This window comes from Thermobia domestica, chromosome 2 (assembly GCF_964235325.1).
Source record: "Thermobia domestica chromosome 2, izTheDome1.hap1.1, whole genome shotgun sequence".
NCBI lineage: Eukaryota > Metazoa > Arthropoda > Insecta > Zygentoma > Lepismatidae > Thermobia > Thermobia domestica.
In genome coordinates this window covers 367,088,880-367,160,968 of record NC_137455.1, presented here as the reverse complement: position 1 = coordinate 367,160,968, position 72,089 = coordinate 367,088,880, and positions in this window count along the sequence as shown.

Below are 72,089 nucleotides of genomic sequence, written 5' to 3'. Positions count from 1 at the left end.
CATTTATTTCCGAGGAAAGCCCTCAGTAACTTCCGAAAATTTGTACCTATCAAAACGAAACCAGCAACTGCTGAGTATAATGAGGCCACAACAAAATCAGTTCGTTACGTACTCTGAGATAACTAAAGTGAATCTGCCGTAAACTAATGCAGAGTGCAATGTGGCCAATACAAAATCGGTTCGTTCACTTACTTTGAGATCACTAAAGTGAATACAGTAAACTAATGCAGAGTGCAATGTGGCCAATACAAAATCAGTTCGTTGACTTACTCCGAGATCACTAAAGTGAATATGTCGTAAACTAATGCAGAGTGCAATGAGACAACTACAAAATCAGTTCGTTCACTTACTCTGAGATAACTAAATTGAATCGGTTGTAAACTAGTACAGAGTCCAATGAGGCCACTACAAAATCAGTTCGCTGACTTACTCTGTGATAACTAAAGTGAATCTGGCGTAAGCTAATACAGAGTGCAATGTGGCCAATACAAAATCGGTTCGTTGACTTACTCTAAGATCACTAAAGTGAATACAGTAAACTAATGCAGAGTGCAATGTGGCCAATACAAAATCAGTTCGTTGACTTACTCCGAGATCACTAAAGTGAATATGTCGTAAACTAATGCAGAGTGCAATGAGACTACTACAAAATCAGTTCGTTGACTTATTTTGAAATCACTAAGGTGAATCTGTCGTAATTAATCAATAAGAGTATAAACTACAATGGTTTCATAGGTGAAAGTGTAATAACTCTTTTAATATCTGAACCCAGTGATGGCAACCTGAAACAATATGAAATCCCATGTCAAGAGGCAAAAAATCAAATTTTACGTGTAAATTTCCCGAATTTCCCACGTTATAAAAATTAAAAATATGCTGTAATATTAAAAATTAAATTTCTTTGTGTTAGTCACTTTTTGCAATATCTAAATGAATAAGCCGTAAATTTGGATATTCTGGGAAAATCCCATATATGTTGCTTACTTTCCATATGCTGCTTATTATCCCTTTCCGAGAAAATAATGTCAAAAACTATCACGATATGGGATTCTTTGCACAGGTTGGCATCACGGGCTTAAACTATTGTTATATGTTTAAATTCTTAACAAAATGGAAAAAGTTTCTTCAGAATATTTATAACTAAACTTATTCTACTTCGCTTGTGTTCCTTGAATAAAAAGTTAGAGAAAATTGGTACTGTATTTAGCTTCCTTATATCTTACGTCACTTTCAGATTGATTTGTGAAATAAGCTCCCATAAAAAATTAGAAGCACTGAACCTGTGTCTACATTGTAATGTGAATTAACTACACCAGACTGTGAGGGCTTCTCGTGGTCCGTAAGTTAACAAGCTTGTTGTAGATGACGCTAATATCTTAAAGAACTATATTAATGAACAATTATGGTGATTTTTTGGGAAAATAATAATATGAGTTTGCTCTAAAGTACGTACATAAGTTTGCACAAATAAAGTTATTTGTTAAACAATTGATAATTTGCATTTAACTGAGGTGTAGCTATAAATGATGATTTTATACAATAAAAAGTTTTATACCTATGAATTTGGGAAAGCGAAGAAACCTTTAGACATTTCTCGCTTTTAAAAATTAATAAAAATCAGTCCTTCAACTTTAGTTATAATCGTTTACACCATAATAATTCGGGTGTCATTAGCACATCATTTGCTCAGGGACGCAACTACGCTCGCTGTCGCCAGGGGTAAGAACTCGCTTTACCGCCTCCTGACCAACCAAACCAAAACGGTCCCTCAAATATCTGCCTATTTTGAAGCCTCCCAATCAGGTGCCCGTGGCAAAAGCCCCGTTTGTCCCTCTTCCTTCAGTTATGTCACTGCGCTTGCTGGAAATTACAAAACCTTCAAGCTTTGTGATTCTGTGCAAAATACTTTAATTTGAATAATATCTATTGGCTTTTCATTGCCATCTTCTTGTCGTCTTTGCATCAATTTCTACTGTTATCCTACTCTCTCCTTAATAGCTTAAACAATGCCCTAATCATTAGCGAATATAGAGAAATTGTTTTACTTGGGTTGAGAGAGGATCTGATTTACTCTTGGACGATAGGCTGGGAAGTAAAATATAAGTTTAACATCAAAACAGAAACATTTGGTTCATATATTATATACAGTATTTTTAAGGAAATATTGGAAACACCTGTAGATTGGACTCGTAAGATGTTTGAAGTAGTAACAGAGAAATATAGTGTACGGAACTTGTTAGTGGCATAGTAGGAGATAATTTGCCGTATATCAGGAGGAGGGCGGAGGAGGCGTATATTGAAGCAGGCAGATGGTGATGGAAATCCAAGATGGCAAATTGTGGGCCTGGTTTAATTTCTGCAGATGTTTGTTGGGTGTGACATGAGGAGAAAAAATGTTTCAGGTGATGAAGACTTACATAAATCACGAATAAATACGCCGGAAAGGAAGCATCAGTGGCAAGAATCACCTAGCATTCTACAAGATTCACCAAGAAGAAGACAGAATGCCGCAATATGGCTGCGGAACTCAATCTGTACCTGTATCAAGTTACTACGATTACTACAGTCCTACTCAAGTTACACATTCTGAATATCTGTACTGGGGTTTCAAACTCCAAACGGTTAATCAGCAGCGACAACACTTTAGCGCGAAGAAATTAATGCCAGACAATGGACTGCCGATGATTGAAAAAGCAATACGGCCTGATTCGGTAAGTTCTCTTTTCATCTTATTAAAGAAATCAGGTTTTATGTGGGAAATGTCGAAAGTGAGTTACAGTACTAAGTACCGTCTTCTCCCATCATGAAACATGTCCACCGCAATTTTTTACTATTCTGTAAGTTTTGTGATCGCGCTTACATGACGAATTAAAGCAAGCCATTTTCGATGCCAATTTACACCTTACGATCGCCATGTTGTTTCCGTGAAGTTTTTCAAATACAAATCATTCCAATTCATACTGCTGTATCTTGAGATATGATTTCATCAGCAACGTATAACACGATTAGATCGTGCTTGGTTCGATTCCTGCTCGGACTAGCCATTCTTACGACACGATTGGATCGTGTGTGGTTCGGTTCGTTGACTGTCCTTATTCGGAAAACATTTCATAACACCAAGTATTCAATTTTCATTTGGTTCTTACCTGTTCTCATTTTGGGATAAGTAATTCTTACAACTCCACTGGATACAACTCTTATTCGGTACGCCTGACCTATGGTGGATTTTAGTAGTTGGTGGGAGAAGGACATTCGCTACACAAATGACAACACTAAAATGAAGAGTCCGCAAACCTCCAAGTTGGATCTCGAACCAAAATAATATTTAATCGAGGTTGCGATTGCGGGTGCCCACCGTCCTTGCCACGCCTGCTGGTATTAGCAGAATAAGTACAAGTAATCAGACATAACATCCACCATTTCGGTAGTGGTTGTGCATAAAATATTGTAAAGGTAATTGCACACAAAAATATATGCAATATGTAAGTTTTATTCAATTAACACAACTTATGTATAGTACTTACGTTTATAACATTACAACATTTTATTAAGAAATTTATTCAACATGTACTACCACTCTGTGAGCCCATATTCATACTAATTTGGAATTTACACGAAGAAATAATTGTATATAATTAATTACTTTCTTTCTTTAAGAAGATGAAGCACTGTAAATGCCGGCTAAATTTTATATTTCATGATGCACTATCATTTAACACACGCTATTTATTCGGATCACACTTTACTGCACTGTAAGTTGATGGATGTAGGGGGGGTCAATAGAGATATTGGAGGGCAATTCTTTGGAATCTTCTTCCCATTTTTCTTTGAACGGATTTCCTGGTTTCTAGGTTAGCTCCAATTTCCATTGTCCGGCTGCATAGTTGACCGTGTACTTACTTATGGTCCCACTGATTAACAATCTATAAAGTAAATTGATCTCTCGTCTTGCCTACGTTTCTTTATCATAAACACGAGTAAAATTCAATATTAGATTTAGTATTTGTTTTTGAATAGCAACGTTTGCGAGAAACTGAAACAATGTGCTATTACTTAGTTTCAGCTAAGTTAAAGTGTTTTATAACATTTTCGTGGAACTTCACTATAACTTACGTAAATAATAAAATAACGTAACTTCTGCAGTTCACTCTTGCTTATGTTAACACAATTATACAAAAGATCACCAAATTAACGTTGGATATTGGTGGCAAGTTGTGTACATCTTCTCTTTTCTATGGCGTCCATTTGCACACACCACACGTTTCGCGCGTTGTTCTTCTGGCGTCAGTAAGGTTGTGCCAGTCACGCCAGAGAAAATATTTAAAGAAAATATCTACGAGTGTTTCACAACAGTAGTAGTCCCCCCGTTATGGCGAACTGAGTCAGCAAAAATTTTTATGACGTCATAGGTCAAAGGTCAATGACCTTGGCCCGAGGTCAATAACCTAGGGGTACCTAGGACCACCCCCTCTAAATTTTGGCAGGGGTACCTTGGCCCACCCCCTAAATTTTGGCAGGGGTACATAGGACCACCCCCCTTAAATTTTGGAAATTGCCAAATCTAAAAATTGGGTGTGGTAGCCTAGGACCATAGTATGTACCTCTATCAGTATTGGGGGTCTATGTCGTTCACTTTTATGGCTAAAAAATTGCCAAAAATTCAAATTTCGGGGGTTTTTGACCTAATTTATCCCCTTTGATGAGGTGTTATTACCCTATATGGTTATATGGGCGTATACAGGGTCCATTACCTTTCATAAGACATGGGTATATTGATGCACCCCTTGAAAAATTTGGGAGGGGTACTTTGGCCCACCCCTTTAATTTTGGAAATTGACCAATTTAAACATTGGGTATTATAGTACAGGACCCTAATATGCATTATGATAAATTTGGGTGGTCCACCTCATTTTCTTCTAGGGGTACAAAATTGTCAAAACTATAAACGTAAGCAATACGTTGTACCACGTGTTTGGTTTTTGGCTCAATTTATCCCCTTTGATGAGGTGTTATTATCCTATATAGTTATATGGTCATTTATAGGGGTCCATTCCCTTTCATAAGACATAGGTACATTTGTGCACCCCTTTAAAAATTTGGGAGGGGTACCTTGGCCCACCCTTTAAATTTTGGAAATTGACCAATTTCAACATTGGGTATTATAGTATAGGACCCTAATATGTATTATGATAAATTTGGGTGGTCCACCTCATTCCCTTCTAGGGGTACAAAATTGCCAAAACTATAAACGTAAGCAATACGTTGTACCACGTGTTTGGTTTTCGACCTAATTTATCTCCTTGGATGAGGTCCTATTACCTTATATGATTATATGGTCATGTATAGGGGTCCATTACCTATCATAAGACATAGGTACATTTGTGCACCCCGGGAGGGGTACCTTGGCCCACCCCTTAAATTTTGGAAATTGCCCAATTTCAACATTTGGTATTATAGTACTGGACCCTAACATGTATTATGATAAATTTGGGTGGTCCACCTCGTTCCCTTTTAGGGGTACAAAATTGCCAAAATTTTAGTACAACCACGTGTTTGGTTTTTGGTCGATTTTATCCCCTTTGATGAGGTGTTATTACCCTATATAGTTATATGATCATGTATAGGGGTCCATTCCCTTTCATAAGACATAGGTACATTGGTGCACCCCGGGAGGGGTACCTTGGCCCACCCCTTAAATTTTGGAAATTGCCCAATTTCAACATTTGGTATTATAGTACTGGACCCTAACATGTATTATGATAAATTTGGATGGTCTACATCGTTCCCTTTTAGGGGTACAAAAATTGCCAAAATATAAACGTTGTACCACGTGTTTGTTTTTTTGGTCCATTTTATCCCCTTTGATGAGATTCTATGATTACAGGGGTTCATTTCTTATTATAAGACATGGGTATATTGTTGCACCCTTCTTAAATTTTGGCAATGGGGGTCCACTGAAATTGTCCAATTGAAGCATAGTACAGGACCTCAATATGTTTCGGTGGTCCTATTACCAAATTTGTTTAGTACAACCACGTGTTCGGTTACTGACTCAATTAAGGTTATAAGGTATGGACGGTATCTCCTTTCAATTTGGTAGTACCCTTCGGGTGTAGTACAGTCACGTGATCAATGATTTGGTTTTAATGCGCGACGAGGTCCCTGGTCATGTTCTCTAGGAATTAGGTGGAAACTTTGTCCAGGGTTCTCGTCTTATATCGCACAGTTCTTTAGGAGAATCTGATAACGTTGTATGTGGAATGAACAATAAAAACACATAAATAAATTGTATTTTATTCATATTTCTGGTTTCTTCTTTTTCTTTCTTATTGACAATGTTTGTATATTGAGCTGGGTTTCTTCATTAGACCGCCTCCTCTTCTTGATTGTAATGATTTGTTTCCATGTTTTGCAGCATAGCACCCGTTTGCAAAGCTTCGTATTGTGAATTCTGTAAAAAAGAACGAGGAAAAAGATGATTAGTATAGAAATAGATGATGATTAAACAATACATTTGCAATGATAAATATGATAAAATTACCTGGAAGGTATATTGCAGCAGTCTACGATCATTAACCGTGGGTACTGTTGTGAACAAGTATTGAATTTCACGCAGAGATTTTCCTTGGGCTTTACAGCACAAATAAAAATAAGCATAATAGCCACATACGGATGAACCAAGACTTTGCATTTGGCTATTATTTTATTTATAGTACATACAATGAAGTTTTAAGAATGCAACATGTTGTGGTACATAAGGAGGAAGGCCATAGCTGTCAAAATATTCTCCAACACCGCGATGATCAATATAAATTGCAATCCAATGACTTCCTAGTTTTGTAGATGGATCTGTATTTACAATCATTGCCAGAGGAAGAGAAATCCGTGAGGGCAACTCATCGCTTGCAAATACCCCGGTAAAATGATTTCTGAATAATGGACTACCGTGTAAAGAACTAGCTAATTGTAATGTATTCAACATCGTGAATGGAAATGATACATAACGTATACGTACCTTGTAATTTAAAAGTCCAGGATAATGTTGCGCTGGTGGTCGATCTCTAGGAGTGAGGAAAACTCTCCATACACAATACAGTTTGCAGGTGCTGCTAATTTCTCTTGGAAATGAACTTCCAATCGGATGGCGCCATGTCGTTGTAAATTCCAATAGTGACAATCTCCAGCAGAAGAATCGGGAGTTAGGTCAAATACAAACAGTGTATATCCATTCTTGTAGTCGGCTCTTGAAATTGTATTTCCAGTATTGGTAAAATATATGCCAGAGCCTGAGAACAATGTGTGGTACGATGAAATGTAGAGATTTTCTTCAAAGTTGGGTTGCAACGGTTTTGAAGGTACAGCTTTCCATCCACGTACAGTGTAAAGAAATTAATGTTTAGATGTTGAAATTCAAATGGATTGGTGGTAATAGTTCCACTGGATGCTTCATTCGATGTAAATCCTACAATAATACGATTTGGCAATGTTCCCATAAACAGGTTATCAATAGTTTTGGATTGTATATCCTTCGGGATGGTAAATGATTTCATTTGAACCCTTGTCAGAGGATACTTTGCCGGTGTAGATTGTAAAATTTTATTGTGTGCCAATTTAACACTAGGGCTAATGTTGACTTTTTTCACCTGCAACGATGCATCTAGAATATTGATTTTTGCATTGACACCACTTTCACCGGCCATGAGACAAAAGTTTGGTTTTGCAGGAATAAGTTTCACACGTAATTCCACTCCATGAATTAAAAATTTATCTTGATTAAAAATGTCACAATGAAGATGTCCAATCATATCGAATTTCATACTTTGTTTTGTCAGTTCATAGCGTTGTTGAAATCCTTTGTTCTCACTTGTGGTTGCGTTCATATGACCAGCCGTATCTTGAAACCACATTGCTGTTTGTAAATGTGTATTTTTAGCTCCATCACTATAATTGAGCAGTTTTTCCATGTACGAACGATATGGATGATTATGTGACGGAAATGAAATCAGTTTATTGTTCAAGTAGATTTGTACTTCACTAAACATAGCATTTAGAAAATCATTGACAGGTGCAATTGCTTTATCCGTATTGGTGAAGGAGGAACCATCTGGTTTCACAATTTGTGCTTGGATGTACAATAAGGTTTGTGGCAAATCAATGTATTCATCACTGCTACCACTCACTACAAATTCTATTGGTGAATTTTCAGCTATTGAACTAATTGGTTTGTAGCCTATAATACGATTGTCCAGAACACTGGTTTGCGTGCGCAACGTTGAAAAAATGTCCAATTCACTTTTTACACATTCACAGGATTGATGATGTAAGAAAGCCATCGTTGAATTAATCAAAAATATCTGGTGACGATGCCAATGATTTCTTCTTCTTCTTATGTGATAATTTACGTCTCTTTGTAGGATTGATGGTGTTGTTGATCGTTGGAAGGTCAACCTCAAACTGAGAGCAGTCATCCCATTTTCGTTTATGATATCCACTTCCCAGCATAGTTTTCAACTTATTTTTAGCTTTTTCTTGTAAATTTGATTTTGCCTCTTGCATACGTTGATGAAACGATTCTTCCAGCGGTTGATTCGAGATCACAACATCATTAATCATATTGGCACCTGATTTTAATAATTCTTTTCCCACTGTTTTAGCTCCTTGCTTCACAAGTGGTAACACTGAACGAAATAAGCCACCAAGGAAACTTCCAATGCCATGCCCTGCTTGATAGGGACTTGCCACATAGACGTTGCCGATACCGGACAACGCTTGTTTTTGGTAGTATTGCAAATACGGATCAGTCATGACGACGACGACGGAAATGTAGTTTTGTACACACCGTTCCAAAGGTGAATGGCATCCGATGACCTGTGCTATCCCTTATATCGATTTGTATTTGCTCAAAATTCATTTTTTCCACCGGAACATAATGTGCAGGATTAAAGATTTGTACTGCATGACTTCCAAAAGTGTGATTCACAGGATCCATGTTGACAATTCGTAGCAATGGTACCATTGTATCTCCAACAATGACAGATTCAATAATGTCACAATAGACGTACATTTGTGATGGTAAGCCTAATCGTACATCCGGTGTATATTGTCCCTTTTCCATATCTTTTAAATCACTTTTCGGTTCAAATCCAAGCATTAAACTAACACTTGGTGAAATTTGTACAGAAGTATGGATTTCCTTTTTGGGATGTCTTATGAGGCATATATTATTAGTTTCGTCATGAGATATAAATAAATTGGTTTCTTTATGATGTATATTAATTGCATGAATAAGATCCCGTATATTGTTATAATAGCGTACAGGGATCGTTACAACCTTCCACGGTTCTTGATCATTACTACTTGATGATTTGTAATATATTTTATTGTTTTCACTGTTAATGTTCAGCAAAGAATGTGGATAATGAATCTCTACAATTGCCACATCCCATTTCTGGCGAAACTCTACACGTCGTTGTAATTTCGTAATATATGAAGTCAATGTATTTTCTGGAAAATAATCCATGGAACTATTACTGGGAAGTGTAACGTAAAAATCTTGATCAGGTTCCATTCTTCTTCTTCTTCAATGAAGTTGCAGGGATCCACGAATTGAATGAGGAAGGATATCCTTTCCACTGGACGAGATACTCCTTTCTGCGACCATTTGTTCTTGTACGTAATATTTTATCGATGAGGAACGTCGAAGGGAGCGGTACTGGTTGTAATTCTTCTCTGTAGAAAACACCATCGATAAGTTGATGATTTAAATCCTCTAGTCGATACATTGGTGGGTTTCTTGGTACAATGGCTTTTACTCTGAATATTTCCCAAGTCCAGTTCTCGAGGTAACCCTTGTCAAAGATACGTTTTGTTTTACTTATAGGAACAGTATCACCAACAGATAAATCCGTATCTTGTTTTGAACGTTGTAGCTTTTTGTCGTATAAGTTATGCCACACCTCCAGTAAATTGTCCTGAGAAACGTTTGCAGGTGCCATTTTAATACTGGAATGCCGACTTTCATTGTATGCTTTTACAAGTAAAGGCAATACTTTGATGTAATTGTATGTTTGATATTTGGTAAAGTATTTCCACATACGATGTTTCAATGTCTGATTAAATCTTTCTGCGATGCTGGCTTTATTATCTGGATCCTTTGTTGTAACATGTTGCACGTTGTGTTTCCTGAAAAACTTTTGTACTGTCTTGTTGGTAAATTCAGTTCCTTGATCACTACGTAGTACAATTGGTTTCCTCTCCTGGAAAATCATTTCAAATGCATTCACTATATCCTCGGCACTTTTTGATTTTAGTGGTACAGCCCATCCGTACCGACTAAACACATCAATCACTGTAAGAATATAGCGGTAATTGTCATTATAGTTTTGAAGTGATTGTAAATCATTTAAATCACATTCCCATTGATCATCAATATTGTTGACAAGATAAAAATCTCTACGGAAACGACGACGTACAGGACGATGTAACGTGTAGGTAGGTTGTTTGTTTAACCAAAGTTTTATTTTGGCTAGAGGTATAGATTTTCCTGTGGCTTGCCATAATTTCTTTGCAGTAGAAAATGATGCAGGATGTGCTGAATTGTAATAAATGGATTTCAACTTTTTGTTCATGGTTTGTACGTTGACCATTGTGGAATGATACGTTTTCTTTTTGGTCGGACTTCTAAAACATCATCATCATCTTCTTCTTCTTCTTCTTCTCCGGAAGAAAATAATTCAGGTGCCGGTTTTGGTGGTGCAGATCCTTCAGATGCTGTTGTACTATTATGCTTGACAATATAGTTTAATCTCCGTGGATTACCGATCAATTCTTGAGGTGTGTTTGACGATGCAAGGTAGTTGCAAAACAATTCCCAGCCTTGAGGATTAGAATGTTTCCTCGGTCGAGTCACATCACACATTAAATCTACAATATTGGATCCATGTAGTTTATTATCGTTGATGTACACTGTTCCTTTATTATCCCACGTAATTGCGTCATCTTGTTTTAAACGACGGAATAGTAGTTCGGCTTTCTTACGATACATTTGTGGTATTGCGGCTAAAATTTCTTGTTTCATGCTATCGTCAACATTCGGGACGTCACCATCAGGTTTCATTGATGTAAATGTAAGTGGTATTGGTTCTTCTTGTTTACGTATCACATAAAGATATTTCTGTAATATTCTATTGTACTGATTCCATTTTTCTTCATCACTTGGATACGATGTATTCAATATAGATTGCATTTCACGATCGAGATTAGATTCTCGATTTTCACTCGCACGGGATGATGATGCATGCATTCGTTGAAGCATTTCTGGTGGCACTAAAACCATCTTCTTGCTATGTTCCATGATGTTTATTGTTTAAACAAAATACTGGATAACACACTTCCTACAATAGGTGCAAGTAATGCAGGTAAGAATCCTCCTTGTTGTACGGCTAAATGTTTCTTCTTTTTATCCAATGATTTTGTATTGTCTACGAGATAGCGGAGCGTGTTCTTGTAACGCTTTAATCTTGACTTCTGCGCACTTGTCAGTGGAACATTGCCTTTTAAGACATTATAACAACATTCACAAATACTATGAATTAATGAAGCGTCTGCATTGGCAATAATAGCTTTACGCAATCTTGGTTTAGCTTTGTGCAGAGCACGTAGCAGATCAGCGTGTTTCACTGTAGGAGACATCGTGACAGACTAAATCATTCTTTTCACATGCACAATAATTTAAACATGTTTTGTTGGTACGTAAACATAATGATGCAAATCGTCGGGAAAAATATTTGTACGAAATCGCATTTCATCGGGTGTATCTTGTTTAAGATCCATCAGTAAATAGCCATGTGGATTTCTTGTTGCGTCTGCATAACTTTCTTGTAGAAACAGTGGATGCTCAGGCATGATTTGATAACTCATATGCTTGATTTGTGACTTGTCACGTGGATTTTTAAACAACACCAAATACGAACAATTTAAACTCATATTTCTATTTGCTTTACTTTGATGAAATACATTTTGTGTTATAAAAATCACACTAATATTTCGATGATGTGATCCTTTTGTGAACATATCAACAATGTCACTATTCACTTCTCGCATATGGTCATCAATAATAATCAAATGTGGTCCATCTTGAGGCTGAAAATCTTTCATTCGTGGAAGTCCTTCGTGAAATTCTACTGGAACTGGCATTGTTGCATACACGTCTTGCCATTCTGCATAATACCAGTATATCTTACGAAATTTTGCATTGATCATGGTTGGGAGATGTGACAGTAATCGCTTCACAAAATACGTTTTTCCACACCCACTAGGCCCTGCGAGAATACAGGTAAATGGATGTTTCCACTGTGTATCCATGATGAACACTAACACCTTGTTTCAAAAATGATGCGTATTTAAAGCGAGTACAAATTTTCTTTTTGTTTTAGATTGTAAACTCTTGCACTCACTGGTGTGAAAAGGTTAAAACCGTTCATCTGTTTATCGAGTAGTTGAAAACCGTTTATTTGTTAATCGAATAGTTGAAAACCGTTTATTTGTTAATCGAATAGTTAGAAACCGGATAAAGTTTAACGGTTAACCGTGAAAGCTGATCACTGTTTGATTTAAATTCTATTTGAAAATTTTTCGTTTGAAATTTGTTTTGTAATTTTTGTTTCAAAAATTTTGTTTAAAATTTTTTTGTTTCAAAATTTTTGTTTCAAATTTTGTTTAAAAATTTTTTCGTTTGAAATTTTTTTTGTTGAAAATTTTTGTTTTGAAATTTTTGTTTTCAAAATTTTGTTTGAATTTTTTTCGTTTGAAAATTTTTAATTTTTTTTGTTGCAAAATTTTTTGTTTAAATTTTTTTGTTCGAAATTTTTGTTTTGAAATTTTTCGTTTCCAATTTTTTTTGTTTAAAATTTTTTTGTTTCAAACTAAAAAACTTTTTGTTTGAAATTTAAGTTTAAAAAATGTTCGAATTTTTTGTTTAAAATTTTTTGTTTGAACATTTTTGTTTCGAAATTTTTTCGTTTCAATTTTTGTTTTCATTTTTTTTTAGTTTGAAAAGTTGAAAAAAAGTTTTAAATGCCAAGAATCTTGTTCAAAGTTTCCACCTAATTCCTAGAGAACATTGACCAGGGACCTCGTCGCGCATTAAAACCAAATCATTGATCACGTGACTGTACTACACCCGAAGGGTACTACCAAATTGAAAGGAGATACCGTCCATACCTTATAACCTTAATTGAGTCAGTAACCGAACACGTGGTTGTACTAAACAAATTTGGTAATAGGACCACCGAAACATATTGAGGTCCTGTACTATGCTTCAATTGGACAATTTCAGTGGACCCCCATTGCCAAAATTTAAGAAGGGTGCAACAATATACCCATGTCTTATAATAAGAAATGAACCCCTGTAATCATAGAATCTCATCAAAGGGGATAAAATGGACCAAAAAAACAAACACGTGGTACAACGTTTATATTTTGGCAATTTTTGTACCCCTAAAAGGGAACGATGTAGACCATCCAAATTTATCATAATACATGTTAGGGTCCAGTACTATAATACCAAATGTTGAAATTGGGCAATTTCCAAAATTTAAGGGGTGGGCCAAGGTACCCCTCCCGGGGTGCACCAATGTACCTATGTCTTATGAAAGGGAATGGACCCCTATACATGATCATATAACTATATAGGGTAATAACACCTCATCAAAGGGGATAAAATCGACCAAAAACCAAACACGTGGTTGTACTAAAATTTTGGCAATTTTGTACCCCTAAAAGGGAACGAGGTGGACCACCCAAATTTATCATAATACATGTTAGGGTCCAGTACTATAATACCAAATGTTGAAATTGGGCAATTTCCAAAATTTAAGGGGTGGGCCAAGGTACCCCTCCCGGGGTGCACAAATGTACCTATGTCTTATGATAGGTAATGGACCCCTATACATGACCATATAATCATATAAGGTAATAGGACCTCATCCAAGGAGATAAATTAGGTCGAAAACCAAACACGTGGTACAACGTATTGCTTACGTTTATAGTTTTGGCAATTTTGTACCCCTAGAAGGGAATGAGGTGGACCACCCAAATTTATCATAATACATATTAGGGTCCTATACTATAATACCCAATGTTGAAATTGGTCAATTTCCAAAATTTAAAGGGTGGGCCAAGGTACCCCTCCCAAATTTTTAAAGGGGTGCACAAATGTACCTATGTCTTATGACAGGGAATGGACCCCTATACATGACCATATAACTATATAGGATAATAACACCTCATCAAAGGGGATAAATTGAGCCAAAAACCAAACACGTGGTACAACGTATTGCTTACGTTTATAGTTTTGACAATTTTGTACCCCTAGAAGAAAATGAGGTGGACCACCCAAATTTATCATAATACATATTAGGGTCCTGTACTATAATACCCAATGTTTAAATTGGTCAATTTCCATAATTAAAGGGGAGGGCCAAAGTACCCCTCCCAAATTTTTCAAGGGGTGCATCAATATACCCATGTCTTATGAAAGGTAATGGACCCCTGTATACGCCCATATAACCATATAGGGTAATAACACCTCATCAAAGGGGATAAATTAGGTCAAAAACCCCCGAAATTTGAATTTTTGGCAATTTTTTAGCCATAAAAGGGAACGACATAGACCCCCAATACTGATAGAGGTACATACTATGGTCCTAGGCTACCACACCCAATTTTTAGATTTGGCAATTTCCAAAATTTAAGGGGGGTGGTCCTATGTACCCCTGCCAAAATTTAGGGGGTGGGCCAAGGTACCCCTGCCAAAATTTAGAGGGGGTGGTCCTAGGTACCCCTAGGTTATTGACCCCGGGCCAAGGTCATTGACCTTTGACCTATGACGTCATAAAAATTTTTGCTGACTCAGTTCGCCATAACGGGGGGACTACTACTACAACGAATATATATACATCAGAAAAGATTAAATGTGTTCTTCATTAAGATAAAATAATGAAAATAGTAAAAATAATAAAAGTATTTCTAGATTACTTCAGATTCTGTGGTACTATATTTTATAACATCACGACCACATCACATCCCTTTTGTTCGGTGAACAGTAAGTACAAGTCACCACTCACAGGACTGCCAACTCATAGAAACAGATAAAACTAAAACACAGTTTGCGTCGACGTACAGTACATGGAGCCTTATTCCAATTCAGCCAAGAAAAACTGGGAAAATTAAAATGGAATGGGAGTGAGGGGGGCTACACGCTCACAAATGGCGTGCGAAAAGGACGATGATCTTCTTCGAAGATTATCAGAATCCTGAAACCTTGAAATGATCCTCTTCCCAAAAGTTTATTTTTCCGGTTATTATTCCTCTTCTTACTTCTACTAGTACTATTTAATTTATTATAGTTCACTAACACTTTCCACAAACGTAGATGGGCTATTTTATTTTTATGGGTTATATACTTTAAATGGGCTCTCTTTTTTGTATGTGTAAATATAAGATTACATTTATCTTCATAATACAATATTTCAATATAAGTTGAATAACATATTGATTATCTATTATATTTTCATTTTATATCATATATAGGTTTCATATTTTATTAACTAATATATCCTTTTTTTGTAAGTATCTGACTCGTATTATTACATCTTACACTAAATATTCTTATCATACTAAACACATGAAATTTTCAATATTTCAATCGGAATGAAATGCAAAAATAACTATTTTTATACGTATACGTACTTACTTATTGCTAATTTTTAAAATAACTTTTGATAATGCAATACTTTCATTATTCAGACATTTAAAATACAACGTTTAAAAAATACTATATCAACTTACGAGTTAATTTTAAACATCATGCAATAATATAGTAACATGAATATACGAAATGAATTCTCTCATTAGTAAATAATTTTTCAAAACATATTACATATTAAAAACTTTACTTCACACAATATTGAATAATATATGTTTTGTCGAGATTTAATAAAATTTATCGGCGCCTTCGAGATCCACAGCTAAATTTTTACAACGTAATAATTCAGTTATGTCTTTCTCTGATCACTCGACAGGATCTGCCTGGCTAAATTTTGAATTACCTACCCACGATGAATTATTTGTTCTACCACCCCGAGATGAGGCCGAATTATAGAATACAAGGTTAAAAATTCAAAATAATAAAGATTGGGTTTACCAAAATAGCTTACTCTGAGCATTAAAGAAAAGTATTACATTACCCGACATATAAGGGAGGGGAACCTCATCACCATGACTTGGCATATATCTTTGCTGGTTTTTCCATCACATTGGAAAAGAAAATATCAACGGCCATCTGGAAGTCGCATAGCGGGAAACAGATGCCTGCATATATCATATGAAACAACTTTTTTTTTACATTCCTTGTACTCTCTCATTCAATAACACATAAGGATTTTGTAAGTTTACCAAGGCAAGAACCAACACATCAGATGAACAGAGATTTTTACAGTACAGAAAATTCAAATATTTGTCAACAACTAGCAATTTCTCTAAAATTTTATGTATTCGTTGGTTATTACTTCTTGATTGAACACTTTGAGATAAACATACTGGTGTTGTAGTTAATGCATTACAAAGAACAGTTTCAACACTACTTTCTAATCTGAATTTTTAAATTCGCTTGAAATCATGTCATGGTACATTTGTGAACTATGTTTTACAAATAAGTCTAACCAAATTTTACGAGTTTGTTTCGTAGGTTTCCACACCTTAAGTCTATCCACAGAATGTGAACCAATTGATTTACCAGTTAAAGGATCTAACAATTTACCAATCTTCTCAATTTCTAATTTTTATACGGTTTAAAAAGGAAATCTTAAAATTTTATTTATCATTAATGTGATGTATTTTTTTTTGTAATATTCAGGAATTTTAAACATTGCTACGGTCAAATTTCCCAAATGTATACAGTCCAGTTTTCTCGCAAGCATATTTTTATCCAATTCCTACTCTTGGTTTTTCAAGTTCAACAGGAATTTTAACTTTTGTTCCAAAACATTTAATAAACATGTCTTCGTAATTACCTGTGTGGTTTCTGCCACAAATATTTACTTTAGTGAACGCTGGTTTTCCATACGCGTATGATTTTTCATCGTCAGTAATGACTTCAACTTGTATATTAACAGAAATTTTAACTTTTGACCTACCACATTGCTTCGCTAACTTACGATTTCCACGTATTTTGTAATTATGTTTACTGCACTTATTTTCTTTCAAAATTTTGTTGCGGGAAATTCTCTGCCTAATTTTGTATGAAACATTGAATTTACTCTTGTGATCAGCCTGGTTTTTCATTTTCCCTATGTGCTTACGCATATGTGCTGTTACTGAATGTTCTGGCCACCTAGCACGAGTTCGTCTGACTAACCTAACTTTTGCTTTTTTCTCGCATTTGTTTTGAATTTTCAACGCTTTGCTATTACGTGTTTTCTACCTGATTTTTAAATTTTTCATGGACACCATCACGATTTTTAACAACTAATTCCTGCATATAGTTTCCTTCCGCATTAACTTTAGACTTTTTGGACAACTTACAATACTTACTACATTTTGACTTTTTACTTCGCTTTTGACTTACATTTTCTGATTGTGCTTTTTCTGGAGAAATTACATTGCTTTTTTCATTACTACTTACCACCATATAATTGCGTTTGTGCTTACATTGGGTTTTCTTAAAATTCCTACGGAAATATCTCGACATTTTCTCAAAAGATCGCAAAATTCTGTGCATGCTTTTTACTTTTTGTTTCCATTTACTCAACTTTTGTTTCTTACAGTGTCTGTACTTACCACGCTGTGACCAATATTTGTACTTTCTAACGGATTTACGCAATATGTACTGCAGCTTACTAAAACCATTTTGACAACTTTCAAAATGTTTGCGCCATGATATTCCACTAACATTATTCTCATTGATGCTACTAGTGCCTGAACTGATTTCATCATTCATTACACATATTTGGGTGCATAGAAAACAATAAAAACTTATGCGCTTGAAGTTTGTAACATACACATTTGTCACTACCAAGTGAGAACTGTTACCACTGTTTTCCTTCTTGTCAATCTGAACCCTAACTATGTTCACGAAGTACGAACATATGTCATTACTTGGAATACATGCTAACTTATCTGTTTGTGACGTTCTTTGGACGCATCCTAGCTCCATTAAATTCAACATATGACTAATGAGTAAAGAGCGCATTCTCTTGCCTCCATTCATTAATATTAGTACATTAGTACAGTTACACGCACAAAACCTATTAGTGCACTTTCCTCCGTAACATGACAAATATTTTATGTTCAACACATCTACCTGCTGTTTAGACTTCGAACGAACATTAGGCCTACTTGACGTAACTGTTTGGCTAACTAAACCTTTACATTTATTTGACACTAGCTGACTACTTATTTCTTTAACATTGCAAGCGCTAACAACAACTGACTCATTTACAACCTTTTGGCACCCTTGTTCTACATCTGCGCTAAAACTTTCAATTGGAGCTTCGATTGATTCAATTCTTTCAAGTGCTTGGACCCCTTTTTCTTCACTTTTACCCCAAATTTCTTTCTTTACAACTTCTACTTGTGCCTGGAATTTACCATTGGTGTGCTTTTTTGTTATTTCACTAACTTCCACAATTTTATTTTCTAAAAATTCATTACTTTTTTCGATTTTGTTTTCTAAAGATGCATGACTTTTTTCTATTTTATTTTCTAATGACTCGTGTAAAGTTTGCATTTCAGCTTTAATTGCATCTAACAGTGACTTAACGTTACTTGCATCCATTTTTCACAATTATGTAAAAATTCTAATTACGAGTCAGAAACTTATTTTATACCTTTACGTTTCTACACATGAATCACTACCTTTTACATGTACGGTGCAGAAATTCTTTTTCTGTTTCGGAGCGCCATTCTTATAACACGATTAGATCGTGTTTGGTTCGATTCCTGTTCGGACTAGCCATTCTTATGACACGATTGGATCGTGTGTGGTTCGGTTCGTTGACTGTCCTTATTCGGAAAACATTTCATAACACCAAGTATTCAATTTTCATTTGGTTCTTACCTGTTCTCATTTTGGGATAAGTAATTCTTACAACTCCACTGGATGCAACTCTTATTCGGTACGCCTGACCTATGGTGGATTTTAGTAGTTGGTGGGAGAAGGACATTCGCTACACAAATGACAACACTAAAATGAAGAGTCCGCAAACCTCCAAGTTGGATCTCGAACCAAAATAATATTTAATCGAGGTTGCGATTGCGGGTGCCCACCGTCCTTGCCACGCCTGCTGGTATTAGCAGAATAAGTACAAGCAATCAGACATAACATCCACCATTTCGGTAGTGGTTGTGCAGAAAATATTGTAAAGGTAATTGCACACAAAAATATATGCAATATGTAAGTTTTATTCAATTAACACAACTTATGTATAGTACTTACGTTTATAACATTACAACATTTTATTAAGAAATTTATTCAACATGTACTACCACTCTGTGAGCCCATATTCATACTAATTTGGAATTTACACGAAGAAATAATTGTATATAATTAATTACTTTCTTTCTTTAAGAAGATGAAGCACTGTAAATGCCGGCTAAAATTTATATTTCACAATGCACTATCATTTAACACACGCTATTTATTCGGATCACACTTTACTGCACTGTAAATTGATGGATTTAGGGGGTGGGTCAATAGAGATATTGGGGGGCAATTCTTTGGAATCTTCTTCCCATTTTTCTTTGAACGGATTTCCTGGTTTCTAGGTTAGCTCCAATTTCCATTGTCCGGCTGCATAGTTGACCGTGTACTTACTTATGGTCCCACTGATTAACAATCTATAAAGTAAATTGATCTCTCGTCTTGCCTACGTTTCTTTATCATAAACACGAGTAAAATTCAATATTAGATTTAGTATTTGTTTTTGAATAGCAACGTTTGCAAGAAACTGAAACAATGTGCTATTACTTAGTTTCAGCTAAGTTAAAGTGTTTTATAACATTTTCGTGGAACTTCACTATAACTTATGTAAATAATAAAATAACGTAACTTTTGCAGTTCACTCTTGCTTATGTTAACACAATTATACAAAAGATCACCAAATTAACGTTGGATATTGGTGGCAAGTTGTGTACATCTTCTCTTTTCTATGGCGTCCATTTGCACACACCACACGTTTCGCGCGTTGTTCTTCTGGCGTCAGTAAGGTTGTGCCAGTCACGCCAGAGAAAATATTTAAAGAAAATATCTACGAGTGTTTCACAACGAATATATATACATCAGAAAAGATTAAATGTGTTCTTCATTAAGATAAAATAATGAAAATACTAAAAATAATAAAAGTATTTCTAGATTACTTCAGATTCTGTGATACTATATTTTATAACATCTCAACCACATCACATCCCTTTTGTTCGGTGAACAGTAAGTACAAGTCACCACTCACAGGACTGCCAACTCATAGAAACAGATAAAACTAAAACACAGTTTGCGTCGACGTACAGTACATGGAGCCTTATTCCAATTCAGCCAAGAAAAACTGGGAAAATTAAAATGGAATGGGAGTGAGGGGGGCTACACGCTCACAAACGGCATAAACTACAGAAGCACCAGCACTTCCTCTGACTCACCTACCCTTGGTCCTCAATTCTAAGTTATTGAACACCAATGGTCAGTTGTGGAGTTCACACTCTAGAACAGATATTCCACTCCATCATCCGAACAGGAACTGAAAGCTGCATTCCTTACGGAATAGTTAAACTTGTCTCAAAAATATTCATGAAGAATACGCTTTTATTCCACAAACAATTAGAGCTGCTATGCCAGATATCTGTGGCTCCACACCGTAGGGATCAGGTAAGTTGCTTTTCCACAGTATTTTGTTTATTATTATTATTATTTTGGCAAACGTTTGTAGAAATGGAGAAGAAATAACATAATGTGGGTAGAAAATGAAAGAAAAACAATATCATATTCCTCTCGAAATTTGGAAAAGGAAGAACACAAATAAAATATGTTAATTCTTCCACAGTGGATATGTATTTGTTTCTATGTATTCTGTGCATATCATAAACATACTTCAGGTGTTTTTTCCTTCCATTTTACCGACGGGACTTAGTAGACCAGCGAAGTATTTGTTCCAGCGAAAAGCAAGCATATAAGCATTATAAGAACGTAACTTTTCATAGCATGTGTAAGTTATTTGCGTATTTTAATAAGATGTCTCTTCTTTACTCTAAAAATGTAGGAGCTCTAAAATGATATACACTTCGAAAAGAAACAATATAGGATTTAAGGAGAAATCAAGGATAAAATGCCTTCTTGTCGGAACACCGTGCCTAGGCTGAGGTGAGCGCCATCTGATGACGTAATGTTCTACTAAAATACGAGTGGTGACACATGTCGCAAGATACGTGCTGCTTGTATATACGAACTTGGGGTATTATTTTAAATATGGGTGTTTAACTTCTAATTAAGTAAGACACTACCACCCGAGAGCGTTGCACTGTAGTTTTGGAATGTTGTTCCTACCAGAAATTATTTTACTCATGAATTCTGCTGAAATCCTTGATTCTTTTTTTTCTAGGTATATGTGGTGCGCATAATACCTTTCGGTGTGAAGTTTTACTATACGGATCCACACAGAAATACAATAAAAAACAAACTTCTTTCTATCCGGCTTCATTTTCTGCATCTTCAGCAAAGAGTTTCAGTTGTGTTCTTGCATTCTCCGGTGCAAGTTTGCTCAAACAGGTCCTCTGCAAAGCACCAAGCAACGTGTAGTTTTACTATACAGATCCATAGTATAAGTAGTAGTAGGAGGAGGAGGAGGAGAAGTAAGAAGTAGTAGTAAGAGTTATAGTAGTAGTAATGATAGTAGAAGTAATTAGTAGTAGTAGCAATAGTAGTAGTAATACTAATAGCAGGAGTAGGAGAGTGGGAGTAGTAGAAGTAGTAACAGTAGGAGTAGGTGTAGTAACAGTAGTAGTAGTAGTAGTAGTAGTAGTAGTAGTAGTAGTAGTAGCGCGAGTAGGAGTAAGAGTAGTAATGAGTAGGAGTAAGAGTAAGTAGCAGTAGGAGTAGGAGTAGTAATAAGAGTAGTAATAGTAGTAATAGTAGTACGAGAACTCTTGCCGTCAGAGGGTTAATGGTCTATATTAAATTGTCACTGGGAGATTGCTATATTCTGGAACACCCTATATACGAATTCAAGTTACTGGGAACTCACTGTGGAATCAGTATATACGACGCTACTGTATATATTTTTAACACTTTTTACTATGAGGTTGTTCAGCCTGTATGACAATGAGCCACCTTTCATACTCGTAAAGCCACTTTTAAGGCACCATTAATAAAATGTACATTGTTATTTCATTCATTTTAGGTGCAGTTTAGAGTTCCAATTCTTTCTTTTATGTATGTATTTATTGTTTTTTTTTCAATTGTTGGTTTCTCACCAGGAATGAACGTTTCAGTTGGTTTCTCGATCCTTTTTCACTGAACGTTCTACTGTACAACTTGTTCGAAATTATAACAATCAGATTAAACCAAATGAATGTACGAATACACAGAACACAACATACTTAATTACTAAACAATAATAGAAAATGTGTATATTAAATTCAAAAGTGTTACCTGATAATATTGGTTTTGTAAGCGCTACCTTTCAACGGTTTACAAAAGAAAGTCGAAATTCCTACTGTGTGTATCAGGTGTAGTGTAATATATGTATGCACTTTCTTACAACACGATTTATTTAATAAAAGAAACCTTTTTATTCAAATCCACGTTTGACTAATTAAATAATTACTAAACGGAAACATATAATTAAATGCCCAAAACAACTATATAAAATAGCATATGTATTCACACATAGGAACATTAATAAAACAAAATAATTATAAAACCTAACATTTCGTTTAATATTTATGGCATTAATTATATATTAATTATGTAAACTACTATATCGCAACTTACTAAATATTAAAAGTACCAAACGAATACAAGCTCACTCAAAGTCTCAAATTCGACAATCATATTGCTCAAACGACAAAATGGTAGATACATTGAAACATTTGAAATAAACTTGGAGTTACATGTCAACTCACAAAATAATTTCTTTTAACTTACTGCTTATTAAACCACTACATCAGAAACTTTGTTTCATTTTTCTTTTCTTCTATTTTATCAACAAACATGATTTTTTATCTTCATCAAATCATCAATGTTAACTAAACACGTACATAGACATTAACCGTAGCACCGAGTTTTACAACATAGGCGACCATACAATCATTAACTGAAACAAGCACTCCTAACGCTGTTTTCACTTAAATATCTTAATGGCAATAGGAAAAGTGGAACTCCCTACTAACACGTTCATGGGCAATAATCGAAGACAAACATTGCAAGAGGGATAGCCTCCTCTAAAAATTATCTCACACTTACAATAAACATTCTCTACTCATCCAGCATTCACGAGCTATTCATTCGAGAAGTAACTGTCTCCGAACGTGAGCTATCCTTTCATGACCTTTTGCATAACTTTAATATGCACATGCGCCATAGCAATACCTTTACATAAAGATGCCGCTCTATAACAGTGTTTTGACATCTACAAGTAGCCCTAAATCGCTTATAATGCTCAATTGCCATTCGGTTATACTCAAACGCGTGTAGCGTTAAAATACTTCATACGCAATTATTTTGTTCGCATGATGAACATTATCAATATCTGCGTGCTTAGTTAATTTATGCCTGATTCCATTAACACACCGTGACCAAGGGAAGCTAGCCATCCCTAGATTACATAACGAATCGAAAATTTTCTTGTCTCTTTTCCCTTTTAATACTATAATTCCTAATTCAATTTAAATTTCGTTAGATTCTATTATTATTGTGTGAGTTTATTGAAAAGTGCTAGTTTAGAATAATATTTTCCCTCCTTTTAAACTAATAAAAATAAAAACCGTCAGTTAAGCAACATAATAATTCTGTGGTTACGAATATTCTACTCATATGAATTATGTAGCCAAAGTTTGACTATCGCTTCATTTGTATTGAGTAAATAAAAACTTTAGTAGAATTTATCGTCCTAATTTCACACCTGAAAGATTATTCGAAACAAAATAAAACAAAACTATGTTTTCTCTCCTTTGTGTAAGTCGTTAACAATAGACAAACACGTGAAAAATGAGGAAGCCTAAACATTTTTAAATGTGTTTTCCACAGTAAAATAAGTATCTTCATCTTAGTTATACATTATTCGGAAAAATATTAAAACGTACTAACATAATATGTAGTATATAATTACAAACAAAACTTAGGTATTAGTTATATTTTCATCAGTAAATATAAGATTTATTATAAATTTGGTAAAATTCAAATACTAGGCAAATATATATATATATATATATATATATATATATATATATATATATATATATATATATATATATATATATATATATATATACTATCTAGCATTCCTTGCGTATCATATCATCACCACAAAATGATTAGAATATTTATATGTATATGCTTGCATTATATAGCATACTAATTACGCTTTTAACATTTTATTACATATAAACTTGTTAAACGGAGGTTAAGCCATGCGGGGCGCCACCCTGTGCGTCACTTGTTGACAGCATAGGTTGTAGGTCATTCATAAAAATGTAGATTAAAGAATTGATCCCGAAAATGAAAGGCGCTGACTTCAATCTCCATCAGCTAAAGTGTGCAGGGTTGCTAAATCCCCTGTCGATTCAAATTAACCGCTTCTACACTAAAAACCTTATATTCCACCTGAGCTGAATGCTTTACGCATTCCAGCTACGACACATCCGAGTATTTTTCCTAACCCCAATTGGGCTGTCAACATTCAGGCCTTTAGGAGGCATTTTTAACAAAATAAATAAACTGAATAGGACGATAAGTAATATACCTTTGGGAGTATTTTTAATTTTATAGCTCTGCATCTCAATTTTATCAACCATTTAATCATACAACGATAAAAAACCAACTTTTCCTTCCTTTCATCCCGGCTGTCGGCACCATATACAACGATTAAATCAGATCACTTGTTCCTTTTTGTAAATTAATTTGAGCCTTCGTTTTTGTAATTAATTCTAATTTTGTAAATTAAATAATATACACTCCGTCCCATATTTTGATTCCGTTTATTTATTATTATTATTTCTGGTTGCTCCTTACAACCTGCTATCCAAAATATTATTTTTGAACATTTGAATATCTTTATATATATTGACAATCATATTATTTAAACCATTTCTTTCTCTTCTTCTGATAGTAAAGATCAACCAGCCTGGTACATATTCAGAAAATCTTATGGCCCAAAAACTACAAATATACAAAGTACTTTTGTATATTATGGCGCCGGATGGACTTTTCTTTTTATTCATTAACTTCATAAAACGAAAAAGAATTCTGGACCGTTTACATATACATGTTAATCATTCGAGTTTTCGAATGCACCTCGTATACATAAAAATTATAATTAGTATAATTATACATATATATTATACTTAATTTTATCATCATATTATTATCATATTTATTATCATATGCAAACGAAAACGTGCGATTCCATGGAAACTCAATAAATGCGTTGCATAAAGGAAAAAAGCTCCGCGAATTAGGAAAAATAATTAAAAAAGTACTCATAAGCGCGTTAAATTGTAGACGTATAAATGCAATCGGCATCGGCAGAAAACTAAAATCGTAGCGCAACGAAAGTTACAATATCGCCACAATTTCTATTAAGTCCCGAAAGAGACTAGATAACAAAAATACCGAATTTGGCTTTTAGACTCTTAGAATGAAAGAAAGGAAAGGAATATTTTTGATTAGTTCACTTATTTCCCTCGAATTCCGAAAGTTGTAACATGTTTTCAGTTTAAAAATGTATGCTAGCGTCGTCAACGCGCCAGCACAAGGGACCATCGACGTTCATTCATAAACCAGGTACGTCACTTTAAATGTCATGTTTTATGATTTCTTTTAAACTTTTGGAGATATTAGTTTGGTCTTGAAAAGCAGAGGAAGGGCAGCATTGAAAATGTTAAACAGATAATTAATTTAGAACGCGAAGTCGGACTTTGAAATTTTAATAATGGCCCACCACTTTTTAAAAGTATTGGATACGGATTTTAGTATTGAACCATTGTTAGGATGTTGTGTTTTGCATGATTTATTTCTTTTCAGATGTTTCCAGATTCGGGACCAAAATTCATAATGAAATTTTATTATTTAATTTTGTTTCGAGTTCTATTCATGTTCCTTTATATTTATATGAATGTATAGCTGTGTCAACAATTACACATTTAGAGAAATATTAGGCAATTTCAGATATTTGTGAATCTATTTAGAGATATACTAGTAACTATTACGATTAATTATTAAACTTGAATTTTGGGTAATTAAAATAATTTGTTCCTTGACTAATAAATGTTTTGCTTGGTGTTGTTACTGAATAATGAGAAGAATATACTAAATTCGTAATGCAAAAAAATAATTCGGCTTTGAGGTATTGTAAATTCAGTTTAATTTGAAACCATAATGAAAGTAATTGATAATTAAAGTTAAGTTCATCACAATTATTTGTAAATTCGTTCGTAATAATTATTTGTCCACCATGAAAAATCAACATGTATTCGCTGTCATTATAACGAGATTTAAAATCAATTGCGTTAAGAGAAAAGGATATTATTAATCAAGAGTTGAGAGTTAATATATGTATATTTCACCTCCTAAGGGGCATCATTGTTTTTCAAAATTAAACTATGAAATTGGACTGGCGCCCAACTAGGTCCATTTGATCCCTTTTGAGGGTATGTATGACATTAGGAAAAAGTCCATTTTAGGCAATAGTTGAAGTTCAAGGACTGTGATCATTCTTTATTTCAAAACAAAAAAAAAAAACGCATATGAGAAATCATATGGGTTAGCGCTATATCTTGTTGAAACCTTTTCTGGATCATTCTTTATGTTCCAATCTCTGGTTTATACCATTAATACAAATTGTATGCAACACGTTGCTCCACTCCCTCAACAGTGGCAACGAATAAAGAAACACTGATCATGCGTGAAGAAACAAATAAAGAATGTGGCAGTGATACTGAACAGCACTCCAGAGGATGACTAACCGCAGAGATTTCAAAATAACTACGATCGATTCCAGGGTAGTGTGACGTGCGAAGGAACATAGGATATATAGAACAGATGTAGTAAAATATTTTCCTGTCAGCGTTTTATATCGAAATAGTTTGGGAACTTTTTGAGCGCACGATACATGTGTAAGATATAAAAAGTGTTAAAACATTTGTCCATATGTAAATTGCACTGTATAAATGTAGTATGCTGACAGTTTTAGAAGGTCATATAGAGCTTGTATTATTATCGTTGAATTCCAACCACGGTAAGTGGTATCAGTAATATTTTGAAAGAAACCGTTTTCTCCGTAAAGCACAGTATGAGGTTTCACGATGGTACCTGATTCAACCAAGTGCTTATCCAGTTTTTCAATTTTCTTTACATCTCTCAATGTATGATTAACTGATTTCTCAAGGCAATTCTCATTTTCAGGTAACGTGTAGATATTGCCATGTCTTTCACAGTTTCAATCGTATTGAATCAGATAGAGTAAGCTAGTAAAGCAATAATACATTGTATAAACGGAATTGTTGGCATATGGCCACAATATCTATAGGATTATCCAAATTTAATCTAGGTATTATACAATTAGTAAACTAACCAACTACTAACTCCATGGTCTACGGTACACGAAGGTTCAATGCAAAGTTCATAAAAGCTCTCCACTGACTTCTATCTTTAGGTAACTGGGTACAGTTTCTACTTTGTTATCCTATTTTTGCGAGATCAATCTTAATATGTTCTTCCCATCTGCCTTTGTAATCAAAACTTAGGTAATTAATATGGAATATCTAACGGTCCAGGATTCTTTTTTATTGTAAACAAAAAAGTCCTATTGTTCGAGCGTCATTATATAACGATATTCAGTATTTTGCATGTAAACTTAAACACCATTTCTTGTATTTACGGGCAATATGTGCTATTGAAATATGCACAAGCTAGTTAGAAGAAGAATATATAAAAAAAAGTAAAATTAATTATTTTCTGGTATTATTATTGATATTTTGTTAACATCGTCCTCTGACGATATGTGTTAGAGGTCGTCATAGAAACGAGAAACATAATATATAACAGAGGATTCTTCTTGTAAAATCAATATATTTCATATTTAAAAGGTGTAAATATTAATTTCATTACGTATTATAATAAAAGATAATATCAAGATGGTGTATTCAAGTGAATTTCAGAAAAAGGTAGAAGACTAGATTATAATTATTCGGACTGTGGGCTGAAGTGTAACTCTGAATATACTAAATAAATATATTGATTACATAGCTGTGATTCACACTATACAATTAAAATGTTATAACTTTTGATGTATTATTTATTAAGTTTCATTAATGCTATCTGTAACTTTGTAGTTCATGGAGCACATACGACCACGAGTGTTAATGTGTCGAATATATTGGACCATCTTCCTTCCTAAGAACGTTAAACGTAATGTAGCGCATTCTTCATACAATGTTAGCCTCTGAGTGAGAATTTATATTAAAAGTATTCTTTAGAACTTCGTTACAAACTTTATACACTAATTTGCACATTACATTTGCACATTGCATAACACTACATACAAGTAGCGTAACTAGTTTTACTGCGCCCTGGATCGATCGATGATTGATTTACTCATAGCCACCTCTGCCCCACGCATTTCAGATGCTGCCTTACACACACACACACACACATATATATATATATATATATATATATATATATATATATATATATACTAACAGTATAAAAGCTATTTTTATTAATAAACCTAAAGTTATTACTTATCTTTTCCTAAGTTGTCAGTACACACTTAAAATGAATTATGTTCATATTATTTTAATCAGGGAGGATGAGATGGAGAGAGGGACAGTTTTTTGTGCTGCTATTTTTATACTGTAAAGGTAGAATGATATCATTGCTTATAATTCTTAATATAATTAGGGAGTTCAGGATAGTTTTATAATAGTCGACTAGGATTCAAAGATTGCCATCTTTTGTTTCATTCCCGGATGGGGGTGGAATCCAGGGGGGCGCGACGTGCAGATTGAAATGACTCATTGTGCGAAACATTCACTAGGCAGTTAGCTAGACAAACATTGAAGTCACGATTGTCGGTATATCGCCCAGTGGGAATCCAAAAAGGGAGAGCGGGGTTCGCACGCCCCTCCATGAGGTCTTATATTGTGGTAGATGAATCTGATTTCTGAGGTAAACTTGTGTATTATACAACGAGGGACATCAATTTCATCTTACATTTCTTTGTAATAGAAAGAGACAAATCATCACATTTCTACCCCAAAAAACACATTTGAAATCGAATTATTGGAGGGTCCTCCAGTGCATAATTGGGATGACATGTGCTCCTCATATCACTGGCATTTGCTCCAGTACCTGCATCTTCCACAGATAAACTTCTCATCATACCAGGTGCAAAAACGTAATGAGGAATTACATGAAATAGTAATAAAACGCTTACGGCTGCATAACTAAATTATAAGTTCGACACTACGAAACATTTGTTGTAAAGCTTGATGACGATCGATCCAAAACATTGTTTTATTAACATATTTCCTGGATTTTGTTGGTCAATTTTTTATGGCTTCGTCTTAAAACTATAACTATTTACTATTGTTTACGAGCACACTATTTATCGAGAAACTGGTACGAAGTTCAATTAGGCACGATGAGTTCGGTTTGATTCTCGTTGGAAGAACCTTGAAGAATGTACCGTGGTAACAGTGATTCGAATTTCACCCAAAACTATAAATCTGCATCTCTTATAGCCTTAGTGTTGAAGAGGAACTGAAATATCATGGTAACCAATCAAAGAATGAGACGAGAAAAGGAAGAAAGAAAAGACAACCAAACTAATTATTATTGGTACCAGATGGCTGATAAAAATATTATTATAACATTTTTCGAACTACTAAATTTTGTTCCATGTATTAAAAGCAAGTTCCATACCTTATTTAAGAACTATACTTCTAAAGTAAGAAACGTATTCCTTTTAATTGTTGTGAATCAGTTATGAACGTAAGTTTAAAATAAATTTAAGTTTCCGATATGTTTTACTTCAGCATCGTTGACTATACAAAAGAGTACTATAACTTTGACGAAAGCCGTCAAAATCTGTCTTTTATTATAATTTTTAAAAGTAGCTGATTGATTGATAGAGACTCTGTTCAGTCGTCTAATGCTTCATCAGCTCTGATGTATGTATAGAATAGATAGGCCGTGGCATACCTTCATGAATAGTTTGAAATTTAATATTTTAACTTAATTTCCTACGGTTATGAACTACAGACGCTATATGAAGCATGGTTAAAGAGAATGAATGATTCAAAAATTGAACTTTTTGTGCTCTTCTGTAGCAAATAGTATCCAAGGCACATACGTTAATCTTTTTAGGAATAAGGGTTTCTTCTCGTTTTAAAAATCACTTATGACCTACTTATCTAATCACTAACCACTAAAAAGGATCATAAAATAATAAGTGTAACCGATACAGTCACTATCACACAGCAATTGTGGGTTACATCTCAAGACTTGCTGCTCTAATTATTGGCTATCCTTTGAAAAGATTATGAATTACATATTATTTCTTCACGTTTAATAAATGTAGTTAATACGTCTCATAACGATTATTAATGACTACAGTTGATTAAAATAGAATATGTTCCGGTATATTCTCTATATCTTACCTTTTCTCGAGCCACGTTTATATTCTATCACAAGACACTGTTAAAAATTTCGAATTTAATACTAAAGAGATGTTAAAAATACATATTGCAGATCCTTTAGAAATTCACGTGTATTCCTTACTTTTAGTTCTATTAAGGGCTTAAAGTAAGTATACTATTGGTATAATGTAATATACGTATATGCTGTTATATTTAATATGGAACTTTGTGCCTTTTGTGTGCTTTAAGTGAAATAGTGTCTATAAACACTTATCATGGGCCGACTTCAGTAGGAAGTTCAACGAACTCATTGTTAGATACTTTTTACAGTATCTGAACTAGACATGGAACTTCAACGTTCTTGTCTTATTCAATGTTCACGTTACAGGAGGGTACACGATGAGTGAGTTATAAAGCACTCATTTCTGTTGTACTTGGTCTTTGGTTCCATTCTTAATTTCTGTATTTGTAATAAGAAACATCCGTGGATTTTCCTGAAGTTCTCCGTTTGATTTTACATGATCATTCCCTCAATTCTTCCATAATCATTACCTCTACTTAATTGTTCACTCCATTAACCTAAAGAGAAATAACTAATTGAGAATAAAACTTAATTCTCATTTCATAACAAATATAACATCGTCTTCATAAACGGAGATGATATTATAAGCATTGTTACATCAGACTTTTCTTGTACCTCGTAAAAAATTTCAATACCCTGTAGGAGATCATATAATTTGGAATTCCTTTCAAGCTATTGATAGTTTACTCAAGTTGGTGAATTTTTGTATCTATAAGGCATGAAATCGTTACTGGAGACTGAACGCAATATCGAAAGACTCCTGTGCTAACAAAGAGGTTAAAGAATGAGCTGGGAGATCAAAAGACAACTTGGTGCTCAGCAGTATCTGTATATTCAAGAGGAGTTTAGTGCTCACAGGACAGAGGGAGATGTACCTAGACGATTTGTGTGCTGAATTGAAATTTAGTAATCAAAGTAATGCAATATTCTATTAGCATGACTACAGTGAATCATAAGCAAACCCATAGCTTATGAGTCGTCACGAGTTCAGCCGCTGGCAAAAATTTTTAGTACCACCTGAAACTTTATGTTGTTTTTCGATATGTATATATTAATGCAAGGTGAATTCAAGTTAGGTCCTCCAAAACTGCTTTATCCTCCCTGTCTTAGTGCTCTGCTACGGATCTAAACCTAAGGAGGTAATAGAATCTTCTGTAAAGCTATTCACTACCAATGAGTTCCACTTCCTTGGATGTTGGAAGGTATCACGAATAGATTTTTGGACATAAAATGTGATGTTAATCTGTTTTGGTTAAGGAGGTATTTTATGACAGTTGGTGCTGCTATTGTTGATGCCACTTTGGAATATAGGATCATAGATTTTGTAGAAATTAGAGAAAAATACCTATTGTAATATAAGAACAGGAATACATAAGTAAACAATATTTATAAGGATCTTACGTGAGGCATGTGTAATAAAGTGGACATTTGTAAATAAAATTCTGCTGAACGCCCATTAATGCATACAAAAAACCATGGTAAACTCTACTGGTATATAAAGGTAGTGTGATGTGTCATAACGCGTATCTATTTCTTGTCTTCCGCGACCATACATTTACCGAATTTTTGCTCTGTCTTCGTTCACACGGATAATCGCAAAATCATTTACTCACCATAGATGCCTCTCCACGCTGTGGTGCACGCTCATCAATTTTTCCTATCTTTATCGATCAGGGCGCAAAATTTCAAGTCGCCAGGTCGCCATTGGGTACTAGAAATTTAGAGCTGGCGACTTCTGCCCAGTAAGAATGGTTTCTGTCTAAACTCACAAAGCTACTCAGTTTCTATTTCTCAAGAAAATAATTGTCATTTTGTGAGTGAAAACACTGAATATGAAGTCCTCAACAACGGACATGGAAAGTGAAGTCTTCACAATGTTATAATTCGTCCTTCTTTTTCCACCCTCAATCAAAAACTTCATTCCGAGATTCCCAAATTTACTTCCAATTATCACATTTTGTATAGTTTTACCTGTGAGTACTGCTTCATGGAAGAGAAGCTTTAGCAGTATCAACAGACTCAAGACTGCGTACAGGAATTCACTGAACACTGACACACTGGATGATTTCTCACAATTCCCATCAATGGCTTTTCCCTTAAGGACATTGATCCGAAAACTGCAATCTACAACGGGTATTCCAGTCCAAAGAAAGAGCGTTACACAAACGTAATGTCTTAAGGTAATATATTTAACATGTATATGAACTGCCCAATTCAAAATTATTTGGTTTGTAATTGTTTGGTTTTGAAATTTTATACCCTGATATAATTTCATCTTTGTAAAACTAATGGCTCTAGGGGGGATTACTTCTCGACTTTGTACGTGAAAGATACTGGAGACCATCACTTTTGAATTGGCGAGTGCGTCTGACTGAAATTTTGTGCCCTGGGTTAGATACATTTTTATTCTAGTTGCGGTCTAGCGCGTAGCAGTATTTATATCCATAACGGTTAAGTTCACCTAAAGTGAATCTACACCCAGAAAAGCAAACCACCAAATAAGAAGTAATATTTAAAGATAATAGCAGACGGTTTTGTGATAAAAGAACCATATCATGAATTAATATATGGTTCCAGATTCTTGACCTATATCCTACGGTTAGTTTCTATAATCCATCCCCATATTTTAGATAGAAACGCATACGAATACATTTATTATGATTGTTACTAAATGACAAACCCTTTGTGTATTGTAATATTTTCCGAGACTCAAAAAATATGTTGCTACATATAATTGGAAATGAAGTTTTATTTAAGTAATTTACTTCTACCAGAAAATATAAATTAACTACTTCATATCCTCCTGTCAAGTGTAAAGTAAGGTTTATGATAAATATAAGTTTCCCATAACACATATACTGGGTATGTGAACTATACTATAAATAGCTCCATTCCTGTAACATGAAATCTAATCGAGAATGTTAGTCTGAATTTACAGCATTGAAGGTAAATGAGGGTATTTTCCTTCGCCTTGTGACAATAATATGGAAACTTTTACGTTTATTTATTTTTCGAGAATGAGATGATTGATCGGTAGACTGTTCAATTGTCTAATGTGTCCTCAGGAATGATATATGTACGTACAGAATAGATCAGAAGAAACCAATTGTTTAGGTGAAAATGGAATAGTTTAATTTAATGTCTTACAATTATGCCATTTACGCTAAAGGAGATGGATGATTTTGAAGTTTTTTTTTTTTTTTTTAGTTTTGTGGTCTCTCATCGGGACCACCAAGTATACATGCGCTTTTAACGTGTGCAGGATAGCTTTCGTTGCAGAAATTACTTGCAAAACATTTATCTATTCATTAACCTCTTGAGGGAATTACAAAATAATAAGATTGATTCATGCAGAGAGTATGACAGTGACAACTGCGAACTCCCTCTCACGATTTTTCGTCCGACCAGTAGACCGCGGCCGATGGATTGGTCATCCCTGGGATACATGAAGCATTGCATAAAAGAATATGGTGACTCATCATCATCAACATCATCATAGGCATTTTGCCTTTATTGGCAAGTTACTTGCCGCAGCTGAGAAGTTTCCATGCTCCACGATCCTCCGCTAACCTTTTCGTCTTCGTGTATGATCTTTTTGTTTTAATATCATGCATTAATTGTAGTCTCCTTCGCCCCCTCCCTCTCTTTCCCGCCACCATACCCTCTAGGACGTCCCTCATGATACAATTTCTTCTTAGGCAATGTCCCAACCAGTTTCTCATCCTCTTCCTAATAACATCTAAAAGTGTTCTTTTCTCACCCACCATTTCTAACACTCTATCATTCGTTTTCCGCTCTACCCAACTAATTCTTTCCATTCTTTTCCACATTCACATTTCGAAGGTTTCCCGTCGATTTTCGTCACCTTTACGTAATGTCCACGTTTCCGCATCATACAGTACAACACTCCACACGAAGCATTTTATGAGTCTTTTTCTCAACTCTTCATTCAATGTCCCACAAAACAGACTTTTCTTCCCCCTAAAGGCTTCTCGCACCATTCCTGTCATTGCTTTTATTTCGCGTTCGCATTTCATGTCATTACTAAGAATATTACCCAAATATAGAAAACTATTCACTTGTTCTACTTTCTCACCTCCTACTTTTATATTTGACATAGACCCTTTCGTTCCAGTCACCATGGCTTTTGTCTTTCTAACATTTATTTTAATCCCATATTCTTCAAAGCCCTTTCTCTTTTTTTCTAATATTTTATTGATTTTCTTTTCAGATTCTGCAAAAAGCGCAATATTGTCTGCAAATCTTATGCATTTAATCATTCTACCTCCTACCGAAATGCCATCATCATCATGTAAACTCTTTTTCACTATTTCTTCTAAATAGACATTAAATAGTGTTGGCGAGAGGCAGCATCCTTGTTGAACTCCCCTCTGGTGACTAGAGTAGAGTAAAAGATTATTTGTTCAAGAATATTCCTCATAGTTATCCTCTTGATGAATCTACTGTACGGTGGATTATTTTATCCAAAGGCCTGTAAACTTTTATTTTAATACGAAAAGAATGCTATAAACACATAGTAAAGATTCTTTATAAGTTTAGGGAGCCATTTTCACAATAGTTTCCACAAAATTCTTTGTACAAAAGTCTGGTTAAAAATGCAAATTACTATTATAATTATGCGCATTATCCCAAACTAAATAGCAAATGTAGGGTTGCGTTGACGTAAATGAAATATTCCCATACATGTGCTCTCTAGCTATAGTGGTATTAACGATTTAAAATAAATACAGTATGGTTATAATGTATTCCATGTTGTTACATTTAACATGAAATTTTTTTATTGTATTTTGGGCGAAATATTTTGTATTAACATTCTCATCATTGGAGGCCAGGTAGGATATGACGCGAATTCACCGGTAGGACCTTTTTCAGTGTCATACAGACACATAGATTCCTAATGTTATTGTTTCTTAACCATTCAATACATGGAAGGTGGTGGTCCTTTAATGAAGCAATCACCTTTGATATGATTGGGACGAAGTTTGATCCAACGTTATATAAGTTTGTAATGGAAAACAACGTGTCCTTGAATTTTCTGGAAATTTTCCCGATTCCTTCTACATTAACGTTGCACCAATTCCTTCATGAACATTCACTTTACTTCATTGTCATCTCCCCTAACATAAGGACTTTAATTGTGAGAAAGGAAATTTCGATCTTTATTTCATTCAATTAAACAACAGAATCTTTCAAATCATCGTCAAAGATGAAGCGAACATAAGATGCATCTTTAAATTAGTCTTCCGTTGTCTCTTCTTAAGAGATCTCTTTTTGTCCTAAGCTTACAGTTCCAGCTTTGATACATCGTGGAAGATCGTTTAATTTGGAATATAGATCCACATCTCACACAGTATTAATGTTGAAAAGATTCAAATTGAAAACTAACCAACAAACGAGCTTGTCTGCATGGTTGATTTGACACAGAAAATAATAGATATAAACGTATTTACTTGCTGTTTACTTATGTGCCAAGATACAAGGTGACGACTTTTATTAAATATCGTAGCATCAACTAGAGATTACAATTACACATTAAAGTTAGCATTAGCAATTACACAAGAGCGAATAAAAAGGGCTCGCATATGAATCGAGTAAGAAGGTTGTTAGTCTCTAATTTCCATTATTGGTCGCCAACAATGGTTTATAGCTACAAATTACACAAGTAACACATTCAAAAGTTCCAATCACTCAAGAGCATTTAACGTTCCCGTCATTGTCTAAAACGAAATAAAATGAAACATTTAGTTTTATTTAACACTGTTATAACTTTTAGAGTTAATACAAACGGTGTTTTAAAAAGGAATGAATATAAAATTATTTTTATATACTTTCCCACGGAAATTTATATATCCGAAGCTCTTCAAACATAGATTGTGAGTAATTTAAATGCCCCACGTTAATTTTTTTTTACGATGTAAATTTCGCAGAAGTGCAGTAATTTTTGTTACAAGCCGTGTCAGTGTCGCAGATATAACTTATGTTTCCTACTATGATTTATTCATTTTATATTTTTGGTTGATTACTATTCATTACACCACTTGTACAGTACAACGTAATCTTGCACTCGCTGTACCACTAACCTCCATTTTTGTTCACTAGCAGTGTTTCATTGTCCGGCTGAAGTCACCCCACCTCATGTGTATTTTTGTATATGTCGGCCGGTATATGTATACTTTTTGTTTGAAACATAAGATACAACTACAACCATGATGATAAACTCATTTGATAAGTAAATCATTCATGGTTTTAAAATTATTTCTTTCCATTCTTTCGGTCAGAAAAATAGTTTCTGTTGTACGTATGGAGACAAAAATGGCTGAAATCAACCCATTTTACGGCATGTATGTAAGAATAGATGAGAAGAGAGGAAACTTTTTTTAAGGTAAAAATGGAATATTTTAGTTCAATGTTCCACAGTTATGGCTAAAGGTGACTGTCAAATTAGTTATGTGTGCTCTCCACTGTCAATAATATTCAACAAAGGCACAAGCGCTAAAATTTTTAGATGTGAGGAATATTTTCTGTTTGAGGAATCACTTGAAACCTACTTATCTATTCATTAATCATTAGAGAGAATCACGACACAATAAAAGTGATTGTCACCGACTGTATGACACAAACTATTGTGGGTCTCTTCCTATGAATTCCAGTTCTACCAGTAGATCGTGGTCTACAGGTTAGTTACCCCCTGGAATACATGAAGTATTGCACATGTTCTCTTTACATTAAGTAAGTACCTCTCATTACTATTTTGAATAAAGTAGACTAAAAGAGAATGGGTTCCACCATATTTTCCATTTCTGTCCTCTTGATGAATCCTGTGTCTACAGTGGGTTATTTTCTCATAAGGCAGTTTGTGGGATTTTTGACTTTAATATGAAGTAGATGCTATAAACACATACCGCCTTATGCAGAGTCGTTTTGTCGAATGATTAGCATCATACTAAAGGCCAGACTACAGCAGGAAGCATCTGTTAGTCGAACTCATTAGTATAGCACTAATCAAGCGTCAGAACGACTCTGCATAAGGCCCATTGTAAATATCTTTTGCAAGTTCAATTAGTCATTCCACACCGTCTTCACCAAATTCTGGTTATAGGAACGAAACACAAAGCACATAATGGAAATTATTACTATGATTTATGTGGCCGTTATCCGAAACAGAATATCAAAACTAGTATTTCGTTGACGCAAACCGTTACGAAATATTCCCCCAGATCTGCTCCATAGTTTTATTGCAATTAAAGATTTGAAATAAATACTGTGTATTTGTAATGTGTTCCATGATGCTACATTTATCATACAACTTTGTTCTTTGTGCTTTCAGAAAAGGGTTTCAGGAGAAGAAGTCATCAGAAGAAGACTTTTGTGGGATATGAGAGAATTTACAGTTAGGTACTTTTTACAGTTTCACACCTAGACATGAAGTCTTCAACACTCTTGTTTATTCCCCAATCAAGACTCAGAAGAAAACTCGGTGGCTAAGTCATGATCTGCTCACCTCTGATATCCCTGGTTCCATCCTGGCTAGAGTTACAGCTTCGATAACCTGTGGGAGGTTGTTTAGTTTGGAATACACTTTAAGATATAAACCCATATTTCATAGAGCACTAATACAGACAATTATTAAAATTGTAAATTAGCATGTTCACTATCTTGTCTGCATTTTTTTTTGATTCAGAAAAAAATATGTGTAAATGTGTTTACTTACCTTTACTTTCGTATCAAACGGATAAGGTTTAATAAATATCGTGGAAACACCAAGAAATTTTAATAATTCTTTAACGTTAGCATTCGTAATTACTCCAAGGTGACCAAATCAAGGACGGATATAAATGGGGTAGGAAGAGTATTTGTCAACCCCAAATTCCCAAATTGCATTTTGCGCCAGCAATTTTCTCAAGCTATAAAACACTAAAGTAATACATTCAAAAGCTCCCGTACTGAAGAACATTAGAAAGTTGCAGACATGGAATAAAATGAAACGGAATAAAACATTTTTAGTTTTATGTTCCACAGTATACTCTTTAGGCTCAATACTGCGGATGCTTAATGAAAGGGAATAAATGTAAAGTTATTTTCTGTGCTCTTACCCCTTGAATCAAACCCTGACAACGCTCACCATAAACACACACACTATCCATTACATCAGCAAGGACGGGTGTTAAGCCTAGAAAACCACAATGAGTCTTAGTATGAAAAATATCTTTATACACGTAAATTTAACGAAATAATGTAGAATTTGCTCTGATAATTTATTTGTTAAATGAATATTACGGGACACCTTCCTTTTTTTGCATAAAACGGAACATTTAGACGTTCCGTTTTAGACGCAGAAAAAGGGACAACAGTTGAAACGAAAGGACTTCCGGGTTGAAATAGGACATCTGGTCATTCTGTGTCACTCGACTGCCGACAGAAAATATAAAGAACAGTGGAAAAAGTTCATTTCCTGTTCTAAATTAGAGAACGTTAATTTATAATTTCGATAGACGAAAACTTGTTCGTGTGGATTAGGAGAAACATCACTCAGAATGACTAGTGTGCAAATGCTTTCACATTTTTTCGCCCCTCTGAAAATCAAACTCGGGATCGACCGCAGGAAAGGGTATAGCGTTAGCGACAACGCTGCATTATTATGAAATATCTATATATATATATAGCTATCTGAACCTATACTGGTATTACTGTGCGCTACATGAGATTTGGAAATGGTCTATCTCCCAGAGATTGTTCTGGGATAGGATTTACCAAAGAAGTGCAAAAATAGAAATAGTAATGTGAATGGTGTAACAATAATCATTCCAAGATGAGAAGCCATTTTAGCATAATAATCTTTCTCAAAATGAATGTACGTTTTCCCCATATTAAAAGACGGTTTTAAATTTTATTTAATGGTTTTATTGGCAATACAAACTCTGGTGGAATATTTTAGCGATCTATCGCGAAAAAGATTTGTAGACAACATAAATGTTCGCCATTAATTTAAATATTCCTTTTCAATAATTTAGATCAACAAACTTCATTTCATAGTAACTATTATTAAGACACTCAATTGAAGAGTAAACTGGTATAAATATTTATAAAAATTATAGATTTTCTGTAGAAGAAGATAAGCAGCTCCTATGACAATAAATAAGAGTAAAACTACCTTTACACGTGGAAAATGCATTTTCAGCGCCTATTTCCATCCTTTATAATTGCAAACCTATCTTCTTGCTTAAATGTCTTACTAACGATGTTATACAGACAAAATGGTCAATTATCAATGAAAGAAATGAAATGAAATCTGTAAGTTTTACGTCCCACAATTATGCCGGTTAGGCTAAAGGAGACGGTGGTGATGAGAGATGTGTGAAATGGTGGAATGAAAAAAAATGGGAGAACCCCGAGAAAACCCACGAGCACGATGTTTGTCCACCACAAAGTTCACACGGCGCGAGCTGGGATCGAACCAGGTACCCCAAGCACCGGAAGTGACCGCTCTACCACTTTTTTTTAATTGTATTTATTTAGAGCAATATAGAATACATTCTGTGCTACAGTTGCGTGAGAGACATGTATAGAGACATATATATATGAATGGGCTTAAATCTAAAGACTAATATGAACACCTAAAATATATGTGCAAGGAGAATATACAAAAACAAATAACATTGCAGCTTAAGAATAAACATCAAGAGTCACCTGGAGAAATCGAGCGAACAATCTTTGCTCGTCTAGGTGAGTAAACTGTTTTTACGAACTCGGTTTAAGTATGCCAGGTATAGATGTCGGTCACAGAAAGGTCGGTAGTTGTCTATAAATAAAATAGTAGAGCAGATGAGCCAGGTAACTGCTCGTTGTTTGGTAGGCGGGAACCACTGAAATTCCGGAAATGAAAGGAGATCAAAGGTGAAATATCTCCCTGAATCGCGACAAATCAGCCCAAGAAAGGAACACAGAGTTTGCCACGCAGGTCGCGTAGCCGTGCATTGTGTATATCGGTGTTCTAAAGTGTCCACCTGCGGACAAAAGTCACATATGTCGGACGCACTCCTACCAATCTGTAACAGTCTGGTTTTTGTGACAGTCAAGTTATTTACTAAACGATACCAGGCTTCTCTCATTGGGGATGTAAGATACGGCGCTTGAATGGTACGCCAAATAGCAGACCAATTGTGGTGCGATTCTCTGACTTCACATAGGGGGGTGACATTTATCAATTCAGATTGCAACAGTGTGATATAGAGAGATTTAGGAGTCCAAGCCTGGGATGGATTGTCACTCGGAACCATCGACCAGGCCAGGATGACCTGTAAGATGTATGTTGGACAAGATTCAGGAAAACGAACATGGGCAGGATTGTTCCCTGGCCAAAGGCGATCTACCCAGCATTGGAACCATTGCGCAGTGTGAGAGGAGGCATGTTCCAAATGATGTAGGGTGGTGAGCATGTAAAGAGCTCGACATTTGTGACGCACACTAATGAGATTTAAACCGCCGCGCGCAGTCGGAAGATATAAAACGCGTCGTTGCACGCGGAACATGTAGCCTTTCCATATGAACCAACCATATAATGACTCAATTTGGCGCGCATATTTATCGGGCAGTGGAAAAAGACGCGCTAGGAACCAGAGTTTAGAACTAATGTAAATATTCAGATAGTGAATGCGTTGAGCTAGAGTGAAAGTTCGTGAGCGGCACAATGATAAATTCATACGCAGCACCTGAAGTAATGGCTGCGAAATATGGTCGTAAGACGAGCGGCATACGGCTTGAAATCGGACGCCTAAAATGAGGGATTCTGTCGTGCAGGTCAGAGAGGTTAAGACGTCCCTTTGAAGCAAGGTCTGAAAGTTATTGACCGTCAGAAGAGTTGTTTTGTGCAGGTTAAGTTGCAAACCGCTCGCTAGGGAAAAGTCTTCGACTTTTCGTAACGCTGAGACAAGTTGAGCAGTGGTAGCACAGAGGAACGTTAGATCATCCATATACGAAATGGCTGTCAATTGCTTGAAGCTGTGAAGAGCCGATGTAGAGGGGTGCTGGAAATGATGAAGGAGAGGATCTAGTGCAAGGCAGAACAATATTCCCGAGAGCGCGCAACCTTGCCTGACTCCTTTATGAATCCCAAAAGGGGGAAGAAGATGGCCATTAAGTTGTAACTGGGAAGTAGCATTGTGATAAAGCTGGTGCAGAACGGTAAGTATCTGAGGAGGGAAGTGATACTGTTGTAAGACTTCAAACAAATAAGAGTGGTTTAGGGTGTCAAAGGCTTTTCGAAAATCGCATGCAAGAACTCCTACGGGAAGGGATTGAAATTGGGCATAAGCAAGGAAGTCGCGAATGGTCGCAAGTGCGGTATGAATATTGTGGGTGGGGTGTAAAGCCGTTTGAGCGGGGCAGATGTACGGAATTATAACTTGCTTAATACGATTGGCTAAAAGCTTAGTAAAAAGTTTGTATTCTGTGTTTAGAAGTGTGATCGGGCGATAGTCCGTCACGCTTGTCGGATTGCCGCCTTTAGGTAGTAGAATGATAACGCCTGCATGTTGATAGACCGGTCCACCTTGCAACAGAAAATTAAATAATTCACAGAGTATTGGACCGACTATTGGGAAAAAACTGGAGTAAAAGCGGTAACCGATCCCGTCTCTGCCCGGAGATGTACTCCGTTTAACTTGGGAGAGGGTTGTCTCGATTTCGGAAAGAGTGATGGGCGCAAGTAAGGAAGTGCAGTCTTGTTCGGATAGGCACGATGGGATCTTGGTAAGGAAAGGGGGAGGTACTGTGTTAACGTCGGGTAATGCGTACAATGACGTGTAATATTCCTGAAAATGCTCGTACAAGGCGTCTTTGATAGTGAGCTGTTGCCCATCCGAAGTGGACACATGAGAGATAAACTGATGTTGTTGGCGATTTAGGCGTTTAACATAATGATACAAAGACGAAGGTTCAGAAACAAGTCTATCTGCCGTCCCGTCGTCAATGTGAACGCTTAGCGATTGAGTATGTTGCAGCTGTTTCAATTGGTGCTTAACACGCATGATCGCCGCCATATTGGAAGCGCTACTTGGTTGGTTCCACAGTTCACATAGGACACTGTATAAGAATTCGTGCATCTCGCGATAGTTTTGGCGATGTAATTTCCCCATGCCTTGAAAGAAAGTTCGAATTTGGGGTTTAATGTAGCGACACCACCACATGTTAATATTAGGATAGGTCGTGAAGCTCGTAGCCATCGTGTCCAACTAGCATGAAATAAACACCGGACGTGGTCAATGGTTAACAGTTGATTGTTTAATTTCCAATAACCACGACCGTACAATTTGGGAAGTTGCGTCGGAAAGCGTAAGACCAGCTTTATACCTGTATGGTCTGTAAAGCAAGCCGCATATTGCTGTATATCAAATACTCTGCTTAGGAGGCTTGCCGGGAGATAGCAGCGGTCCAAGCGTGAGCCCACTTGGGCTGATTTGAAAGTAAAAGTATGATTCTTATGAAAATGAAGCCAAATGTCTTTTAAGCCCAAATGTGTAACAAAACGATGAAAAGCTGGAGATGGGTGATATTCACCGCTCGTATCTTGAGGATACATGTGACAATTCATGTCTCCAAGAAACAAAATTGGATATCGTGTAATAGGTAGCAGGTCAACAACTTCTTCGTGATAAAAACGTTCGCGGGCCATACGCTGATTTGTCCCTGAGGGGCCGTAGACAGCCAAAATACATATACCATCAATAACACATCGAATGGCCCGCCCTGACGAGGATAGTTGGATATGAGTAGCGTGCAGGCCTCGTTTCACAAGTAAATCAGTGCCCAATGATGGGGGCGCAATATTCACAATAGCAGTATAATTAGACACAAAGGATAGGTCGGGATCCTTGACCTCCTGCAAACAATAAATATCAGCATCGTGAAGCGCTATGAAGTGCGCTAATAGCTGTTTATTCGATATGCTGCTTATAGAATTAATGTTTAAAGTTAAATACGAACGGGAGTTGACCCCAGCGTTCATTATGTAAAACACAAAAAGCGTACCCACAAGATAAATGTGTACTTTACAAGGCCGTGAAAATCTCCAGGACACATACCTGTAAGTGTACCTTGTCCGCAGAACAGCACACACACTGAGTAACTCTGCGTAACACCATACATAGTGTTGACCACACACATATACGCACGCAAAAAAACACTGGATTGTAAACACAAAACCAAGAACTTCTCGAAAATAGATTAATATCTTTGCTATGTACAAGCAGGAAAAATCCAAATTGACAAAGCTTTCCCACATAACGCAAGTAACACAAGCAAGAAGCAAAACACCAGAACAGCATACAACTCGTGATGACGAGACGAAACAAGGAAACCAGTGAAGTCTTACCACAGTTGCTATTCCACAAGGTCAGGCGTTTGGAGGTCACTCACACTTTCTCGTATATTCGGTTTACGTTTTTTCACGTGTTTTACTGATAATATAGGCGAAAAACAGGTTGTATCATCATTAAACACGTCAGCGGGCAAAGGTACAGCTGGACGAAAACTATATCCTGGGTCGTGCCATGCTTAGCAGAAGGAAGACCTGTCGCTGGATCATGAAGTACTACTGTCGCATATGAAGCGAGAGATGAGGGTGGTGTGCCTGGGGGGCATCGGGGGGGCATGGTACCCCATCATCCAAATCAGTGGGAACTGAAGGTTGCTTAGCTGGTACTATGATAGCGGATGAGTCATTTGATGGCAATTGGGGGAAATCAGTTTCTGAAGTACACAGCAGTGTTGACACTTGTTGGGACGTAGCGTCGGAATTTGTAGCACTAACAGAGGGTGTCACGGGCACAGGTCGTTCGGGTACATGACGTGTAGTTTTTGTAACATGACGTAGATCTTTCATTACAGGGGTGTCCCCTTCCAGCCGCGTGGACCGGGCAGGACGTCGCCGCTGTTTACACGTGGAAATCAGGTGATCGAGTGATCCACAAGCGTGGCAAGTTTGTAACTGTCCAGGATAGGAGACATTGCCTTTAATAGTGTCAAAATGTAATCGAGTAGGGATATGCTTTTTTAACGTCATCGAAAAAATCCTGTTACCATTATAAAGGCGTGTAGGAAACACAGTTTTCCAGATTTCATACTCCACACTCTTAATTTCACCATAATTACGTAATACCTGAGACACTTGTTCATTAGGAAAATCGAATGGCAAGTCCATAATTTTAACTCTCGTGAGATTAACTTGTGCGTCCATAATGTACACTTCGCTGACAGATTGATCAAAATGGGTAAAAGATAATTTGTCTGGAGCCTTAGACATAAACTTTTCGTAACTCTCACTATTTTTGAATTGAACAAACATGCAATATTCTTCGTTATGGAGCTGTAAAGCTTGGATATCCTCAAATATGTTGGGAAAATGTACACATAACCAGGCATGTAATTCAGCCGGGCTAGGGCGTATCGTGCGTGTGGTTTTGTCCAAACCAAATTTTACACTATTCTTACGAAGTTCCTGCATGGTACCACTAACACTGGAGCCACAAAACACTACCAAAACTTGCAAACCCTGTTCAGTTATAGTAATGTCAAAAGAAAGGCAAAGCTCGCAAATACAATCACTATTCCCGGAGCTTAACTGTCAACGTCTACTCCCGGCGACAGCCAGTCAGCGAATCCACTGAGCCACCGCGCCCCCAATTGTCAATGCTATATTCGTTTGGTACCTAGGACGCAATTGAATTCTAGTGGCACATTTATTATGGACCCAATTTTAGCAGGAAATAAATAGAAGTTACTGGAGGTTTATCACACATGATGACTGAATGTTGTTTCTCATCACTAATCATAACAGACGAAATAAATCGCCTTCAGTAATTAAGGATTCTTGTTTACTGGTTTATTTAGTTTTCCTTCAATCGAGTTAAGATGTATTCACTTATCATTTAATTCTATATGATATTATATTAAACAGTAGTATCAACTGGGTGGGTAAAAATAACAAAAAAAAAAAAAAAAACAGTAATATGTTCCATTATTCAGTCATTTTTTATTATTACTAAAGCTCTCTCTGATATCGGTCATTTTCGATATTTTTATATATCTCCTTGTTCTTCAGTAAGTTGCATCGTCATAGTTATCCCGAAGAGTTATCCTGTCAGATTTATCCCGACGCTTAACGACATCCCAAGCTTAAGATATCCCAAGCAACAAGCCAACCTTACTCGACGTTCTTATACGATAAAATTGATTACCTTTTGTTTAAAGGCGCAAAGTATGTTGAATCTATTGATCAGAATGGTGAATATGGTTCCATCTATTAGTTGAGGTTATAGAGATGTTGAAAGCGTCCTTACCAATACGTATCTGTCCACTTCTAATTACAATTAACACACGTCAAAATTTACGTTAACTTCTGTGCATTTATGACAATGTGATAAAGTGTTTTCTCTAACTGTATTTATTGCCATTAGAGGGTCCTTGTAAAATTGTACTGTTTTTTGGTATGAGAGTCACTTAAGTTTACAACCTCTATTATCTATTAACTGAATTAAATTTCTCTTTAATGCGTCCGACACAACACTAAAGCATACTTTTAGACGTGAGTTGCGATTTTAAATTTTTACATACAACCTAAAGATGTTACAATTAATTAATTAGACATAGGTAGTAAAAATAGTCAAGTCGTATTTAGTAGGTACTAAGAATTAATAAGATCAAAATTCCCCCCATCCAGAATAAATTTGAACATGAACGATCACAGATTAGTTCCTTGTTTCCTTTGCTCAAACCAAAAAGAAGGTGGACCCACGTCCAAACTATCCTCGGTATTGAAAGGGAGGCTAATATCCAATCGAACCAAGTATTTAAACCGAACTTCTAGAATTTTGTACCACTCGCGATTTTAGTCGCCACATGAGAGTGGGTTTGGAATCAATCTTTAAGATGCTGAATCGAATAAAATAACCACTTCTCGTAATCAACCACCATATGTTGCCTTATGATTATCATTATTGAAACTGAGAATGGTTCATTTCAAATACTTCTGGTTTGAATAGATGGTTAATGGAAGATACGTTGGGACCCTGAATCATTTGAAGAAAGAAACTTTCTTCCTTGTTCTACCGTTTTTCCGCTGATATCTCTCGACAGACAGACAGAGAGACGTGGCTGTCATGTAAGAGATTTCACACTTAAGCAGAATATTATATAGAAGTCTAATAGTTGCTAAGTTAGTGTGTTTTATCATTCCACAATTATTTTCTATATAGTGACACATATTACATGTTTTTTCCATGTTTTGTGGCTTACATACTCAAAACGGGTTTCAAAAACCGCTTTTAGGTTCAACGCAAAAAAGGACATTACCCAGTTGTAAGATCCACAGCCGGCAACAAGCTTATATTCCATATCAGCCAACATGGAGTTGAAAAAGAACGTGCAAGATTTATTCTCGATTGCAGTTAAACCGAGATAAAACTTGCGAACAAAATCCGCGTGATCCCCGTGAAAGGAATCTATTTACGTAAAAGCGGAGAATTACTAAGTTCATCTTATGTGCGTTCAGAATTGGTTTAAGAGATCAATTTTCCATATATCCATTGCGTTTTGGAGTGAGAAACATTAACACTTAAATTAACGTATGACGAACTCGTATTTTGAAGAAATCTTAATTAAAATAAGTACTTAAAATTAAAACTGAAGATAACACCAAATTAAGTTGTTGCTAATACCAGGAGCGTTTTTCCTGCACAGGAAATGAGGAATATCCAATAGTTGATTTTGAGACAATTTTTCAATACGTGCTTTTCCTTATGTTTTATTAAGCAACAAAATAGTGCCAGCTTTTATGCGTATTTATTAATTTGTGATGCGATGTGATTTTTCTTCTAAATATTATGCTCAGTCATATAGCTGCCTTAGAAACTTGTAAGTTTTACAATTACGGGTAACAAGGGATGCGGAGAGGAAGGGAATCAGTATTACAATTTTGTGCGCACACGAGAACGTACAAGCAACAGTCTCTGATATCATTTTGATTTTAGTATCTGCAAAACGGTTACGTTATGTCTACTGTTCGACTAATGGTAGTGTACCTACAACCGATAAACAATGATGCTATATTCTACTTTGTTGACTATGCTTGTTGTTTTCTATTCAATAAATTATATGGAATAAGAGTAGTGTCACTCGGGCACTTTGTTCCATATGTACAAAATTAGTTACTGCAGAGATAAATAATTTTAGAGATGTTCATTCATACGAACATAATGTTAAAACTCGGAGGAATTTTATTCTTCGCATGCTTTAACAACATGCAGGGATGCAAATAATCAAGAAAATTTTACTCGCCCAAGAGAAAAGCTACTAGCCTACATCCCACAATAGAAATTATTTACTTATCTTCCGTATGATATTAAATACTAGCCCGCACCGATGAACCACTGTCCCCGGTAGAGTGGTTATTTGCATAACTGCTTTAACAATTATATTGGTTAAGCTCTCTGAAGAAGAAGAACAAGAAAGGAAAATGAGTTTCTGCAGTTTAGCTGAGAATCACACTACACAAATAAAATGTTATAAGTGTTGTTAATCTTATTAAGTTATATTCATGTTAGCTATCTGTGAGTTAGAAATTCAGAGAACACATAAGATAACATGTGAGTATTATCATTGTCTTAACAGCCACAAGTATCAAGATGTCCAATATATTGGTCTCACCCCTCCTAAGAAAGTTCAACGTTTATCTAGCACGCAAAACGTTTGTATTTCTGATATAATATTTGACATTACAAAAAGGTCATGTTACTAAAATAAGTTATTTTGGTTGAGAAATATTCAGGTTCTTTGGTTGGTATCATAGAAATTATTCACTTCAAGAATGAGAGAAGTCCGTCTTTATAAGATATAGAAAGAATTGTTAGAAATGTATTTTATTATTGCCTTGACTTTAGAAAACATTTTCAAACGAACGTTTGTAAAATATTTAGATTTAAAAAAATAAAATTCAAACGTTTGTTTCGTTGGACAATGAAATACAGCTAACTTAGAAAGGAAAGTTGGGTTTCAGGATGGAACATACTAAATACAATTCCAGTCAGAAAAAGCTGAAAAGACCAGAAAGTTCTTTCAAATTTTTTTTATGAACAACCCGAACAAGAACTTCACGAACTTCGACGGTTGAGAACAATTCAAATTATCGCTTTGGAGTACGAAGATAGATCAATTGCAATTAGAAATCAGAACATAAAACAAATCAGATGTGTTTTGAGAGAGATTCTATTCGTGAAAATGCAGTTCTAGAACTGGTGGTATCGAGTACAGGAGTGACACGAAATTACTAATTTAGGGCCTGGAGCTGCAAGGTCCGAATATTTGACTTCTGGAGTATGACAACGAATCAGGAAGAGAGCTATCTACTGGTTCGTTAAGTACTTACATAAGACATGGTCATGAAGTGTTTTACATCTGCAAACACTCCCACAATGAAAAAAAATGGTTTTAAATTAAAATAGACAACGTGACGACTAACAACGTCAGCAAATTCTTACCCTTCTTAAAGCAACTTCCAGTTTTTGAATATATCTTGAAATATTTTTTTCCAAACACAAACATTTCTAGTACAGAGAACGTATTTATCCACCTAATAGGCGGCATCCTCTGTTCGCCTGAGATTACTGTAACACCTAAATATTATAGGTTAATGAGTGACTCCATTATTAATCAGGGATATATAGATTAGATATAAAATGTAATGAGGTACAAAGAGAAGATCAGAACACATTATTGAAGCTTACCAGGTCTTTATAGAACTGAAGAACAAGTTGGAAAGGAATCGTGAAATAGCTAGATGCCGCCAAAATTAAGGAAATTGATTGTCGGTTTCAGTGTTGTGACAATGCTGCTAAGTATCACTTCAATTAGCTGAATTCAAAAGTAGATTCATAATCCTATGATAAACCTCCATGATGCCTACTAAATTTAAAAGGTCACCAAAAGAAGTTTTACGTCGAAATAGAAGCTTTAGTTTGTATACCCGTAATTAAGGGCTTAATCTCTGTCGTAAAGTTGAATATTGAAATTTAAAGACCCCCAAAAAAACAAGAAACGTATGTCCAGTGAGATCTTGAGGGACGAGAAACTACCCACTTCGCAAGAAATGATAATAATACTAAAGTATTATTTCGATTGTGTTCTCATAAGTTAGAATATGATAAATTCATTTCCTTCCAAGACGCCGATAAAGATTTCGGTTATTTCTGGTATTCAATGCACTGTTTCAGTGCTAATAGCAACAGCGTGGAAGAAACTAAAGAAGTACGCACAAAACTTACAGTAGAAATATTGATACGTAGTAGTTACTTGAAGAAATTTTAGACTGCAGAATGTTAATCCCAAGAAGCACAATGTCTGAAGAACTCGAGTTCGTTGTGTAGCATAGAGATTAGAATGCGTTCCCCAATCTGTGGGATGTTATTAGAAATAATGTTAAATATATCTGCTTCCAGTACTAGCTACGAAAAATAATTCAGCAAATTGACACTAACTGTTTCGTACTTATGAGCATCCATGGGAGTTTGGTTTTTCTCTACCAAATAATAAGAGGAAATTTTGTTTATAAAGCTACTTTTAGAACATTAGAGAAGTTGACCACAGTTGACACAAGAAAAATAGGGCATTATATATATCACACCTAAAAGAGAGTTAATGATAAATTTTCTTTAATCGTCTTATATTTTGGGTCTTGCGCCGGGATCACGTGGTACATCTTTTTTATATGTGATAACTACTTTTAATGTCAGAAATCACTGGTGTCTTAATTATGTATTCAAACCGCAAAAGCGGATCATTAAGAAATAAGAATGATCGGGAGAGAAAGTGTGACAAGATCAACGTAGATTAACTCTCATCACTTACCGATCGATTAGTTGGCCACGGTCCACACTTTGCTACTTTTGGAATACATGAAGTACTGCATTTGAATCCTTGACGTTAAATAAGCGTGGCTGACACACTTCTCGTTGGAAATGTATTGATTAGGGTAGGATAATATAGAATAATTATGTTGCTGAATAGTTTCTATCTTTCTACGAAACCGGATTTAGCGTATCTAGGGTATATTAAAACATAATGTATATTTCTGCATAATTTTAATTATTATTCTTTAGCGAAACACGTGTCGATAGTGTATTATTCAATGTACTTTCTACACGACTTTAATACGAAATAGAGTCAATAAATACCTAACGAAGGTTCTTTGCAAGCTCATTTGATTTTCTAGCTATAGTCCTACTAAGAATGGTAAGTACGGTGTTGGGTGCTTCATTTAATACCATATCTTGATAATTGTGCTTTCAATTAAATAGCTGATATTAACGTATACATCATGGGCTGATTTTTGCACCACTGTTTGTTTCCTTTTACAGCTTCATCACAAGACACAGAATATTGTATAAATCACAAATTACGACACGGGAGGGAACCAATGGTATAGACTTCTACTTTTATGCGATAGATTTTTGGTTCGAATCGACTCCATGCAATGAGAGTTCGTGGTGACACATATTGTGGCCGTGGGCCTCCTCGGAATTCCTTCACTTCCTTCCGCATCGTAATTTCACAAAATTTTCAAAACTATTTACTTTCATAATGTGTACGTCTTCAATAGCGTAAAGGACAAAATTGTGGGAAGGAGAGATTAAAGATTTATTTCATTTAATATTTCCACAGAGGAAACAATATCCGCTTCCTTATCAGCGATGAGGTACTTATCTAGACTCTTCTTTATATAAGTCAGACTTTCTATTGGAAAGAGCTCTCCGCTGGCTGCATGGTTATAATAATTACCCCTGACTCGGTAGTTCGAGGTTCGAAAATTTGTGGGAGTTATGCTTGAAGCTACAGGTCTATTTTCATACAGATTTTCCTGTGTGTCAAGGCACAGAGGGATAAATGTTTAAATGAATGTGGTCGTCTAGACTAGAGATTAGAATAAATTGTTGAATTAACCATTTGTATTTACTCATCTGACGACAGAGGATACATTGAAAGTTAGAAGTTGCTGCTTTTCCCCTGCTATGTAGGTGAATTTTAAATTTTAACTCCAACACAGAAGAATTCTTGACAAAACCTTGGAGAGAAAGAAGAAACCGGAATAAGATTTTATGATCTACAATTCGCAACGCAAATAGGTCGAAACCGATAGAATCAAGATATCGTTTCTCAGATATCATGTGTGCTATGTATGTAGAAGGGAGGGTTGTTTAGTTCATTAGAAAACATACTCAAATGTATATTTGCAAACAACAATCTACTTTCTTAATTTAAAAAAACAATATCATGAAATTTTATGTAAATTAAAATATGAGCGACTCGGAGAAAGACAGTGCAAAGTTACATATTTGAACTTTCAAGTAAACCGGAAAAGATAGTTCAACATTGTCATTCAATATAAAGCAAGACACATACCAATGCAATGACACATCTTCTATCAAAACTATATTTTCGGAATTAAATTATCTACATACAAGGGTGCCCATGTTTTTGTTTCCAGATCCAGAGTGGGCAAGAATAAGACAAATTTTCATATAGTTTACTAAAAAAAATATAAACTTCGACAGTTTGTACATGATTTGGTTTGGTTTGAAAGTCTACGAAGTTCAGGCAGTTGGTGAATATACTAATGGTATTATTTACTTATATATTTATAAGTATCTGAACAAAAAAGTTATAAAAAAACACCAAACGATACATGTGAAAGATACAAGCCTACGTCTTGTCAGGACGTTTTTATTTTTTAAAAAAAGTGAAATTTACAAATTATGCCAAGTTAATTGCTCAAACGTTGTTAGAAATGTTTAGATAAGCACAGAAAAATATTGAGGAAATTGATAAATATCCATACCAAACTTGCATATTTGTCATTAAAGAAATTAGCAATATTGAGACCCTGCCTTGAAAACTTGCCAGGTTTGGTCCGAAAATTTATCAAAACACTCAGTATTTTTCCTGGATTATCAAGACACTGCTAACAACACGTAGGCAAAAAAGTTGGCATAATTTTTACATTTCATTTTTTCAGATAACTATAACGGTAAAAGATAAATGTCTGTAGTTTTTTGTAGTGATATGTGTTCAATTGGCTCTCGCACCGCAAGTTGAATGCGAATGGAGATAACACGAATTGGTGGTATGGGTATATCCAACATACAACCTGGTTGTGACAATTTAGTTAAACCGTGAACTAGCGTAAGGACAAAGTGAACATGGGATCTCCACAGAGCGTCATAAGGGCATGTATGCTACACGAGTTCAAACTGGGGTCGGAGGCTGGTGGAGCGACAGGAAAGATATGCGAGGCCTTTGCTGGGAGTATTTTGATTAAGCGACTGAAACGATGGCTTAACAATTTTAAGGATGATGAGGGAACACTCGAAGACGCAGCATGTGCCGGAAGACCAATACATGTACAAAATAAAGAGATTTAGGCACAATTGAGGCGAACATTGGCAAGACTTGAGAGAAACTTGGACTACAATTTAGTTTGAGTGTAGGAACCCTTCGGCAGCACCTGCATCAACTTGACAAGCACTACACTATGTTTGATGGGTCCCACATAATCTGACTAAATGCCAGAAGGCAACGTAAGCAGACACCTGTGTTTCTTTCTTATCACGTCTCAGAATAGAGCCATTTCTGACAAGGTGTTGAAATATGATGAGAAGTGGGTCCTTTACGAAGCTCCATGGCACCGTCATCACTGGTTAGCATCCCATGAACCTGTTAGAAAACAGCCGAAACTAGCACTGCTCCAGAAGAAAGTACTCCTGTGAGTTTGGTGGTTTTCTCGCGCCATAGTGCATCTGGAACTGCTACCAGCTGATCGGGGTATCAATCGTACAGTGTACTGTCAGCAGTTGAGTCGAGTTCAATAAAAAGTCAAAACTCTTGAGCTAGCATTTCTGAATCGCAAAATAGTCCTCCTGTTACAAAACTCTAAGCACCACATGGCTAGGATGACCCGCGACATCATTCTGCTCCTTGAATAGGAAACAATATTTCATCTTCTATACTCCTCGGATATTGCACGGTCTTATTATCACCTGTTTCACTCCTCAGACAATCACCATACAGGACGCCAATTCCTAGCAAAAACGCAAAATGCACTTGATAGTTTCTTCACTTCACAGCCCATCACGTTCTAATGCGATGGAATCCATGGCCCTCTAGAACGTTGTCAGAAGGTAGTTGATACTGGTGAGTGCTAATTTTAATTTTCCAGTTACGTCTTAAGTGACTCGGATGTAGTTTGTGAGAAAGCGGCAGAATTTTCTTGGTTACTTCTATAGTAGATCACCTTTTCGGAAGTCACCAAATCTAGTAAAAAAAAAACACTAGCAGCAGATCCTATCCAGAATCCATAGTTGCCGAGTTAGTATTCTAGTACACATTAAGGATGAAATTACCAAACACAAAAATACATCGGGTTCGGTTCAACTGTAGTTATCACAAAGGAAATCTCTAGTTTTGGTTTATGCCTTTCACATATAGTTTCAAATTTTGTGGTGATTATTGACAAAATTATATTGTGTTTCCGATCTTACGAAGTACAAATTGCCCCCAAATAGGAGCCCTTGAACGTAAAAGAAAGCTGAAGAGAAGGTAAACAGATTGTAGTAGATAAATTCAACAACAACAACATTGGTTAAATGGTAAAAGCACCGAGAAAATAATGAATAGCTAAAATGATGCTGTGCGGAATGAAGGAACTTGGAGTTGTCAAAGCCACGGATGCTAAAGAATACAGAATATCCAGAAGATGCGAAAACTTACAGAGCCAGAGAGAAATACATGGAAGAGATAGGTGAAGAAATAACTGAAATTCACGAACACAAATTATATTATCTGCCGTATCAGGAAGCACAGAAATTGAGCTAAAACCTAGCCGAAGTTTACGCACGTAGTCACTGATCAACAGATCCTTAGGTTCTAGGAGAAATACATAAAGCATTCACATGGGAAGGACGACATCTTAAGAGATATCGAAATCGAAACAGAGGAAGAAGTGCACGAAGTAGAAAAATGACTCAGAATGATGAAAAATAAAGTTGTAAATGCCATTAACCCTAGAACGGACGGGTGAAAAAAAGTTACACGAGCGGACGGGTTGGGTCTACAGGACCCCACCAAAATATTATATATAAACATACATCTATGTTAAAATTCGTTTATTTTTTTGCACAAACAACTATAATGGCCCTTTATTCTTCTTAAAATGTTATACAAAACAATTGCAAACTGTAAGTTATTGATTAAAAGGTAATTTTACAAATTCTTAGAAAATCTCTTAATGTTTTCGATTATTATTTATATATAAAATATTCTGGATGGTATGCAGTTACCTTTAAGCTACTTCAGTCTCAGAATGTTTGAACTTGAATGTTCAGTCTATAGTGCGTTTTAGTTTGGACGTTCAGCACAGTTGTCACATACCATTTTTGTGTGTTTCAAACATACCCACACTTTACAATATGTGCAAAAGTATTTGGTTTTGCTGTCTGGGCACTGGTAACAACGTCCTCTTTTGTTCTGATTGTTGATTTCACTGGCCTGCCTGATGTTAGTAGACGTACCACTGATCCTTCCGGCCAATTCTCTAATATGTCTGGGCAGTTTTCCATGTTGAGCTCTCGTTGCCATATGAGGTCTAATTAAAAGCAATTCAAGTTGTTTTATAAACTTACGTCGAGTTAAATTCTGAGAATCCATTGCTTTGTTTGCTTTCAGAACGACATATGCATTAACTCCAGCGATATTCGTCAGTGCATAGAACGAACATAATGGCCAACGCTTAGTTGCTCTCCCTACATTGTACTCAGCACACATCGCATCCAGCACATCTACTCCACCTTTGGTTTCATTATAAAATGTCACAATTTCGGGTTTTTTTAGCTTCCCCTGTGGACTCATCAATGTTTCCATCATGGTGCATCGAAGACAGAAGAACAACTGATTTGTTTTTCTTCGGAACATACGACACAATTGTTGCATTTTCCTGGTACCCAAATAAAGAAGAATACACTTCTCTTGATTTCGCCGGAAGAAATTGTGGAGGGATCTCTTTTTTGTTTTTACGCACTGTGCCGACTAAAGTAAGATTCTACTCTCGCAAGATCTTCATTAGCGGATACGAGGTAAACCAATTGTCCATTGTAATATTTCTACCAGTACCACTTATGGGGTTAACAAGTCTTAGCACGACATCCTTGGCCTTATTACTACAATTAAATGGTCCTTTGGGCTGCTCACCAACGTACACTTCTAAGTTTTTTGCATAGAAAGTTTTTGAATCGGCCAGTATGAAAATTTTTATACCATACTTTGATGGCTTAGAAGGAACATACATTCTGAAACTGCATTTCCCTCTGAAAGCCACAAGCATTTCATCCACTGTCAGATATTCTCCTGTTGTATAATGAGCATTACAATTATCAGTAAAAATATTTAAAATATCTCTAATGGCGGCCAACTTGTCCACTAATTTCCTTTCATTCCTAGTTTTAACGTTATCAAATCGGATACATCGTAAAAGAAATCTAAATCTTCTAAGGGACATAGTAGCTGGAAATGCCTCAATACCAAAACCAGACGTGTCCCAGAATTCTTCAATATTTGCGTGTCCAGCATGAAAAAGTCCTGCAAGGTAGAGTAAACCTAAGAAAGCTTTTATTTCTTCCTTTGTACACTCTCTTGCCAGAAATGGATCATCTTTGTATCGCGGCCTCACAATTTCAATAAAAGTATTCGTGCTAGTCACAACAATATCTAATAAATTTTCATCAAAAAACAAAAGCCAAGCGTTTAAAGGATTATCTGCCTCTCTCGCATCTCCCTTCACTCCAGGCAAATGAGTAACAATATTATGACTTCTTGTTCGACAATTCGAGGGATAAAATGTTTTGTTCCATTTTGTTGTTTTATCTCGTCCAACATACTTTGATGCTGTACCACACCTCGTAGAATCAACATCACTTTCACCATCATCAACATTCAACCTTTGCACAGGTGTAGAAAAAAAATTACGATCATCAGGAACCGCTTCAACACAATCTTCTAATTCACTGTCTGTATTATGTTCACTCTCCAACTGGAAATCTGGATCTGCATCTGAGTCATCGAATTCACTAGGTTCTCTTTCCAATTCAAGTAGTATTTGATCATCGTTTAGCACTTCAGCCATGTCTAATCGGTCAGATACGCTGCCAAAACATTCACCCACAAATAAGCACTTTATATTCTTATTCTCGTTAACAATATGAAGTTTTTACGGGAAACGTTACTCAGTATGCCATAAAGAAACCTATTATTGGCGCAGCTCACAGTTATTCCACAAGACTGACGTAAACGGACGGGTTGGGTCTCACAGACCGAAAGCAATTTCAATCCTCACTCGTACACAGACTAATTGCAACTGAAGTAACATATGCATATTCCTGACATCTAGTGACATTACCTGAAAGGTATAGAGAAGGACTTAATAATAGCTTAAAATCGTTCAGAAATGCAGTACTTTTAAATATGCTTGGGTCTGTGAGACCCAACCCGTCCGTTGTAGGGTTAAAGACATGCGAAGGAGGAAGGCCATTGAAGACGATGGTATATTAGCATATTTTGTCAGTGTTTAGGAGATAATGCAATGAAATACTTACTTCACTTATTAACAAGATCTACTTAAATGGAGAACTTCAAAGGATTTTCTAAAAGTTACAATAGTTCAATGATCTAAGAAGAGGAACAAAACAAATCTATCATAGAACAATTAGCCCTATTTCTCACTTTGAAAACACAATCGCGAGCGTACGAACACGCGGCTGGAAAATAGTCAAGAGGTTTGAGGAATATCAATTTGGACTGTAACCAGATATATGCTGGAGATGACGAGAGTCATGTCAGAACGTATTGTTGATGCAAAGAAAGAGTTGTGCGATTCAACGACTGGAAAAAAGTTTGAATTTGGTTACTTTAACCATACCTTCATGTCAGGGGATCCAAGACGGACTTCTGGGGGTGCGGTTGGTTGTAATACTGCTACTCAGAGCTACTTTTAAGAGCTCTAAACTCTGTGATGGGTTTTATTTATATATATAAAATTAGAAAGTTTCCTCTTCTGGGGGGACATCACCCCGATCGCCCCTCCTTTATCCGCCACTGGTATATACTGGAATTAGATAGGATTCTCGGTGGAAGAGCCTTGAATATGAACGGTGATTCCTACTCCAACCAAAGCTATAAATTCGTGTCTCCTTAGTGCTGAAGAGGAACCCATAATTCAAACTAAGCAACGAAAGAATAAGATGTTTAACTACGAAAGAAGTGATAAAGAAAACTACATTCAGTAGTAGCATTTCAAATATTCGCATTTCAAATATTCATACAAACACTAATTATGTTGGCACCAGATGGCTGATTGAACTAGTAATAAAACCTTTTCGTATTATTAAATTTTGTTACATGTAGTAAAAATAACTTCCAGACTTTATTTAAGGACTTTACTTCTAAAGTAACAAATGCATTTCGTTTAACTTTTCTGAGTCAGTTACGAACGTAAGTTTAAAATAAATGAAAGTTTCCGTCGTGTCTCACTACAGTCTTTTTGACTATACTTGAAAATGCCGTACTTTTGGGGCAAAGTATTAAGTGGTAGCTTTTTTAATAATTTTTAAAAGGAGCTGATTGATTGCTAGAGACTGTTTACGTGTCTACTCTTTCATCAGCTCTCATGTACAAATGGGCTAATGGGTAGCATACCTTCTAAAATAGGTCAGAATGATTGAACGCAAAAGGAGAGGGAAGATTAATGAACGAACGATCTTAAATTATTTTTTGGTGCTCTTCCCTGGCGGATCGAATCTACGGCACATACGTTGAACTTTTTTTTTTAGGTATGATGGCTACTTTTCGATTTAGAAATCATTTATGACAAACTTATTTAATCACTAACCGCTAGAGGTAATCATACAATAATAAGACGGATCGATACGGGTACTATCACACAGACAATCATGGGTTATATCTCACAACTTTCCGGTCGACATATTGGCTATTCTTAAAACAGATGATGAAATACATATAATTTCTTCACGTTAAAGAACCATGGTTAACACACATGTAATGTCGAATATGTGTTACTATAAGGGATGGAAGAAAATATGTTCCAATGTATTAATGTTTCTTAATTTTTAAAAAAGAACATATCTCTGTAGTGGAATATTCTTTCATAAAGTAGTTTTAAAATTTCGACTTTAATACGAACTAGATTCTATAAATACAAATTGAAGATCCTTTACACATTCATCTGTGTTTTTGCTTTTAATTCCATTAAGAATTTAAAACAGGGATGCAAATAATCAACAAAATTTTACTCGCCCAAGAAAAAAGCTACTTGCCCACATTCCACAATAGAAATGATTTACTTACCTTCGGTATGGTATTAAATACTCGTCGGCACCGATAAACCACTCGCCCCGGGCGAATGGTTATTTGCATCCCTGATTTAAAACAAATAGACTATTGTTGTAATGTGATATGGATGCTTCTATATTTAACCTCGAACAATGCGTTTTGTGTTTTTAGAGAAATGGTTTTAATAAACACACTCATCATGAACCGTCCTTGGTAAGATGTTTATCGAACCGCTAAATCTTTTTGCTACTTTCACAAATAGATATGGAGAATTCAAACTTCTTTGCTTATTCAGCAATCACGTCATAGTAGGAGACACGATGGCTGAGATATAATCTGTTCACTCTAGGTGTTGTTCGTCTCTGCTTCCGATTTAGGACATTTGCGTTTTTGATATGAAACATTTTGAACGTGTTTTACCTTGAAATTCTTATGTTTTCTTCTAGAATACAATTCAACCAATTCGTTTATAATCACTTACTCTCTTTAATATGTCGTCTCCAGTAGCCTAAAGAGAAATAAACAAGCGAGTTTCGTTCCACAGTGTGCAACTACGGTAAATTTCCGAATTTTGAGAATAAGATACTCAAACTTCAAGTAGTACATCTATAACTGTGCTTGCAACAGATTAATAAGGTCAAAGATTGAATCTGCTCCTGGAACGCTGTATCCTTATCAAAAAGCCATTACACGCTATGCTATACTGCTTTTGTCCTATCACGATAAATGTTGAAATCAGAAAACGTTAATTTAAACCAATTCGGGAATGAATACATACATGGTTAAAGGAGGAGATAGGAGCAACTCTTAAGAGCCGGAATCGATTGCGAAATAACGCAATTAGATATCCCGCGCCCTTTTAGGTATTCGGAAATAAGTATTGAAACAGGAAGTAGTACTAAATTTCAACCAGCTCAAGTTTTGGTAAAGTACTGAGGATTGTGAGAGTATGTCCTCTTTAGACCCTGAATCGTAGGCAGAAAATCGCTTTCGCTGCCTATTACCTATTTGTTCTATTGCGATAAATGTTGTACCGAAAATTGTTAATTTGAACTACTTCCGATTTGAGTACAGGTTTAACCCTTTGAAGATTTCCAATTTTTGAGGTAAATTTTAGACTTTCCCCAAAACAGCTACTCCTTCCTTCCTATTTATTGTAGGACCATGGTTCATAACTCGCTTTTTTCAGAATAAACCATAGTGTCCACCGGTACTACTCTCTTGTCTGTATTATACACCAGAAACCAGAAAATTCGGTAAAAACGAGAGATTTTTCGAATTTTTTTCGAATTATTTCCGCCCGTCTTGCCTGGGCCTGGATCCCCGTAGGTATCTTATTTATTTTTTTGAAAAGAACATACTGTTCTGTACACAATAAGTGTACAATGTTCAATCTTGTATCTTGGAAACTACGGTCGGGGAGAATTTCTGTAAGTCTTAAGGTTATAAAGGCCACAGTTCGTATATTTATATAAACAAGGCTACTGATTTATCAAAACCCATTTTGCACACTACAACAAGCTATTACTTTTCATTGTAGTACGAAACAAGTTAAATAACTACAGTCTTTTAAGAATTGTACATATAGATTTCACTAGATGGATCTTCAGTTATGCATTATTTATATTCTATGACAACTAACTCACATCGTCGAATCAGTATTCTAATAGAATATAATCTCATAACAGCAGAAAAAGAAATTACATCTATTCTTTACATCTTTTTTCATATTCTTCTTCTTCCTTTCTTGCACAGCTTGTGCATAATTTAAAAATACATTTTGCCCACAAACACAAATAGAGATATAATAAAGATGTTAGAAGACAAGTATCGTTGTATGTGGCGCCTGATCAATATTACCTTTTTTTTAAAAAAATAAAATAGAGTAGTTCAGAACCGTTAACTTTTACATACTAATTACTTCAGCCTTTGAACGACTCTAGCTTATATACAAATTATAATCCATATAACTATATATCATATTTATTTTTATATCAATATTATTTTCGTGTTTTATCTTAATTCTCTTAATTTATTTCATTTCAAATATTTATACCCTTCAACGTCGATAACAAGAAGTACATTCAAATAACGGCATAACAGTTGTTTTAGTTTTAGGTCGTTTTGAGGCCATTGATACGTATTATAATTTGAATGTTAACAAAATCTATATTATTTTATCGGGCAAAACTAAGAAGATTGTGAAACCAATATCATTTACATAATTGCTCTTTTAAACAGGAAAGGATCAAATATATAATATATTCAATCAAAATACAAATCAAAATTGAAATGTCGACAATATCCAGAATAAACACGATAATCAACATCACAACAAAAACTAATGTTTCGGTTGGAACAAAAGTTCTTATCAAGGTCATAAATGTACGAATTGTTTCATTTCTTGATTCATTGAATTATTCTCATAGAATTCAAAAGTACAAATAACAAAATAAATCATAACGGTATTTACAGTGAAATAAAACAAAAATGAATTGAATATTTTCTTTCTCGGAAGCCACAACATTAACTTAAGTTATGTTACCATAGGACTGAGTTAAGTTACAGTGCATTGCGCAATCTTGTGTAGTCTTGTCTATTATGTACTTCATCGGTATTCCGATTTCTATATTGCGAATTCCGGTAACCTGTGAATCTATTAGAAAATCGATTTCGCGAAAACGTGTTACAATTACTATTTTTATGGCTATTCCTATAATTAGGTTCGGTTCGATTACCGGTCATTTGTTCTCCCATTAGAATGAAATCTATTATTATATCGCACATTTGAAATACCTTCTTGTTGAACATTGATATTACGGACAGAGGCATAATTAACGTGGCTACGATGAATGATAATCCCGTATTTCCTACATTTAAGTCATCTTTGCATCGGCAGAGTTCCTTTCCTTGAAATTGGCTCTTTTAATCAAGGGGGGCGTTTTGTTTTTGAAAATTTCGCCTTTGACCCCCTTAACCTATTTTCCGAAAGAATCACAAAAATACCTGTCGATTTATTTTTGGTCTACTATATATCTGCCAAGTTTGAAGAAAATCGGACGACGAGAAATTGTTTTGAAGCTACCTCCTTTACATTTTCATTTTTTGGACTTAACCTGTTCTTGCCCCAAAAGTTTGCAATCATACGTGGATTTTAATCTTCTAAGCGCCTGATGACATAAAGTAAAATGGGTTATTAAATTAAGGTAAATTAAGGTAAATTTTGAAAACAAATTTTTATCGATTAAAAAAATTCATTTTCCTCCATTTTTGTTTGTAAATATAAATGTCACCTCAAAGTCGTAAATAATAAATTGTAATTTCAAGTAATTTTTTTCTTTTTTTTTTGAGAGTTTGATGCACTTTTTATGAATAAATGTATTTACAATACCGTAGTATGTATTAGAAATTATTTAAGATAATAGTACATAATTAGAGCTACAAGTGTAGTTCATAAAACATCGTCATAACATCATTTCGTTCATCAGAAATAACTTCTTGAGCATTAATATAGGTTAGTCCATTCTCTTGACATTCATAAAACTTCTGGAACAATCACTACAAAGAGATATTTTACATTGATAACTAATTTGTTTCAAGAGCTCAGCAGACACCGCTGGAAAAGTAGTTAATACTGGAACCAATTTTTATTTTTCACGCACCTACCCCATTCTGTAGGTTCGAACTTATTTCCGGACTTGAAAATGTGCTCTTAGTGAATGTTGTCTGGCAGCTGCAGACATTGGACGTAGGTTCGGAAGATCAAAGGTGGATAACAACAATCTTCCAAAAGTTCTTTTTGGATATCTGTGTCGAAGGGAATCAAGGATTCCTTCATCTTTCTTACCGCCGTACAGTGTCACCAAGATTTTGTCTTCTGCAGCCATTACAAGTTCAATGTCTTGCTTTTTACCATTAAAAAGATTTAGAGAGTGAGCTAATACTTTATGTCTTTAAATCAGTTTCAGAGCAGAGTATTTGCCTTTCTTGAAAAGAACTGATGCTGAGTCATAGCCTGTTAATGCATGTAATGCAGGTATGGAAGCAGAAAGAGGCTCCATTTTCTTACTAATCCTCCGAAATAGTAACAATTAATTTCCCCTGTAATAGATTTTAGTATTACGAAGTACAGGTGATTTTCTGATTTTGAGCGTGGTATCATAATCGCCAACAAAATGAATGTCTGTACCAACAATAGTAACTGATTGCTGTGTACCACACATATCAGCAGCTGTCGACACGATTATTTCATCAACATCTCCTTCCACTTGCGAAACGTTAATGTTCTGAGATAGCAACAATGGAGTAAGTTTCTCAATGACACGTGTCTTATTCAGTGAATTGCAGAGAGTTTGCTGTCAAGACAAACATTGTGGAGTAGCATAAAACCACCCTATAAAGAAGTTAGTGACAATTAAAAAATGCGTGCTTAACCGTATATCGTCAAGAAACTCTAGGTTTATAACATCAAGTTTGTCATCTGTTCCTGATAATACATCGTTCATTATCAAACTTTTGATTCCGACATTAACTTATTTGGCGTTTTGTAGACTTTGATTGCTTCTTTACAAAGACTAGCAACATGATCAGATTTGGGATCTTCAGTGACTCTGGAAATTTCATTTATTTCAACTAACTCTTTAGGAATGCATATTATTATTCCTCCCATGCTATGAAACGTGTTGTGAAACTGAAGTACCCTTGTATTAAAATCTGCATTGTCAAATGCGAACTGAATAAATGAAGTTACTTTTTGTTAACTCATGTGAATTTACTCTTGAGTATTCATATCGTCTTATCTCTTGGTATGGAACAGTTATTCCAAGACTAGTCAAAATATCTATAGTTGTCTAGATGCGTAGTGACACAGACAATGTAAATGTATCGTTAGTTTCAGGGGAAAAATAAATGATTTCGGCCGATAACCTCAAATGATAATCTAAGCTATCACCGGTCATCGTTGTTCCTCTTCTCTGTTATTTCACGAATCGAAAGTTTCAGGGATTTAGGAAACAGTTCATAACCTCTTATTGTATGTTCATGTAAAAGTGTATAGTATTCAGTATTGTTCGGTTGAATCCGGATGTCTTCTCTAATAATTTCTACTGCTTTTTGCGTGATTCAAAGACGTACCTCAATTTATGATTTTTTTATTTGTGTATCGCTACCTTGCTTCATGCAACAAGTTATTGGCATAGCTTCTAAATGTTAATATTACTTCTTTACCACATGAAGTCCCACCATCTGTTATGCTAATCCCTCTCCACAGTCATGAATAAACTTTTTCTGCAACTACTTGTCAGAGTAACCAGACATCTATCATTACTATCAATACGTTCAATGAGTGTATTGACGGCTTGGAGTCTAATTTCATCCACAGATCTTCCAACTTTGCTCATTTTTTCGCCAATTAAGAAGCTATTGTAACAGTTACGATTATATTTGTCATCTGCTGCTAGAAGATCAATTACACTTTCGATTCCTTCGATTACGTTTTGTCCTTCTCAGTCTCCAAGACTTTTGGCCGCAATATAATAGTTTTCTCAAACTCTAGTGTTTAAAACCTTCTGCGGTTTGAAACACTGCTACCATACAGATGCAAACTACTGTACCTTAAACGCTAATAGTCCACTAATATATTCTAAAAGTATCATTACGATATCTAATAAATTAAGCATGTCATTAAAATAACCCTATAAAATCACAACTATCTTTCCACTAAGAGAACAAGGTCTATTATAAACCTCAACTGTTCTTCCCCTAATTATCCAAGTGAAAATTTCTATGGTGCTTAAGACGAGGCCTTTACATACTGGTATGTTTGTTCCAATGTAACCAATTAGAGGGAAATTATAGAGAAAAAATGGGATATTTCCCGAAGTTTCCGCTTATAATAAGAATTATAATTCTCTATGGCTGGAAACGTTGCTATCAGACAGACGAAACAAATTTAAATAAACTTCGGTACACCACTAATATAATATATCCTAGAAGTATCATGCCGATATCTAAGAAACGAAGCTATTAATTTAAAAACAATAGATTGTGGTAAAAACTTAAAAAAAATCAAGGTCAGAACTTAAATTCGAATTTTTCGCACGCCCCCTCATTTCCCAAAATTGTAACGACCTGTACTTGCCTTTGTTTTGTAAGTACTGATGTTCTTATGGTGTAAGCTGGCTTCAATTCGTACGTATAGGTATGTATGTCTCCATTTTTGATGAAATATATGCGGATTAGCATTTCTTTCTCACCTTTTTCTTTATTTTAACATCTGATTTTTTTTAAAAAAAAAAATTAACATTGCAGCAAATCAATTCTGCAATTTCCTGTATGTTGACGTTACTGAAATTTTAAGTACAATTGAAAAAAAATCCTTTGAATTAAATTGATATTACTTATAGTATATCATTTTTACATAGTTCTTGTCAGATGTCATGTCCTTCGAGAAATTCGTGAACTGATGTACATGCTGAACCAGTTCCTATACATTCTGAAACCAACTGCTCATAATATATTAGCTGAAAAAGAATGGTTTGTAAATGACAACACGAAGAAATGAATAACTCACTTGTGGTTGTTAAACCAAATTTTAAGTTTGAATGTTTGGCATCTTTATTATATATTGTATAAAATGATGAATTATTATTGGTAATAGTTTTCTGATAGAGTTAGTATTATAACATTTTCCGAAAAGGTAAGCTTTAGTTTGCTTATGTTAGAAATAAGTATCCAAACTTTATTTAAGAAATTTACTTCTTACTCAAGTTATATATTCCGTTTAACTGCTATGGAACAGTTACGAACATAAGTTTAAAATACACTTAAGTTCCCATCATGGCTTAAATACCTTCGGTCAATATATCAGAAAGTGCTGTCAATTAGGAAATATAGGGTGGTAGTAAAATTTACTGTCGAACTTTAAGAGGTAGTTCCTCACGTCAAAATAAGAGGAAAAGTTCATATGGACCTGTGGTGAAAATTGCGTAGTTTCAGAGCTAGGGTTTTCCAAAATCGTGAAAAAGCCAAATTTCAGGAGGCCCTATTTCGAACACGAGAGACTGTGGGTGTTGGTCCTTATCAGCATAAAGGAAGGCACGCATACGCAATCCAAAAATTGCATCTTTCATTAATGTTGAATGGTACAGAGTATTCCCTGCAGGGTGAAATTCCCACACATACCACCAACCGGAATTTGAGATATGGTCTGACTTTATGATTGGTCCAAAGCAGGCAAACGATAAGCCTTGATGGCGGTGAGCATGGAATCCTTTGGCGAGATGTCGGAAGTGTTAAGGATCGTTAGCAGCACGGTTTCTAATACTCGGAAAAACGCATGGTGCGATGTTTTCCTTCACGCTTATGTATTAGTGAAGAAATCGTGAAATATGCCATCACGAAATGGATACAATCACACGTTATTCCGAACACAAACAAACCTGGAGCTGCCGGTTCCTAACACTTCCGATTTCCCTCCGAAGCATTGGATGCCCATTGTTGTTAAGGCTCTTACTTCCTGCCTACTTTGAATCCTTCTTGAAATCAGGGTATATCTGAAAACTCTCTTGAAAACATATCTGAAAATTACACCACGTAGGGAATACCCTATACACCTATTCACAATTAATGAAATATGCACTTTTGGCTTGTATGAATGTCTTTCTTTACGCTGATAAGAACCACCATCCACAGTTTCTGCAATTCGAAAAAGAGACTATTGAAAATTAGCTTTTTCGCGATTTTTGACAGCCCTACCTCTGATACTATGCATTTTCGCCATATGGCTTAATTTATTTTGATAGAAGGAATCACCTCTTACAATTTGTCGGTATAGTTCATTAACATTCTCTCTCTCTCTCCCTCTCTCTCTACAGGAGCTGATAGATCGCTGGATAATTTGTTCAGGTGTTTAATGTGTCGTCAGACATAATGTATGTATGTGTGTAGTTGCAAAATAGGTCAAAGGTATGCAACCACTTTAGGCACATAGGAAATGTAATACTCTAAGCTAACAACGTCCTAGTTTATTTGGCTCAAGGAGGCAGATGATTAGTTAGACTGAATTATTGTGAAATTACGTTTTTACACTTTCCTACCGGGAATCGAACGCGAGACCACTGCTAAGTCTTCTTTATGTATGAGGATTACTTTTCATTTAAACAACGATTGCGTACTTATCTATTGACTAACCTCTAGATAAATCATTAAAAATAACAATGATCGACACAGACACTATGACAAGATCAACGTGGACTCATTCTCATTACTTCAAGGTTGATTAGTAGGGTACGGGCCATACTTAGGGCCCTGGAATAGACAAAGCCCTGCATTTTTATATTTGAAGTTTCATAAGCGTGGTCAATACATCTCGAATAAGAGGTAAGGTGACTATTGTAGATTAAAACAGAATATATATATATTGCAGCATCTTTTTACGAAACATGTGTTTGTATTGGATTATTTTATCACAACGCAGATATAAATGTTAATTTTTAATACGAAACAGTTGCTATGAATATATGTTTACGTGTATGTTTTCTTGCTTTAGTCCTATTATGGATTTAAAATAAGTATAGTGATTTTATAATGCATTGCATGCTGGTACGTTTAACACGGAACTTGTGATTTCGGTGAGATGCTCTCTATTAACGCACTCACCATGCCGCGACTTTGATAGGATGTGCAACGACCCCATTCTAAGGTCCTTTTCACAGCTTCACAGTATCCATAGAAATTTCAACGTTCTTGACTTATTCAACATTTTCATCACAGGAGGAGACGAGGTGGCTGAGTTGTAAAACTATCATTTCCGGTGTAATTTGTTCCTTGTTCCATCCCAGGGCAGGTGTGCGTTTGGTAGAAAACATTGTCCCGTGTTTCTTCCTGAAATTCTCCCGCTTTCTTCTGCATTATCATTCTGCCAGCTACTTTTTAATCATTGCAGTTTTTTCAATTGTCTTTACCATTAGCTTAAAGAAAAATAAGTAATAGTGATAAATTAAACTTAAAATTTCATTCCATTGCACTTCACAAAGAGAAAAGAAGGACTTCGGAGGACTTGGACTTCGGATTATATCCGTATCTTCACATCAATTTTTCCTAATCCCTTTTTGAAACGTCCTTTGTGGCTCTACGGATATAATATTTGCCTTTTGACGCGGAAGTTCCTGGTTTGATAACTTATTGGAACACTAGCATAGAAGAAGTTTTTTTCAGGGGGGCCAAGGAAGACCCCAAGAATATTTTGGGGTTATCTTCAATGACTGAAAAACTTTATTCATATATATATATATATATATATGTATGTATGTGTTTGTGTGTGTGTGTGTGTGGATGGGTGGTTGTAGGGGTGTATGTGTTCAAGGAGAATGTTTTCATCTTTGTTGTGCATGATTTTACTCTTTATAATGAAAATGTAACAGTTTACTCCTTCAAACGACTAGGACACATTACGTAATACAACTGATTTCTAATATGAGTAATTATTTAATCGCTGCATTTAAAATATAAGTGGCTGGTTGATGTAAGTGGAAGTAGAGAAATACAATTTTATAGGCCCAGAAAATAACTTAAAGTTTCATGCTTCTACTTAAAAGAGGGTATTTCTATTCTTGTAGGCAGCAGCATACTTATCAGCAACTTCTTCAGGATCTAATGATTTAGAAATGTTCTTGAATATAAAGCAATCGTAACTTTTCCAACCTATCATCAGTCATTGAATTGCCTATATGTCTTTAATCTCTTCAAACATGAAAATGAACTTTCACATGTAGCACTGGAAACTGATATATAGTCACAGAGATAATATCTAGCTTGTAGGTTTCTACGAATACGTTTTTGTAGACGAAAAGATAAATGAATTTCATAAAGATATCAACTTTGGTGCTCTCTAGTCTTCAAACAAACTTATTTGTGTTTGGGATGATTTTGAATTCACTTTTGAATATTTCCAGATCACTTCCATAATAATGGGCCATAGACTACACATTGTTGTAATTAAGAAAGTTTACACCTTTTGGATGCGGAGTGGTGATTTATCTAATGATTTTCCTAAATGATCCAAAGCGTTTGATGTCTCAGTGATTGTCTTAGAAATAGTAGGCAGGAAAATATCTCTTAGTATGTTATCTTTAAAAAATTCGGGTTCTGCCTCCAATAAAGCAGGAGGTTAATCCAAAATGAACTTGTGATATTTCGATGATGAGTGTCTACTTCGTTTGCACAAGAAGCCCCTCTATTCTATCTATTTCTTGCTAAAAAAATGATATTTCAAGACCACTTTTTTTCTTTTTTGCTTATCCATAAGTATTGTTGATAAATTTGATCGAATGTTGTTTGTTGAGAGTCATACTCTTCAGACCTGATCTTCGACAGCGTTTGAACTACTGAATCTACAAAAATCAAACCTTCCGACATTTCTGCATCTACTTGAGATAAGGCGAACCTCAAAGTTACACCATGGCAGCAGTCATCTCATATTTTACCAGCACGAAAACATTCCCTCTCTTACAGATAAAACTAATTTGCCGAAAGGATTGATGGAAATAAATAAATATCACAAGTTCCAGATTTGGATTAATACTGCATAGTAATATACATAAGGTATATTAGATAATACATTTGGTAGATAAAGTGTATTATTATTATTATTAACAATAACAACAATAATAATAATAATAATAATAATATAATAATAATAATAATAACAATAATAGTGAACTAAAAAGTGATGTACACTCCGCATCAAAAAAATTGCGACATTCAACGCCGTTCAGTTAGGCCACCCAATATACATCTTCTTATCCCATAATCGTTTGAGGTAAAGAGACCCCCTCTCTCTCCTCATTTCTTCTCTCCTATACTAAAATTAGCTAACAACATGAGCACAATTCATATTTCAAACTACGCATGTATTAGTTTCTATAAAATGAAATAAAACCGAGACAAAACAAGATTCATAGATTAATGTAGGGAGAAACTGAAACACACACAATGAAAAATTGAAACCAATGGATATCTATTACACAGAAATTCATAAATGAGGCAGAGAGAGAGAAAAGAGGCGAGAAGAAGAAAAAGGAAAGGGAGAACAGATATAACTGTGGAATATTGAAATAACGTTTTTTTTTTTTTTACATATTTTTCAGAACCATTTGAATATATAGAGGATGCTTAAACATTAATTATGTCACTTTCATAATGGAGAGCATACTCAATTTCAAGTAGAACTGTAGATCTCCGAGACACATCTGGGATAATGTCAAAAGTTTAACAAAAATGCTTTGTTCCGCGTGTTTCGATTGAAAAATCAGTAGTGTTCATTGGACGTACTGTTCCAAAATACATTCTAATAAACCCAGTAGATAGCGTTGCTCATATCTTCCATTTCAGACTAATAACGCAAACTGAAGAAAACAGGAAGAAAAAAACGATACGAAAAGAAAAGAAAAGAGAAACAAAGAAAGAAAAAATAGAAGACAGTTCTATTTTACTATTAAATTTCTATCAGAAATACCCTATATTAAGCGTCCAAACTGTATCGTCATGAAAAGTTACAAATGTTGCAAAGGAAAAGTTTATATTCATGTTTCAAATTTCAACGTGAAAAAAAAAACATTGAATTAGATGGATTGGATGAGAACAAATTTTCTGTCGAATTACTATAAATAAAATGTTGTTTTCAAATAACCAAAGAGTTATCATTCTCTAGTCTTTTCCGAAGATTTTCCTGTTCCGAACATCCAGCATTGATTTCATCTCTTCCGGGTATAACGTAATTTGTACAGATAGAATGAACACGATAAGAGCTCAAACGGATCATCGTGTCAGTTGGATAATATTGGTTAGGTTATAGAGCACCACTGGGTAGTGGTTCATTGAAATCCGTAGTGACCCGAAAATTAGACTGAGACTCGGTAACCGAGGAGATAAAAAAGGGATTTTCATTATTGAATTGCGTTTAAACAATTTTTCTGTCAGAGATGACCAGGACTGGAGATGTTATCCTCAGAGCACGAAAAACACGACGCCGAAGTTAACAGTTAATTAGATTCTCCAGAGCAGGTATATCGGGCTCTTGCTCCGCTTTCACTTTGGAACATGAAGTGTGTGTGTGAGAGAGAGAGGGAAAGAGCGGGAGAAGGGAAAGATGCAAAGACAGGATAGGGAAACGTCAAGACAGAGAGAGGGGGACGAATATAAATATGAAACATACTTATCATTACAGTATATGATATAGAACGCACACATTATTTATTTAAATTATCGCTAGTGATGCCTTGTAAGTTCTCCATCAGAAGATAAATCTCTGCAGCCATTAGTTTATGCAAAAAAGTCATACTCCCTGATGGGGAATCGAACCCAGATTTTCCATTTGGAAGTCTGGCATGTTACCACTACACCACCGATTGATTTAGCGAAACTTTGTTTAATAAATGGTGTAGTGTTTCTTTCTGAGAACGATAACACACAAAGTGTATACTAGAGATCAATGATGTCTTTTGAATGTCCTGATAATTCCCTTCCCTTACCCAACCAGCATTCGTAAATCGTCTGAAGCATGATATAGGTGTTTACTTCCACATTCTTATGCATTGCTTGTGAAGTATGATAAGTCGATTCTTCACAATCACTTTGTAAAAAG